Source organism: Medicago sativa, chromosome 5 (assembly GCF_051527215.1).
Source record: "Medicago sativa cultivar Bolivia chromosome 5, Bolivia_mono, whole genome shotgun sequence".
NCBI lineage: Eukaryota > Viridiplantae > Streptophyta > Magnoliopsida > Fabales > Fabaceae > Medicago > Medicago sativa.
The window spans coordinates 54,551,085-54,603,956 of record NC_140753.1 but is presented as its reverse complement, the minus strand read 5'-3'; the positions used below and the strand labels follow the sequence as shown (position 1 = coordinate 54,603,956).

The 52,872-nt window shown below is 34.1% G+C and overlaps 3 protein-coding genes and 1 long non-coding RNA gene across 9 annotated transcripts; 2 read left to right on the top strand and 2 right to left on the bottom strand.

Annotated features, from left to right (window-relative positions):
* The first annotated feature begins 19,229 nt into the window (after positions 1-19,229).
* On the top strand, positions 19,230-22,481 carry LOC146923115 (uncharacterized). Of its 4 annotated transcripts, XM_085715843.1 has the most exons (3): positions 19,331-19,780; positions 20,720-21,012; positions 21,898-22,481. In XM_085715843.1, the coding sequence occupies exons 1-3, from the start codon at positions 19,744-19,746 to the stop codon at positions 22,153-22,155; spliced, it is 588 nt and encodes a 195-aa protein (XP_085571969.1). In that variant the 5' UTR covers positions 19,331-19,743; the 3' UTR covers positions 22,156-22,481. The 4 variants fall into 4 exon arrangements, 1 of the variants encoding a protein (XP_085571969.1); XR_015012724.1 differs by having other exon boundaries at positions 19,230-19,593; positions 20,720-22,481; XR_015012723.1 differs by having other exon boundaries at positions 19,230-19,776; positions 20,720-22,481.
* Positions 22,482-22,978: 497 nt separating this feature from the next.
* On the bottom strand, positions 22,979-23,992 carry LOC146923114 (uncharacterized). Of its 2 annotated transcripts, none has more exons than XR_015012721.1 (2): positions 23,853-23,992; positions 22,979-23,208 (listed from the first exon to the last, which is right to left on the bottom strand). It is a non-coding gene; the product is annotated as an uncharacterized LOC146923114 (long non-coding RNA). The 2 variants fall into 2 exon arrangements; XR_015012720.1 differs by lacking the exon at positions 23,853-23,992 and adding an exon at positions 23,429-23,564.
* Positions 23,993-35,963: 11,971 nt separating this feature from the next.
* LOC146923113 (uncharacterized) lies at positions 35,964-46,872 on the top strand. 2 transcript variants are annotated; one of them, XM_085715842.1, is made up of 9 exons: positions 35,964-36,192; positions 36,291-36,498; positions 37,182-37,264; positions 38,138-38,283; positions 38,397-38,640; positions 38,759-38,863; positions 38,946-39,128; positions 45,776-45,977; positions 46,190-46,872. In XM_085715842.1, exons 2-9 carry the CDS (start codon positions 36,417-36,419, stop codon positions 46,687-46,689), a joined length of 1,545 nt encoding a protein of 514 aa, XP_085571968.1. In that variant the 5' UTR covers positions 35,964-36,192; positions 36,291-36,416; the 3' UTR covers positions 46,690-46,872. The 2 variants fall into 2 exon arrangements, with proteins under 2 accessions (XP_085571968.1, XP_085571967.1); XM_085715841.1 differs by having other exon boundaries at positions 37,174-37,264.
* Positions 46,873-49,325: 2,453 nt separating this feature from the next.
* Positions 49,326-52,200, bottom strand: LOC146923112 (transcription factor DIVARICATA-like). The gene is made up of 2 exons (XM_085715840.1): positions 50,754-52,200; positions 49,326-50,326 (listed from the first exon to the last, which is right to left on the bottom strand). The coding sequence occupies exons 1-2, from the start codon at positions 51,170-51,172 to the stop codon at positions 49,822-49,824; spliced, it is 924 nt and encodes a 307-aa protein (XP_085571966.1). The 5' UTR covers positions 51,173-52,200; the 3' UTR covers positions 49,326-49,821.
* Between the last annotated feature and the right edge of the window lie 672 nt (positions 52,201-52,872).

The following is a 52,872-nucleotide window of genomic DNA, read 5'->3' as shown; positions in this document are numbered from 1 at the left end:
CAAATTGGTAAAGGCTAATATTGACCAGTTGACGCATGTATTCAAAACCAAATCATGAAGATCATACTGATTTTATTCAATTACGTTTTAAATATCTACCCACTCGATGAATAACTTATTTTCTACTACTTATATTCTTTAATTTCAGTTGTAACATATTTTTTGTAATGTGTGCTTGTTAGTTGGAGCAATTAGTGCAATAATTAATGCAAGTTTGCCGTCCAAAACTAGGGTTAGGGTTTTGAAGCTAGGGTTTCAATGTTAACAAAGATTGGATAATATAAAACTAGACTTTTGACCCGTGCTATCGCACGGGTATTACCAAATGAAATATAAACGAATAAGTTATAGCATAATGAATGTATAGTAACCAATAAAAGTAGCATGATAAAGTTTAAGTTAGCCCTATTTTAAAATAATGATAGCAAATCGTTAAGGTCATAGTCTAGTTATTGTTAACGTTTTACATTCATCATCATACGTTACAAAATATTTCATGGTAAACGACATTTGATAGGGAGAACACTCTTCTTTCTTCTATATCCATATCAGATGCACCACTTAGAAGTCTAACATTTTGATCTTAATGCTAATAATCCTGATTGTCTCCTATTAATTGTGACGCTGTCAATTCCATCACGTTTATCAATTACATTAATACTCATTCTGCATCTCATAAATAAACGTAAGAGTCACCTTAGGCAATAAAAATTTGGTCAATACGAATTAATGTCATAATAAACTGTCAATTTAAATCTACTTTGCACTCTTTCATTAGTGTGACAGCATTTGCTACTCGCATAGTAGTACTAAACACGTTAGAAATTATCATGCAAATGGCTTTTTATCCATTGATAAGTGTCGGAAGAACTTTGTTCTAATTATGTATCTTATATCCTTCTCATATTAGTTGGTGATTAATAGATCAATTGAATATCCGTTTGTTTATATATGCTTGTTTCCACACTATGCATCTGTAACTGTATAAAGTTCTAATCCTTAAAAGTATTGTATCAAGTTCCAACCCTTATAATTATACGATACAGATGAAAAGTGAGATTGGTTGGCTTTATATCACACTAAGTCAAAATTCATTAGTGTATTTGATGAAATCTAAAGGAATGCTTTTTCTTTTTAACATCATCCCTTACCAAACTAACTTATAATACGGTATTTGCTATTAAGTTGCAGCTCATAACAATGAAAACTGGAACTGTAGCAACAATTGTAAATCGATTAAACACAAACGAAATCATGAGGATTGATAAAATACTTAGTTTGGATTACAAAACCATCAACATAAAGGCATTAGATGATAACTAAAAGTACTTGCAACCAAAATAAAAACAATCAAGCAACATTGAATAAAGTTGCAATTTGAACAGATGCAAAATGCCAATAGGACCAAAATTGCACAAATGCAAATTACACGCAGCCAATCACAATTTTGTTTGACGGACTCAACCTTCACACAAATAATTTTTATCGTAATTGGATCCAATGGAGCTGTAAAAACATGAAGAAAAAAAATGTTATTTTAAAGTCCGAATGAACACGCAGAATAAGCATCGAACATAAATAGATTACTAACTTTTGAAGGAATGCAACACCAACATGGTTTCAACATCATGTTCAGCCATTAGAGGTTTGATAAAATTCGTTATAGCTGTATGTAAACTACAAACAAAGGAGGGTGTCAACGCACGTGTATATATAGAGTGGAATGGAGAGTTTGAATCATAGTTATATGTGTACATAGAGGATGATGATTGGGTAGTTTGAATCTCATATTCATTGCATAAATGTATATCGAAGGTCATGATAAATGCTTGGGTGTTTAATGGTTAGTTGGGAGTGATAGAAGTCAACATTCTTGTAATTATTGTCGTAGTTATTTGTATTTATTATCATTCATGTTTGTCATTATTTGTATTTATTCTCATTCATGATCGCATTAAATGATAGCAAGGGAGAGAAAACTTGGAGTGTTTAGGGCTAAATGTTAGCTTGACCCGTAGGGGGTTGTTATGGGATCTACGGCTGAAACGTAGGGGGTTGTTGACTGACTTGATTAGCATTAACTACGCCTTCAATTGCATTAAAAGTGTGTTATTCGTTTTTAATTGGCATTAACTAAGTTATATGAGAGAAAATGAGGAGTTTGAAAATAGAGTTGAATCAACGGGTGTGATCAAGTGTGAAAATAGAGTTTGAATCAACGGGTGAGATTAGATTAGCAATAAATATATGTTTAGGAGGGAAAAATGCTAGGGATTAGGGTAAATTAGGGTGAATTAGGGCAAACATGTTCGCTTTTATATGATATCTACGGGTGAGAGTTTGAATCAACGGGTGTGATCAAGTGTGAAAATAGAGTTTGAACGGGTGGGATTAGATTAGCAATTAGTGCAGGGGGTTGTTGACCGATTTGATTAGCATCTATTACGTCTTCAATTGCATTAACTAAGTTATATGAGAGAACATTTTCAGAGTTTGAATCAATGGGTGTGATCAAGTGTGAAAATAGAGTTTGAACGGGTGAGATTAGATTAGCAATTAGTGCAGGGGGTTGTTGTCCGACTTGATTAACATTTAATACGTCTTCAATTGCATTAACTAAGTTATATGAGAGAACATTTTCAGAGTTTGAATCAACGGGTGTGATCAAGTGTGAAAATAGAGTTTGAAAGGGTGAGATTAGATTAGCAATTAATGTAGGGGGTTGTTGACCGACTTGATTAGCATTTAATACGTCTTCAATTGCATTAACTAAGTTATATGAGAGAACATTTTTAGAGTTTGAATCAACGGGTGTGATCAAGTGTGAAAATAGAGTTTGAACGGATGAGATTAGATTAACAATTAGTACATGTTTAGGAGGGAAAAATGCTAGGGATTAGGGTGAATTAGGGCAAACATGGTAGCCAACCAAGTCTAGCTTTTATAATAAGGATAAGATAAGATATAAGATAAGATAAGATACCTCAATAATCAACAAGTCCCCTTAAGTCTGAAGGTGAGAAAAACACAAGAAGGGGGGTTGAATTGTGTTTTGAAAAATTCTTCGTTTCTCCTAAAACTGAACACACTTGATCAGAAGCTAAGTGAGACAGCTTCTGAAGTGATTATCAAAATCTAAATGCATCGGAATAAAACAGAGAGAGAGAGAGAAGAAGAACGACACAAAGCAATTATACTGGTTCCTTCCACAATCCAGAAGTAGTCCAGTCCCCCTTGCACTTCCAAGGAGATTTCACTAAGAGTAATATCTGATTACAATTGCTCAAGCACACAAGCAAGAGACTTCCTTTGCTCAAGCACACAAGCAAGAGACTTCCTTTGCTCAAGAACACAATCAAGAGACTTCCTGCTAAAGCACAACTGCAAGAGACTTCTAACTAAACAAAATTACACAGAAAATTGTTTAAGGTTGAACACTTGATATACAATCAGAGGTTCTCACAATACAAATCAGATACAGACTCAATGACTTAAGAATTTCTAAGATAAGACTTTGAGACACAGAAATTCTAAGTGAATGCAGAACAATTTCAGCAGAGGTTTGGCACTTGTATGAGAGTCTTTTGTTTAGCGTTCTTGCATTTTCAATTCTCTAAGTCTTCACTCCTTTATATAGAGGTGTGAAAGAGACGTTGTGAAATTGCCAGCACATCAAAGAGTCGTTGTTGAAGCTTGATCTTTCACCAATGATCTTTTGCTTGATTTGGTTGTTGTCCTATGAAGAACCAATTTCAAATCCATTCCTTATCCAAAGGAACATCTATGCAGGCGAAGCCGTATTCTGGAGCTGTTTTCTTGTCTTGTAGCGTGGACACAAAACAGAGTAGTGGAGAAGGTGGTTGTACAGTTCGTACAATAGTACAATGTCAACGCTTTCGTCCAAATTGCAAGCACATGCCTTCAAACATCTTTGAAATGACCGTTGCAAAATTCCACTAATCTTTTGTTGTGTTTTCGAATCCAATAGACAGCTTTTGCAGTGATGATTCTTCAATCCTTGAATCTTTTGCAAATCCAGTTGATCTTCAGCTTCTGGTGAAATGACTTCTAATGAGGCAGCTTCTGATGATGCAGCTTCTAAATGATACAGCTTCTGATAACGCAGCTTCTGATGATGTGGCTTCTGGACCTCTTGTCTTCAGGAGCACTATTCTTCAGGAGCGCTTTACTAACTTCAGGAGCGGCTTTTCTTCAGGAGCACTTTTCTCTTCAGGAGCGAGTTGCCTTCAGAAGCACTAAGCTTCAATTATTGTTGATTCCTTTAGCTCTTCATTTGCTCATTCAGAACCAATAAATGATGTAACTTTTTAATTAAGGTCATGTACACTTGAACAAATATTAGCTAGTCCAATTTACAATTTTTAATACCTTGTTATCATCAAAACTCTTTAAGGTTTATTGTTAAACACATTTTTGTTCCAACAATCTCCCCCTTTTTGATGATGACAAACAATAGTATTTAAAATTGATCAATTGTTGTTAATCCAATTAACAAGTTGACTTTGGGGTTCTGAGGTTTGTAAGCTCAGAATCTGAGGTTTGTAAGCTCAAACTCCCCCTGAGTCTGATAGTCTTTAGGTGAGGTTTGTAAGCTCCCCCTAAGTTCTATCCAGGTTAATTAAATTCATTCTTAGCGCAATAATAATCTTAGAGCTTTAAAATGAAATAAGTTATAGATGAGAAGAGTGGTTCAATTAATTTTATTTGAAATTTGATACTCCCCCTTTTTGATACACCCTTCTTTAGGTAAGACAAAAAGTTATAAGTTTTTCAAAATTTTCAAATATCATTAATGGGGCTCAGAGCCTTTAAATACTATCACATATACTCCCCCTTTTGTCATTATCAAAAAAAAGACAAAAAGATTTGAGAAAAAAATTCAAACAATAAGAGAGTATAATTAGAATTAGAACCGATAATCTCAAAAAAAATATAATCAGAGCATGAATAACTGAGTAAATCAGACAAACAAAACAATATATACATGCATTGTTGAATCGGAACCAATAAGAATTCAGAAGCAGTAAGAAACTTAAGACAAGAGGTATTCAGAAGCAGGAAGTAGAAAAAGAATAAAACAAACAACAAACAATAATAAACACTAAGGTGCAACTAAGGTTTGGTTTGAAGTTGTTTCATCATCTTCTTCATTTCTTCTGCTTGCTTCTTCAACTGTTCTTCAAGAAGTTGTTGCCTCTGGAGAAGCTCCAATTCCCTTGCCTTAGCTTCTTGTTGTTGTTGTGCCATCTGCTGCCTCAGAAGCTTGAACATTCTAGCTTCTCTTGTCATATAATCCACTTCTGAGAAGAATGGCTTGTTTGTCAGAAGCAATCTGGGATTTTCAACTCTAAATCTTTGCCTCAGATTCTCCATTAATCTCCTGACAGAAGCTCCCTTGATTCTGATGCATTTAGCCTTTACAGCTTCAATTAACTCAGCAGCCCTGTTCTGAAGTGATGTCCATGCTTCTTCATATGCATTGGTGAGATCAATTGTCCTTCTTTGATCCACCAGACCATGCATTTCAGAATGAATCTTGAGTAGCTCATTGTCAATACGTTCAGATTCCAGGATGTCCAGGGGTGGTTGTTCAAGGGTTTCCAGGTCAGAATCATTAAGAGTATTATCTTGAACAAGGATGGATTCTGGAATTGTGAGTTGTTCAGCTGGGGTTGAGGTTGATGGTTGGTCAGGATCAATGTCCATGGGAGTGTGTTGGTGAGAGGATTCTTCTGGTTGTTGGTTAAGTGGGGAGTTGGTTTCAGTTTCGGTTGGTGGTTGATGTGGTGAAGTTGATGTTTGAGAGTTGAGTTGAGGATCAATGTTAGCAGTTGGTGATTGAGGTTGTGGAGGTGATGTGGGTTTGAGTGGTTCAGGTGGTTGTTGATGGGGGCTTTCTGAAACAATATTTTCAGAAGCAACTGCTTCTGGAGTTGCTTCAGAGGCTTTCTCTGAGTTAGGTTTGACTAGTGGTAATTCACCTGACTAGTGAAGAGGAAGATTTTCTAAGACAGAAGTGTCTTCTTCTTGCTCAGTTGCTTGTGGTGAAAAGGGTGAGATGGGGGTAGAGGTGACTGGAATCTAACATACCTTGACATCTTCTGAAGTGGTAGCTCCAGGTGCTTTTAGAACCGCTTCTGAAGCTTTAACAGCCACTTCCTTGACTTCTTCAGACTTCTTCTTGAAGAATTCATCACAATGTTCAAGGCCTGAGGCTTTAAGCCTTTCATCCCTATCCCTTCTCTTCTTAGCTTCCCTTTCCTGCTGATTAGCTAGCATCTGAGCAGCTTCTTCATCAGCCTTCTTCTTCATGTCAGAGGTAACTTCCATCATTGGAGTGAAGATTGGCCCAGATGCTTTCTTCTCGTGCTCTTTTGCTTTTATCCCATCAAGAGCTTTGTTCAGATGCTCTTCTGTGATGATGGACTCTGATCTGCCCTTACTTCTTTTTATGGGAATAGAAGCAGCCCTAATTCTCTTCTTCTCCATTATATCTGCTAACTTAAAATCAGCAATTTCCTTAGCCATTTTGGCCTTGGCAGGAGTCAGCTCAACCATAGAGATTTTCATATCAACAGGTGCCTTTTTCTTCTTCAGCTTGGGCTCAGCTTCTTCTATTTCCAACTCATCCATAGCTTCATCCAGTTTTTCCTTGTGATAAACTATTTCAGCTTTCCATCTCTTTCTCTTAGCAACCTTCTGTTGCTTGCCCTTATCAGTAGCTGCTTCTGATGTAGAAGTACCCTTGACTTTCTTTCTCTTAACAGGAGCAGCTTCCTCCTGAGAGCTCGCATCTTCCTCCAAGACATACTCAGCTACTGATTTAGCCAAGATATCAGGATTACTTTCCTCAAAGATTGAAGGAAAGTCCCTGATAATCTTAGTTTCTGCAGTAGTCATCTCTAACCACTTCTCATCTTCATGAGTTTCCTTGATGAACCTCATAGAACATAAGCTCCTGTTACTGATAGTCCTTTCATCAGTAGAGACTTCGAAGCAACTATCAGAAGCACTCCTTGTCTTTTTCAAGAAATCCACCACCCTTCCTTGATAAAAGATCTCAGATAGCAATCTTCCATAGGGCACTTGTTTCCTTCCTCTAACAGTGCCTTCATTTATAGCCCAGCAGAGATGATCCATGACATATCTTGGGAAATTTATCTTATCCAAAATAGCCATGAAGTAAATTGCTAGCTTCTGTTGGTTGTTAGGTTGATCAGACCCTCCTGCTCTTTGAAAGAAGCAATCATTACTGAATTTCACTAACATCCTATTGTGAATCTTCATTTCAGAAGGCTTAGCATCTTTGTTCCCACCCAGAAGAGTGTTGAAGTAGCCTTTTAGCAGGACATCTTCCTTCTTGACTATTTCTTGAAATCTTCCTTCTGCATCCACTCTACAAGCTTTGGCTATAACATTCTCAATGATGGTTATAGGAATGCCCATCACTTCAGACCTTATTTCTAAGCTTTCAAAAGAGGTAGGATTCATATCCATGATCATTTTCCCTTTCTTTAACCCAGCTTGTTTACCCATGACCTTTGCAGGCTTTCCATTATACACTTCAGCCCTTAACCAGAAATCCTTGACTAAGTTCACATAAGTTGGCCCATTCAGCATCTTGAAATACTCAGATAGCTTCTGAGTTTCTACCAAACTTTCCATATCTACTTCGTACTTCTTAAGTGAAGCGAAGTCCACCGGTGATTCTATTTGAACTATTCAGGATTTCCATGGAATATCCATAGTCTTCTCTTTGTACACGGACCCAGATTCTGATGTGCCTTGCATGCTTGAAGTAGATTCTGAAACTTTTGAGCTTGATGATGCCATTTGATGATTGAAGAAGATTTGAAGAAGATGATGTTTTTAGGATTCTAGGGTTGAGAGAATGCGCTTACTTCGCAAAAGGTTTGAAAGCAAATGTGTTTGTTGTGAGTGAGTAGTGTGTGAATTGACAAAGTGTTAAAAGTAAAACGATTGCAATTCAAAAGAGACAAACAAACATAACATTAATGACAAAATTGGGGGCGCGTGAAAAGTACTTTCAAAGCTATTAAATCATCATTGCCCTTTTTAGTTATACACCAATACAAACAGGCCACGTCAAAAATTCACAGAGTAACTACCAATTTAGTGGGCCAGAAGTTACCATAAAAAGTAACTCCCAACGTTTCCACTAACTCTACTATTCAGAAGCATAAAATCCAGCTTCTGGACTTCAGATGCTGACGTCATCATCAGAAGCGAGTTTTCCTCAGAACCTCAATAAAGAGCTTCTGATGGACTACTGCTTCTGAACTAACTTCAGAACCTAAAATCCTATTCAGGAGTAAGCAATCATTTAATCAGACACAAATTGCATGTTCAAATTTTTCTTTATAAAAGCAAATCTTTCAACAGTTAAAGGCTTAGTAAATATATCAGCCCATTGATTTTCAGTATCAATGAATTGTATATCTAAAATTCCTTTTTGAACATAATCTCTGATAAAATGGTGTTTGATTTCAATGTGCTTAGCTCTTGAATGCAAAATTGGATTTTTAGACAAACAAATAGCAGCAGTATTATCACAATAAATGGGAATATTGTTAGCAATTATCTGATAGTCTTCTAACTGATGTTTCATCCAAAGTAGTTGTGTACAACAACTTGCAGCTGAAATGTATTCTGCTTCTGCTGTAGACATAGCAATAGTTGTTTGTCTTTTGCTAGCCCAGGATATAAGATTATCACCCAGAAATTGACAATTGCCACTGGTTGACTTTCTTTCAATCCTATCACCAGCATAATCAGCATCACAGAATCCAATTAGCTTATAATCTAAGGATTTCCTATAAAGGAGTCCAAGATTAGTTGTTCCTTTCAAATACCTGAAGATTCTCTTGACAGCAGTCATATGAGATTCTCTAGGATCTGATTGGAATCTTGCACACAAGCATACACTGAATAAAATATCTGGCCTAGATGCAGTAAGGTATAACAAAGAACCAATCATACCTCTATACAGCTTCTGATCAACTTTAGCTCCTTCATCTTCTTTACTTAAGGTGCACGTAGGGTGCATTGGAGTGTTCATCATTTTACAATCTTCAAGCTTGAACTTCTTCAGAAGCTCTTTTGTATACTTTGATTGATGAACATAGACTCCATCTTTGCATTGATTACTTTGAATGCCCAGGAAGAACTTCAGCTCTCCCATCATGCTCATTTCAAATTCATCCTGCATTAACTTAGAAAATTCCTTGCAAAGAGATGCATTAGTAGAACCAAATATTATATCATCAACATATATTTGCACAACAAGAATATCTTTCCCAAGGGTCCTTCTGAAGAGTGTTGTATCAACCTGTCCTCTTTTAAAATCATTTTTGATTAAGAAATTACTTAGTCTATCATACCAAGCTCTGGGAGCTTGTTTCAAGCCATATAGTGATTTCTTCAGTTTAAAAACATGGTCAGGATATTTAATATCCTCAAATCCAGGAGGTTGCTTGACATACACTTCTTCTTCTATGACGCCATTAAGAAATGCACTCTTGACATCCATTTGATACAATATTATGCCATGATTAACTGCATAGGAAAGAAGTAACCTGATTGCTTCCAATCTTACAACTGGAGAAAATGTTTCAGTGTAATCAATGCCTTCTTGTTGACTATACCCTTGTGCAACAAGTCTGGCTTTGTTTCTTGTTACTTCTCCTTGCTCATTCAACTTGTTTCTGAATACCCATTTTGTTCCAATAATGTTCTTGTGCTGAGGTTTGGGTACCAGATCCCACACATCATTTCTTTGAAATTGATTCAACTCTTCTTGCATAGCTAAGATCCATCCATCATCTGAAAGTGCTTCTTCAACTTTTGTAGGTTCAATCATTGAGATCAGTCCAATCATTGACTCTTCTTGTCTGAAGTATGATCTTGTTCTCCTTGGACTATCTTTGTTTCCAATGATTAGTTCCTCAGGATGTGAAGATTTGTGCTTGAAGGTGTTTCTGGGAGGATCTTCTTGATGTGAGTCATCTCGTGCTTCATCAGAAGCAGTTTCATTTTGCGCTTCTGATGTGGGTTCAGCTTCTGGACTTTCTTCAGATTCAGCTATCTGATCAGGTTCTGGAGTAGCTTCAGGAACCTGTATCTCTGCAACACTTTCACCCTGCTTTGAAGTTTTATCTTCAAGCTCTTTGTCATCAAATTTAACGTGCATAGATTCTTCAACACAGGGTGCCTCTGAATTATACACTCTGTATGCCTTTGACCTTTCAGAGTAACCTAAGAAGATTCCTCTTTGGGCCTTGGCATCAAATTTCTTTAGGTAGAGCTTGTTGTTCAAAATGTAACATGTACATCCAAATTGATGAAAGTAAGAGATATTGGGTTTTCTTCCTTTAAAGAGTTCATATGTTGTTTTCTCCAAAATAGGTCTAATATAGATCTTGTTTTGAACATAACATGCTGTATTCACTGCTTCTGCCCAAAAATGTTTAGCCAAATTGTTTTCATGGATCATGGTTCTGGCCATTTCTTGTAAAGTTCTATTCTTTCTCTCTACAACCCCATTTTGTTGTGGAGTTCTAGGAGAAGAGAATTCATGGATAATTCCATGTTTTTCACAAAAAGCTTCAAATGGCTCATTTTCAAATTCTCCACCATGATCACTTCTGATTTTCAAAATCTTTGACTCTTTTTCAGTTTGAATTTGTGTGCAGAAGTTACTGAATACCTCATATGCATGATCCTTACTTTTCAGGAATTTCACCCAAGTCCATCTGTTGTAATCATCAACAATGACTAATCCATATTTACTTCCATACAAGGATGCAGTACTCACTGGTCCAAATAAATCAATGTGAAGTAGTTCTAAGGGTCTTGAGGTTGAAACAATGTCTTTGGTTTTAAAAGATGATTTCACAATTTTCCCTCTCTGACATGCACCACAGAGTGCATCTGAATGATAGTCAATGTATGGTAGCCCTTTGACAAGTTGTAACTTACTAAGCTTAGAGATTAACCTCTAGTTAGCATGTCCCAACCTTCTGTGCCACATCCATTTCTTATCATTCACTGATAGAAGGCAAATCACCTTTTGATCAGCCAGTTCAGAAAAATTGATTTTATAGACATTTTCAACTCTCTTTCCCTTGAACACAATGGATTTGTCTTCCTTGTTGATTACTGTACAGTTGGTTTTCTCAAAAAGCACATCATAACCATTATCACAAAATTGACTAATGCTCAAAAGGTTATGTTCAAGACCATCTACCAACCATACATTATTAATTGAGGTAGAGGAATTACCAATAGTTCCTGTACCTATGATATTGCCTGACTGGTTGCCTCCAAATTTCACATTTCCTCCCTCTTTCATTGTTAGGCTGAGAAAACTGGACTTTTCTCCTGTCATGTGTCTTGAGCAACCGCTGTCTAGGTACCATGATCTTTGCTTTGGTGCTGCTCTTAGACATACCTGCATCATTGACATTTTCAGATTTAGGTACCCATTGTCCTATGGGTCCTGGAAGGTTAGTGCTTAAGGCTTTACTCTTCGCTCCTTGTACCTTGTGCTGTGAGTTGGGTTGCTTCTGATTAACCATTACCTTTGGTTTTGGTACTTCAGAAGCAGTAACTGTCTTCTTCTGAAACTTAGACTTCAGAACCTCAGATTTTGGTTTCACCAGACTCTGAGGTACAGGTTCTGATCTTTTTAGGATCCTGATCTTTGAAGTCTTGGAATCAGATTTGATCATAGCCTTTAACTTAGAGTTCTTTGGCTTTGAAGAAATCTTAGCCTTAGAACTAGAAGCTTCAGGTTCTGATTGAACAACAGTTTCCAACTCAGCACCTTCAGGTACAAAGAAGGTTTTCAGACCTTCCTTGATGCATTCACAACAAGATTTTAGATTGGTTTTCTCAAGTTTCACTTCTGGAAAACCAATTCCTCTGCCATTGTTCTTGTAAATGCTATAAATCATAGAAGCCACTCTGCTTCTGTCAATGCCAGATATAATAAAATCTTCAAGAGCAATTTCATGGTTACTTAAAGGTTTTTCATTACACTTTTCTTGTAGCTTCTGACATAAGAACCTGAGTTGATCTTCATACGTTTTACACATGAAGTCAAAGCCCCTAAGTCCTTGTTCAGAAGCTTTCAGATCCAATAGAGTTGATTTTTGCTGTTTCACCAAATCAACATATTTTTCTTTTAAATCCTTCAACTCATTGGTTCTTACTTCAAAATGTGTAAGAAGTTCTTTAAATGACTCAACAAGTTCATCTCTGGGAATTTTGGAATATACCTCGTTTTCATCTTCTGAGTCTGAATCTGATCCAGCTTCTGAAGTTGTTGTTGCTACCAGCCCAACAGCTACCTTTGCATCTTCATCAGCTTCCTCTTTATCAGATCCAGATTCACTTCCCAAATCATCCCAGGTTGCCATTAAACTCTGCTTGATCTGCTTCTTGAATTTGCTTGGTTTGAATGTAGACCTCTTTGACTTGTCCTTTGACTTTTCTCTTTGAAGATCAGGGCATTCAGCAATGAAATGTCCAGGCTTCTTACACTTGAAGCATCCCTTCTGATCTTCTTTCCTTGAGCTTCTGGAGTTACTCCTCTTGGTTAAAAACTTTCTGTTCTTCTTGGCCAGATATTGAAGTCTGTTTCAGAGCATGGCCATTTCAGCAGCATCTGGTTCAGAATCTGAACTTGATTGATCTTCCTCTTCAGATTCAACCACTTTGAGAGCTTTTGATGACTTGCCTTTGGATGGAAGAGCTATTGATTTACTCTTCTTAGTAGACTCATGTTCATTAAGACTTAACTCATGAACTTTGAGAGAACTAACAAGATCTTCGACACTTAAAGTGTTTAAATCTTTAGCTTCCTCAATGGCAGTCACCTTTGGTCTCCATCTTGTAGGTAAGCTTCTGAGTATCTTGCTCACATGGTCAGAAGCAACATAGCTCTTCTTTAGAATTTGTAGGCCAGAGACTAAGGTTTGAAACCTTGAGTACATCTCTTCAATAGTTTCATCATCCTTCATCTTGAATAACTCGTACTGATGTACAAGCATGAGAGCTTTAGCTTCTTTGACCTTCTTGCTACCTTCGTAGTTTGAACAGAGTGAAGCAAACATAGCTTTAGCAGTGGATTTGTCACTCATCTTCATGTACTCTGCTTTGGGTATAGCAGTGACAAGAGCTCCTCTGATAATATGATGCTTCTTATAGAGTTTCTTCAGCTCAGGAGTATGTTTCTTTCTATCCACAGCAGCTCCTTCTTCATCAAGGACTAAATCACCAACACCATCTTCCAGAATATCCCATAATTCTTCATCTAGGCTCATGATATAACTGTAAAAGTTGGTCTTCCACCAAGAATATTCTTCAGCATCTCCATTGAATTTTGGAATCTTTCCAACACTGGATTTCTTACTATCACTATAATCATGTGAGACATGTTTATAGCTAGTATCATCAGAACCAGTAGGAGGAGGAGTAGACATGTTTTTCTCAGATCTTTGACTGTTGCACGGTTAAGTGTTACACAACAGACCAAGGCTCTGATACCAATTGAAGGTGAGAAAAACACAAGAAGGGGGGTTGAATTGTGTTTTGAAAAATTCTTCGTTTCTCCTAAAACTGAACACACTTGATCAGAAGCTAAGTGAGACAGCTTCTGAAGTGATTATCAGAATCTAAATGCAGCGGAATAAAACAGAGAGAGAGAAGAAGAACGACACAAAGCAATTATACTGGTTCCTTCCATAATCCGGAAGTAGTCCAATCCCCCTTGCACTTCCAAGGAGATTTCACTAAGAGTAATATCTGATTACAATTGCTCAAGCACACAAGCAAGAGACTTCCTTTGCTCAAGCACACAAGCAAAAGACTTCCTTTGCTCAAGAACACAATCAAGAGACTTCCTGCTGAAGCACAACTGCAAGAGACTTCTAACTAAACAAAATTACACAGAAAATTGTTTAAGGTTGAACACTTGATATACAATCAGAGGTGCTCACAATACAAATCAGATACAGACTCAATGACTTAAGAATTTCTAAGATAAGACTTTGAGACACAGAAATTCTAAGTGAATGCAGAACAATTTCAGCAGAGGTTTGGCACTTGTATGAGAGTCTTTTGTTTAGCGTTCTTGCATTTTCAATTCTCTAAGTCTTCACTCCTTTATATAGAGGTGTGAAAGAGACGTTGTGAAATTGCCAGCACATCAAAGAGTCGTTGTTGAAGCTTGATCTTTCACCAATGATCTTTTGCCTGATTTGGTTGTTGTCCTATGAAGAACCAATTTGAAATCCATTCCTTATCCAAAGGAACATCTATGCAGGCGAAGCCGTATTCTGGAGCTGTTTTCTTGTCTTGTAGCGTGGACACAAAACAGAGTAGTGGAGAAGGTGGTTGTACAGTTCATACAATAGTACAATGTCAACGCTTTCGTCCAAATTGCAAGCACATGCCTTCAAACATCTTTGAAATGACCGTTGCAAAATTCCACTAATTTTTTGTTGTGTTTTCGAATCCAATAGACAGCTTTTGCAGTGATGATTCTTCAATCCTTGAATCTTTTGCAAATCCAGTTGATCTTCAGCTTCTGGTGAAATGACTTCTGATGAGGCAGCTTCTGATGATGCAGCTTCTGAATGATACAGCTTCTGATAACGCAGCTTCTGATGATGTGGCTTCTGGACCTCTTGTCTTCAGGAGCACTATTCTTCAGGAGCGCTTTACTAACTTCAGGAGCGGCTTTTCTTCAGGAGCACTTTTCTCTTCAGGAGCGAGTTGCCTTCAGAAGCACTAAGCTTCAATTATTGTTGATTCCTTTAGCTCTTCATTTGCTCATTCAGAACCAATAAATGATGTAACTTTTTAATTAAGGTCCTGTACACTTGAACAAATATTAGCTAGTCCAATTTACAATTTTTAATACCTTGTTATCATCAAAACTCTTTAAGGTTTATTGTTAAACACATTTTTGTTCCAACAAAGTCACCCACCATTTATATCCACACTCCAGAAGTCCAGTTCTGGATGTGAGTGCGTTGCACGGGTTTGATCAAAATATTGCTTGCAATTTGCCCAAGAACAATACCCAAGCAATATTTTTAATTTGATCCACCAATTTTCCCACATTATCCACCCCACCTTGAAATATAATATTGTTTCTAATATTTCAAATACACCATATTGTTGCCAATCAAACCAATTGCTCAAACTTCTTTACGTGACTTTGCTGTAACAAAGCTCTAAAAGAAAAACAACATCAATCTTGTTAAAAAATAATGTGCTCTTTCTAAAAATAAAAAAACAGCATCAATCTTGTTATGAAAATTATGTGCTCTTTCAATATATAATGATACAAAATTGAAGAGTATCATCCAAGAGTTGATTGAAGAAACTGATAATGATGATCCAAAACCAAAATAATAACACCGAAATTTATAAACTAGCCCTTAATTAAAATTATGGCCAACCAATTTTCAACAAAAGTGTAGAAAAGTATTTGTTGTGAAATTGATATCAATAGAAGGCATGGTGGAAATTTGAAAAAAAAAAGTACGCTTTAAATTTTTCCATTTTGTAGGTTATAATTGAAGGAATATTAAGAGATACATCCGATGATGACGGTGTAAGAAATTATGGAATGTTTGAATAGTTTGTTAGGTGGATAAATTGTTACTATTAGATTCTTAAAACATGGCTATAGAAAAACAATGATGTTTCTGTTCATTAACGTAACATCTTTGTTATTTTTTGTCTAGAGTGACTTCATAACCCATTGTACTCTAATGCATTGTATGATTGAGTTAGCATCATTGTGAAAAAAATAAATGTGAGAAGTTACTTATTAGACTCGTTTATTAGATAGAATAATTAGAGAGTAGAAATTAACCTTTTTTTAGAGGTGCCACATAGGCACAATCCTAAGCATTAGAGTGAGTCAAGTTTAGTTTACAAAGAGAAGAAAATATGGATAGATAGATAGATAGATAGATGCTCCAAAGATGTGACACACATCTTATTCCTCAACTCCTCAAACTTGTCATGCTTCACAATTTTTGTTAGATGACAATGTAGCAGTTCTAGCCTCCCTTTGTTTACTTGATCTCTAATATAATGATTCCTTGTCTCAATGTGTTTACGGAAAAATTTCACAATATTTTTTTTAGATAGGTAAAGTTTGAAAGTGTTTAATTTAAGTTTAACAATTAGATTGGAGAAAAATATGACAACTTATAATTTTTTTTTCTTGATTTAAATTGTGTTTCAAATGGTTCAAGTAAAAAAAATAATTTATTTTATGGGGGAAATAGTCACCTTGGTCCTTGAATGAGTGACGAGTAGTCACAATAGTCCCTCAATATATCGAAATAGCAAAATAGTCTCTGATTGTGCACTTTGTTAGTCAAAATAGTCCTTGATATTAAAATATTTCATTAATATTGTCATATTAGTACTTCAATAGACTTACTTATTGTCATATTAGTCCTTATACGTACTTACTTATTATCATTTTAGTCCTTATATCAAAAGAGTTATTGTGAGTATTAAGGGGTTATTTAAGCTTTAGGGACTATTTTGACTAACAAAGTGGACAATCAGGGACTATTTTGAAATTTTGATACATTGAAGGACTATTGTGACTACTTGCTACACATTCAGGGACCAAAGTGACTATTACCCCTATTTTATGTGGTTCCTAATCTTCACATATTCTTTTCCCATAACCATAAATCATTTGTTTACAACTCATCAATTATAAGCTACATAATTACCTCACATCATCCTCTAATCCAACACTGGCCTCCAAAAAATCATTCCCAACACTTCTTTTAATTTATTTCTCATTCTCCTTTTTTTTTTTACTAACTCTTTCTCACACTTTCTACTCTCTACGCCTTTTTTAATAGAGGATAAATAATAACTGCAAATATATTAAGAAATGATGATAAGTTTTGTAACTTAAAATTACTTGCATTATTATAATTATTAGATTAGATAGAATAAGAAAGGGTGAGAATGTTTTTTAGAGGTGACGCATATGCATAATCATAGCTTAAGAATAATGACTTAAGTTTAATTTATGGGAAGGTCTTAAAGGTACCATATGATCACAATGCTATATCAAGAGTAACTCAAATTTACTTTACAATATAATATAGAAGACAAATATATAATTGATAGAAACACTTATACATTCAACTTTAACCTCATAGTTTCAAATATATAAAATCCATATAAACTTTATTAAATCAAATCTAAAAATATTGCTAATAAATTTATTAAACCTTAATTTAAAGAAAACAACAAAATGGCAATAAAGTCTTTTAATCATCCTTAAAATAAAGTAATAATAAAACTTCCCCAAAAGTTGATTGTAGGAAACTCAATTGATGGAAAGTTTGAAGGTCAGTCAAGGGTTAAATTTTCATGTTGTTGCGTTCATTAGAGAATAAAAAAAATTATAGAAATAGAAACATACACACACGAAGCTTGAAGAGAAAATCAAAATTATCAAAATATGAAATGGAAGAAGAAATGAAAAGGATAACATAAGCAACATAAAAATGAGGAGCTTTATAGAAAACTTGTGTGATTAAGAATATGAATAATTTTAAAATGAATGCGCTCAATATAATATTAATAAAATGGATTATAATGTATTCATTGTGTAACTTGCATGATGAAATTAAAGATAGATATAGTAAGGAATGGCTAGTAAAGAATCAAGAACAAAAGATAGCCACATAGCATAAGTATGAGAGATTAGTTACAAAAGGGGGACATTGGTGAAGTAACACATAAACAAAATTTAGTTTAGAATACATATTTTTTGGTCAAACTTACATTGCTTAATTTTATTTTAATTAATAAGTAGTTGTTGGTAACCATGAATATAGTGTAATTAAAAGAATTGATAGTTGTTGTAATTAAAAGACGATGGAAATTTAAGACTATAATCACAATTGATCATTCATTGGCCATTTGATTCCATGAATTGAAAGAGGAAATCAAAGTGTAACCTATCCTATTAGTGATACTGGATGAGACCCTCCCTCCTCTCATTCATCACTGCTTTTCATTCAAGTAAGAAATATGAGGAGTTTTTGTAACTTAAACTTCAGCTCCTGGAACAATTGAACATCACAACTGATAAATCAACTACATTAATTAACAAATGTATGAGTGTTGCCATTCACAGATTGCGATCTGTTCAAATTCCGTGACACAGCATTGCCTATTTAACATTATTTTGTACGAAATATCATATCCCAGAACAATTAACAACACTGCCAAATGCCAATTATATAATGAGAGTGCAATTACTCCCTAAATACCTTCTACATAAGGAATCCTGCAAGACTTCAAGTATTTAGCAACTCCTTTTGTAGAGGCATGAGCTCTATGGGTAGTGCCAAAAGCATCATTCACGTAAACATAAGCAAGGGAAGCCAACTTCTTTGCAAATTCAGGCTCATTTTTCTCTTCTTCCTGGTGGAACCTCACACATTCTCTAGAAGCAAAAAACCAATTTCTAGTAATTATGCAACCAATTTCTCAACTTCCTCGCCAATACAGTCATCAGCAATCTTAACCTATAATCAATAGAAATAACATGATTAATATACAAAGAGATAGAGAAAGATGTGGTAATAGAAATAAGAAATTCCTTTCACATGTAGTGAAAAAAGGAAAATTTTCCTTCATCATGGGGATAAAAAAAAGAATATACAATAACTTTAGTACTAATGGATCAAAAAAACAATTTAGTACAAATAAACAACCAAAATAAAACTTCACTACAAATGAATATTTTTTTTTGTTACATCACTACAAATGAATATGGTAGTACCAATAGCACCATGGTGGAAATACTCTAAGATTTAGTATAATTGTCATGGGTAAAAATGAGTTGAAAATGAATGTGGAGGAATGGTGGTTATAAAGGGTAAGAGTGAATGTGAAAAATCACGTACTAATTTATTTATTTATTTTGCAGGTTATAAATAAAAAAAAAACGTTTATTATTTGGAAGTGGAAGGATTTACACAAATTAATTGGAAGTTACATAATAAAGAATTACATGAATATGAATGAATTTTATATAAATAAATATGTAGTAAATAGATGTAATATAAGGAAAAAAAAATGAAAAAGAGAGCCACTTGGCATAAGTATGAGAGATTTTGGTTAAAAAGGAGAGAGCTTTGGTGAGGTGACAAATCATCAAAATGCATCGTAGAATACATGTATATAGAGAAGATAGAGATAGAGATAATAATCTTACTATTTCCAATGCCCTTTTTCCTAGGACTCAGTTTACTCATTTTTCTCCCAACTACAGCATAAACCATTCCAATGAAATAAGTGATAAGACTACAGCAATAAACCATTCTAATGAAATAAGTGATAAGAGAGAGAAGAGCATAAAACTATCGCCGCTCTCCTAGGGTTTCGTGTTGCTGCCACCGACCGTCATCCCTTGTGAGTGTGTCTGGTTTTCGTTCGGTGAGATTTTTCTTAACCTGAACGTGGGTTTGGCTAGTTTGCCAGGTCTGTTGTTACATTTCATTACACCTCCTCTCATAACTCAATTGGTTTGTGATTAATTGTTGAAAATTGATTGTTCCTAACCTACCATACCTTCAAGTGCTTCTCGCTACATTGTTTAATTTCTATGGAGGATAGATAGGCAACGTTACCATGCTAATTCTACAATTGTCAAAACAATATATGGTGGGTGAGTGATTTGTTACATTAAGGTTTTTATTCTCATTGTAATTTTACGGTTTTGTCTCCTATCTTTGGTTGGGTATCTTATCTCCCTCTAATCTCGTGTTTGTTTGGGTATGATGAATGAGATTAGTGACAATGGTGATAGTAACAATTGTTCGGTAGCATGAGTGTGATATCATGGAACTGCCGAGGTCTAGGGAACCTGGGCGTAGTTCCAAAACTAAAATATTTAGTCCGTTACTATAAGCCGGACGCCCTCTTCTTAAGTGAGACGTTAGTCCATTCAAATAAAACAGATGAATTCCGTTACTTGCTTGGTTTTGACAATTGCTTTTCTGTTAGTAGTAATGGTCGAAGTGGTGGATTAGCACTAATTTGGCGAAACTCTTTTTTTTGTACTATCAATGTTGAAGTTAATGATTTAAATAAAGGAAAGTGGCAATTCACAGGATACTATGGCTTTCCCGAGGGTAGAAGAAGGCGTGCTTCATGGGATTTTTTGAGAAATCTTGTGATTAATACCTCCCTTCCTTGGTGTATTTTAGGTGACTTTAATGATATTCTTGATGCCCATGAAAAGAAGGGAGGTGATGTACGTCCTAGGTGGCTTATTAATGGGTTTAGGCAAGCAGTGTCTGACGCGGGATTAACTGAAGTGTATATGAAGGGTTATCCGTATACATGGTTTAAGAGTTTAGGCAGGCCTAGAGCTGTTGAGGTTAAGCTAGATAGAGCACTTGCTAATGCAAATTGGTTTCATATGTTTCCAAATGTCACGGTTGAGAATTTAGTGGCACCAGCATCCGACAATTATCCACTTCTTTTAAAAAAAAGGAGTCTCAACGTGTTTGGGTTCCTAGGCAGATGTTTAAATTTGAAAATGATTGGTGTGTGGAACTAGGAATTTACGACATTGTTTCTGATTGTTGGCAATCTAGTGCAGGTATGCATGTGGTTGAAAAACTTGGAATTTGCGCAAATGATCTAAGTTTATGGAATAAAGAAAATCGCAATGGACTAAAGCAAGAGTTGGAAAATTGTCGACGTGATTTGAATCGTTGTCGTAACCAAGGGGCAGCGGCTGATCCAAACACATTGACAAATTTGCGAAAGCGTATGACGCATTTGATGATTCAAGAGGACAAGTATTGGCGGCAGCGAGCTAAGACTCATTGGTATCGTGACGATGACCTCAACACTAAGTTTTTCCATGCTTCAGCCACGGCTAGAAAAAAGGTAAACCGTATTACATTTTTGGAAAATGATGTGGGGGTCCGAGTGTCAGATGAACAAGGTATGCGTCAGGTTTCAAAAGGGTAATTTGAAAAATTATTTTTGGAGAGTAATAGCACTCGCGCACCGGTTGTAGACATTATAGAAAAAGTTGTCTCTGATGTTGAATTTGAGGAGTGAGATTGATTGAGTGAAGTAAGTATAAGGAGTAGTACTACTCAAGACTTAACACTTAAATTCATGCCGAACTTGTTGGAGGAGTACTAGTAAGGGTAAAGATGCAATTATTGTTCTACTTCGTCCTAGGAGGAAGGTTAGATGCGTTGGTATTTTCTTTTCTTTTTATTTGACAATATTTTTGGTTAAATTATTCATTACATCCTTACACTTTTCTAATATTTATATACTATTTTTGTTGAGTAGGTATTAGTTAGTTACGTACATTGAATTGAAAGTTAGTTTCAAGCGTAATTGTCCTGTGTGGGGAGTGTAGTGTAGTGTAGTGTGGTGTACGTATCATAGGGTCAAGTCAATTAGGGAAAATTGAGTAAGGTGAATTTTTCTTAATCTTTGATTTCAGACAAATAAGATTCTAGTACTAGGGGAAAAACAAAATTGGATGACCCATCATGTCTTTGGTGTCTAATAATTTGATTAAAGGTCATATCTCTTGCATGTAAGAGACTTAATATAATGAAAGCAATGTAGGACCATTTGATTTAATTTGTAAAAAGCTTTTCTTTTCTAAATCTTTTTTAACTGTATGCATCTTCATTCTTCAATCAAATTTAGTATAACAAATAATGCAACATATCATTTCATGAAATTCAATTTTTGAAAAATAGTTTACACGTTGATTGAATCCTACTTGTATGACTTCAACTTCAGGCACTGCTATTTTGGATGTTGTTGTTATTTACTAACAGTATGCATTATCAATCTTCTTGTGTGAAAGCCCCCTATGCTGAGTGTGGAGGTGACAATTCAAAACTTATAATCCCCTTTAATGGAGCAGGAATCATAAGCTATAAAATCCCGATATTGGTGGTGATCTATGGAAGACCTTTTGGTCTTATAGCAATGTCTGTTGGAAAATATAAAACTCTTGTTGTGGCATATGACATGGAATCACAATCATTATATTAAATAGCTTGATCAACCAGTGGTTGAAGTGGATTCTTGTAATCCCAGTACTGGTGGTTATTGGCTAGCTTATTAGTAAGGAGTGCTTAGATGATTGGGGTACCTAAAGGCTTGCTTAAAAGGAGTTTGTGAACAACTATTTTTCCTGGAATCAATTTTTCATTCTGCCATCCATTAATGCTGATACAATTGGTTGACCTTTTACAATTTGTATGTCCATCACATTTTCTTTCATCAACCTTGATCAATTGAATGAGGTTGTATAGATTCAGGCCATTTTATGAGAATGGCTTTAATTGCATATATGAATTAGATTGGTTTATTCTCTATACCATACCATGTATTATTATTATTGTTATTAATAATAATAATAATAATAATAATAATAATAATAATAATAATAATAATAATAATAATAATAATAATAATAATAATTATTCACTACAAGAAAAACTGCATTTTGCGACCTTTAAAATGGCAGATTGCGACTGTTAGAAGGGTCGCAGATGTACAATTGCGACCCTTCCCCAACAGTCACAGATGTTGGGGTCGCAAGTGTCTTTTGCGACCCTTCATAGAACAGCCGCACCAACTGCCGCAAAAGGCACTGCGACAGTTGCTAAGGGTCGCAAATGAGGAGATTCAAATGGATTTCAAGGGACTTGCGACAGTTGGGGAAGGGTCGCAGATGCATAAAATTTATTTATAAAAAAATATTGCGACAGTTTGCAAGGGTCGCATATGTTGAGTTAATTTAAAAAAAAAAAAACAGTTTTTTCCTGAATTTTTAATAGAACTATTTACTAATAAAAAATATATAAAACTAAAATAATTCATAATAAAAAATATGAACAAATTCATAAACTAAAATATGAATTTTACATTCATATTCATATAAAATACAAACAAGTGATACAATAAGGTTTCTTGAGTTCCTAACATGAAAATTTAATCAATTATGTAGATGATATTTGGCGAGGAAATTGTTTTGATCAACTAGAGATGAATAGACTCCAAAGAATGCTATGCTCTGTTTGGTGATTCTAAGTCTTCCACCTAAAAATAAGTCAAAGATTATATAAGACACATCAATTAACAAAAATAAGCAATAATGTCACGCAAGTCATGATTCTAACTTATCGCGCAATTAAACTTATAATTACTTTCTGATATATTTGTCAAAAATAACCACTATGGAATAACCATTAGCTATTTATTACAGAGAAGCTTACAAGACCAATTAATTGCATTCAATGTGAAACAAATAAATCATTACCCTTTCATTCAAAACACCAGTCTTGAGTTCAAGCAAAACTCCAGGTACTCCAGTATGGATGCTAGACCAGCATCTGAACCCTCCAAATTTAGTGAAGGAACTCAATAATATCATTACCTTTGTATTCTTAGACTACTCAAATTTCATCAAAATAACTTAAAAGTCTTGGTATCTAACCCAGATTCGAATTTGCTTGCCGAAAGTTACATTTACAAGTAGATCAACAAACTTATCATTAAAATAATTTTCAACATTCTCAACCTCGAGTAATTCAACCCATAGCACTATTGTTTATCTAGACCATCATATTCTATCTAAATAGTACCAAAATCATAATCTATACCCACCACTTAATAAAATACTTCAACGAAAAATGGTAGAGGGCAATGCATGGAGGAAATGAATAGAAAGCTAGATTTCTTACCAGATTAATTGCTCTAGAGCTTTCCTGTCAAATTTATCAATCACATCAGCAGGTCTTTTGAGAACATTGTATGCCTAAGAAATTTGAGAAACAAAAATGGTTGTTTTATGGACAAGATAGTTATCATCAATTAATTCATTCACTATACAATAAAGAGACCACATATCAATAGTTGTTGAGTATTGTATTCAACACAGCTGCATGCTCTTAAATACAAGACCGACATAGCTTAAATACCTGAGGAACCTAAAAACCAACCGTCCCTAAAAATTTAACCGGAAACCAATTTTCCGGAGCCCCGAAAGAGGCCAAAAAAACAGAACAGCAGCAAAACAAATGGACTTTGAACAAGCCTCATGTATCAACTTTAGTGTTAGAATTCTTAAAAAAAAGCATGGATCATCATGTATCAAGTAACATCATGTTTTTGCTCCAAGTGATTGATATGTATCATTTAGAGTTTATGTTTGTCGACACATTTTATCTATTTAATAACTACGAGTTGAAATATTATTACATGGTTCATTTTCAATTTACCTCACATCTTCATTTTTAGTTTGAATATGATTAATCAATATATGAACAGTGATACATATTAGAATATTGCATACAAAATCAGATTCCAATCTCCCTAACCAAATTCTCTATCAAAACACAAGGCACTTGTCATACAGACCTACACACTGAACATTAGTAGAAAACAGATCCAAGCCTGACCAATTACTTAATATATGTAAATAAATATATCAGTCAAAATGAAATCACTAGATATTGCAAATAGAATATTTAGATTTTTGAGAATATCTACTTTGAATGTATTTTTTGGGAATGAGACCAAGCTTCCTTGACATTGAATTGTTGCACATAAAAAGTTTAAGCATCTTAAAAGTCCAGATCATTTTTCCATGTAAAAGCATCTATATCAGCATTAAGTGTAAATTAAAAGGGTGTTATACCTTCTACAGCGACCATACATTTCCTTTCCAAACAAACTGCACATGGATATAAGCATATAGGTGCTAATTCACTTGTCCTCCAGCCACATTCTCTGTTTGGAATACATAAAATTTGAAGCAGAGTAAAGTAGCTTTGATCAAGTCAAGTCTAGATAAAATTATGTACCAAGTTCACTCATTATTGTCAACATTAGCGCATTAAAATATTAGAAGTGCGTCAACTTTCATTCACTTAAAAACTTGATAATCTAATAGGTTGATTTGAACAAATATAACCTAATTTGGTTTAAACTATAAATAAAATGAAAATATCAAAGCACTTTCAATGAAGCTTGACACTCTGAAATTAAATATGTAATTAATGAACCTTAAAAAGACTAAACTCCTCTAGTTAGCAACAAATAGTTTGTTTGCTTTTGAGCTAGGGATCTATCCACACCATAGTATTGGCAAAAACCATTTTCAAAATCTCTAACTCAAACAAATATGCACATAATCACATGACAAACAACCTACAAACATAAATTTGAGTAAATTTTTCCTGGTATCATAGAATTTTATTTGGAACTCTTTGATAATCATGCTTGTCACCGCATTCAAAGTATAATCAGTTAAATCCACCTGCTGCCTGCTAGTTGACTAGAAATCAGAGCAGAGTAAATAAATTCATGGAAATAAATGTCATTATTAAAATCAATATATGATAATTTCTATGAAAATTTCTCACATGGTTTTTCCCATAAAGACCAAAGCTGCTGTCAACCAATATCAATCTTCAAAGGTTATTGATTGTTAGGAAGAAATTGGATGAATTTTGAGAGGAAGGCTCTGAAAGACACATACCTGACAATGCTCATAAGTGGAAGAGATGTATATGGCGAAGGAAGAACTTGTAAATTTTCGGCTGGAGGTGTTCTTAAGGTGTACTCAAGCCAACTTCTATGCCATGAACGAGCAATCATCAAGGGAGTCCATCCTCAAAACAAAATCAATAGAGTACACAAAACAATTTGAAATCCATCTAAGATACATAGTGCTTGAGACAATAAAAAACTTTGTTTGCTTCATGCAAGTACAACAAAGTGTCATACATAAACTTATAAAATTGTACATCATTCCAATACGATAGATAGTGAGTCTCGTAGCAAGTTAAAAACAAGGGGTAAAGGTTGTTAAATTTCCTATGATCTAAATAGATCAAAATGTTTATATCTTTAACATGTCAAACTATAAATAAGGTAAATTTATCAGTATCACACATCAAACATGACAAATACTATGTATTTATACATACCCATTTGCATTCTCAGCAGTCAGACTAGCACCCTTGGCAATCAATAGCTGAAAGAAACAGATAATACACAACAGTGATGAATTAATAGAGTTCAAAGATCAATTAACAAAATTAAAAGGCAAATGATTCAGGTTGCAGCTTGCAGATTGACACGCATGCCATGATCAATCAACAGAACTAAGAAGTGAGAAACCCAACGACAGAACCCATTTGCCATGATTCAATTAACGTGACAAAATAAGCATATTAACATAACCCATTTGTACAGAACCCTTCTTTCTCATAACTTAACCCATTTGCAATGATTCAGTTAACAGAGCAAAATTAGTACAAAAATAAAGTTAAAACTTAAACATTATTAAGCAAAGACCCAACAAGAAAAACATAAACTTGAGCATTGTTAAACATAAACCCAGCATTAAAAATAAAAACTATTGCAGTAATAAGCATCGATTCAGTAAGAAAAACATCTACTTGAGCACTATTAAACAGAAACCTAGTATGAAAATCGTAAAGTATGGCAATAATAAGCAGAAACCCAGTAAGAAAAATGAAAAGTTGAAGCTTATTGAGGTTCAAATGCTAACCGCAGCTCTGATAAAGGTGGGTCGTGATGAACAGAAGGAAACGAAAGTGAGAACCCTAGAATGAAAGGTTTGCAGAGACGAGTGAAGGATTTGAGAAAGGTGATCGGTTGAACAAGATTGAGACTCGGCGGTGTGGTTGGCGGAGAAGCACGGCGGCGTGGCTGGTGGAGATCGGAGGGTGTGAGAAAGGATATTGCATTTTAGGATTTCATAGATTGAGGGTGAGAGATGAAAGAGATTTAGGGTGAGATGAAGATTTTGAGATTGAGAGAAATTGAAATTGGAGGTTTTAGGGTTTGAAATTGGGAACCGGGAGAGTGAAATTGGGAAGCGGGAGATTGAAAATGACAAAGGGGGAATGAGTGAATTGGGGAAAACGTGTGATATATCACAAAAGCTGCGGCTGTTTGCTAAAGGGTCGCAATTTTTTCTAAAAAATCTGCGGCGGTTGGGTTCAAGTGTTGCAGAAACTGTCGCAAATGTACATTAGAGGCAGTTTTGAGCTAAGGGTCGCAAAGTATGTGTCGCAAAATGCTAAATTTCTTGTAGTGATTATTATTATTATTATTATTTTATTTTTTTTTGACAAATAATTATTATTATTATTATTATTATTATTATTATTATTATTATATCCCATGTCATAGTATCATATATTTTCAAACTTTTGAATTTCATTTTCTATTCTTGACAAGCTATGTAGGACTGACACTTAAGATTTGTCTTGTTGTGAATTCGTTGTGAAAACCACACTTCTAAACCTTGTTTTCCACACAGTGTTTTGTTTCTACACAATATTCATCTGATACAAGGTTTATATTTATAGTGGAAAGCATCCCTCAAAAAATGGAACAAAATCAGGCCCAAAAATACGATCTGTTTTTTGTGTATCAGCGCAAAATCGTGCTCTGATTTTTCCAGCTCCTGCCCCAATTTTTCAAATCGGGCTCCGATTTTGACAGCTTCCCAACCTTCAATTTTGAGTCACTTTCAACATTTCTCCACCTTGACTCTAAATTAGTGATGATGTCAGTTTAACCATCATCACCTTGCTGCTCTCTCCAACCTTCATCTATGCTTCAATGAAGTTAATCAAGTCCAAGCAATGCTTGAACCTTGATCTCGGTATTGATTTGGTGAACATGTCTGCTGGATTTTCTTCCGATGCCACTTTCTCAACCATGATCTCCTTTGTCTCAATCATGTCTCTAACAAAGTGCAAACGAATGTCAATGTGCTTTGTTCTTTCATGATATACCTGATGATTTGCCAAATGAATGGCACTTTGGCTATCACAATGTATCTTCACACACCCTTGACTAATCCCCATTTCTCTAATCATACCTTTCAACCATATGGCTTCCTTGACCCCTTCAACAAGGGCTATGTACTCTGCTTGATTGTTGAAAGAGCTACAACCGATTGTTGATTTGCCTTCCAAGTTACTGCTGTACCGAACAATGTAAGCACAAATCCTGATAGAGATTTTCTAGTGTCTACATTACCTGCATAGTCTGCATCCACATATCCCTCCAAAACATCCCTTCCTGGTTGTGACCTTGTATACTTCAGACCACCTTTCAAAGTCCCATTCAAATATCTCAGAACCCACTTCAAAGCTTGCCAGTGCACTTGACCCGGATTTGCCATAAACCGACTTGTCACACTTATTGCATAGGATAAGTCTGGTCTACTACAAACCAGACCATACATGATGCTTCCAACCCCACTTGCATAGGGACTACCCTCCATCTTGTTGTTCTCTTCATCGGATTGAGGACACTGCTTTATTGACAACTTTTTGTGATGACCAAGAGGTGTGCCAACGACCTTTGAATCTTTCATTCTGAAACGCTCCACCACTTACCTCAAGTATCCTTGCTAAGATAAAAACAGCTCACCTTTGTTACGGTCCCTCATGATATCCATACCAAGTATCCTCTTTGCATTATCAAGATCCTTCATCTCAAATTCATCATTCAATCTTTCCTTGAGCTTCTGAATCTCTTGAATGTCAGAACTTGCCATAAGAATATCATCTATGTAAAGGAGAAGGTAGAGAATGACTTTCTCATTCCTTCTCATCATGTACACACAACTATCATAGTTGCTTCTCATCAAATCGACGATACCACTGCCTTGGACTTTGCTTCAACCCATACAAAGATTTCTTCAACAGACATACTTTTGAATTATCTTCTACGAAACCTTCTGGTTGTTGCATTTAGATAGTTTCTTCCAACTCTCCACGTAGAAATGTGGTCTTCACATCCATATGTTCTAACTCAAGATCATACATGTTAACAATCGCCATAAGTACCCTTATAGAACAATGTTTTACCACCGGTGAAAATATTTCATTGTAATCAATCCCTTCTGTAACGCCCTAATTATATTAAAGCAATAAAACATGTGAATATAGCAAATATTCAAGAATTAGACGCTACATCTCAAACTAAACAACAGCTTGCATGCATAGATATAAATCCCAACAATCGCAGCGGACATAAAATCATACATCTCCATATCAAATCCATACATATACCATGGTCAATACATCATCATAAGAAAATTCTCCATCCTCAGCAAAACAGTACACCTCAAATAAATAAAATAAGTCCAACATAACCAAAAGACACTGACTCGACCTAATCAGAACCATAGACTATAACTCCAAAATGATAGCGGAGACTAACTCCAGCTATCCAAGCACTCACCGCAAGCAGACTACTCCTGCACAGTGTCTACCCATCCATACAGACAGGTAGGCGGTCAAAACCACTGGAGGTTAGCATTACATTAATCATAATCAACATAAACAACTAGGCATGATATAAATCAATTCAATTCCCAATAATTAACATAAGCAGTTAACCTCCATATATTCAATCACAATCACAATTACAAATATCGCACATATATGTATTCAACATACAATCATCACCAACATACTTCATACAACGGCAATAAGCAAGACTCATGTTAACATGACATGCACCTAGACTCGACACATACATGCATGTGGTACCAAACTCCTCCAAGGTCGTCACCTTATGATGCCAACAGAACATCATTATCAACGGCTATAATCAACGGCAATATGGATATAACATCCGACACGACATATGATGCATGAACATATGACTCAATCCACTATGCATATGTTCACAACAATTCAACGGCTATAAACAACGGCTATAAACAACGACTATAAACAACGACTATATCCACATTTAACTTTATCATAAAATTCAACAACTCAATTCAATACAACATATGATAACAACATCATATTCATCACTTAGCAATCATCCATACATCTTCTTACAATTATATCAAACTATCCATAAAGAATTTATAAGGCAATCGGCTCTTAAAACCATTTTCATCAAAGTTCGTCTCTAATTTTCACCATTTTAAAATAATTGAAGCTTTTGAATCAAAACCAAGTAAACAAGATTCAATGCCTCAACTAAGTATGCCTCTAGGCCACATGTGGGTGCAGTAGAGGATACCTTGGCGTTTCACCGGCCAAACACGACGAATTCATGAAAATCACAAAGTTCGTCTCACCGAACACTTTTCAAGAAATTTTCCATTTTCTAAGCAAAACAAGTTAGACCCAACACATCACAGTTTGAAAACCATAATTGAACTTATAGAACCCAAGTTTGAAAGTAGGAAACAATCCATAAGGTTTGGGTCGACTTAAAAGTGGTTATGCGGAGTTTTCGTAAAATTTCTCTAAGACATCCTTAGAGTGTTTTCCTCATAACTTAAAATCCAAGAATCATTTTCAAGTCAAACCCAAGCCATTGGAAAGATAACAAGATTATCTAAAACTTTCATGTTTACACCAAAGGCCAATTCAAAGCAGAAATGGGTGAAAAATAGCGAAATATGAAGGATCTGGTTCATAAAAATCGTCTCACGATTTTAGAAATCGCGGCTCGTTTTTATGTCCAGGATTACTGAACATTCTGCCATCAAAAATCGCGGCATGGCTACAAAAATCGCGGCACGTTTTTGACAGTATCAGGTCCAGACTCAGCTTTTCAAAAAGTGCGTTTTTCACCAATTCGCGCGTAAAATTCAAACCGTTAACCCGTTTTCAATGCCGTTTTCGCCTACGCGCTCTTGACCCTTAGCTCTATCTTAATCTATAGAAAAATTCAAGTTTCAACCACCCCAAATCATTTTCCAAAACCTCACATAAACACTTATTTGCAAAAACGCTTAAACGTCGATATTTCACACGAAAAACTCGTTTTCTCCCAAACGACTCGACTAACACAACCACAACATGAAAACAGAAATTCTACCAAGTCCAATTCATCCAACAATATCAAAAACACAGTCAACAACCTCATATTTCAAAAGTTCATTTTGGTCCTTCACATGAACAACTTAGCACAAACTTCTCCAATTCAAACAACAACTTCCCAAAATGGAATATTCATAGTATAAATCAACAACATCAACATATCTCATCACAATTCACCAATTCAAGATACCCAATGCATCAATCCATCAACAACACATGTTAAAACAACAACAACATTTGAACATGAATTCATCATCAATCTAACAACCACAACATTATTCATCATCAATTTCATACCAAAAACCCATCATGTTCGTATATACCCATTTCATACAAATTCAACAACGACAACACAATTATCATTCAACTCATGTACATAATCATGTCATCAAAATTAAGCATGAATTTCTACCTCTAAAATCAAATTAACCACTTAACCACAATTATGCAAAGGATTAGGGTAGAAAATTAAACTACTAGATTATGATTAAAGCCTAACCCCCTTACCTTAATTCTTCAAAATCAAGACTAAGGCTTCACTTTAGCTCCCAAAGCTTGAATCTCTAGCTCCCTCTAGCCTCCTCTAGATCTCCTCTTCAAACCCTTATCTTCTCTCTATCTTTATCTCTTCTCAAATGTGCAAATGTTGGTAAAACCCTATTCCACTACCAACACTAGTGTTTAAATAGACTTTACTTAATTGGGCTCAACTCACAATGCCTTAATGGGTCTAACCCATTTCTATTCTAACCCACAATGTTACTTCTCACTTAACGGTAAACATGTAATACTAACGGTCAATTACCGGTAATAACATAATTACTACACTCTCTCTAGTAACTTAGTAAAAGAACACTAATCTCACTAAGCACTAAAAATAATCTTCAACAAATTACAAAATTACCCCTACTCATAAAATGACCAAAATACCCCTAAGTCCAAAATGTCAAAATGACTAAAATACCCTTCTAACACCGAATTCTACAATTCCCAACCAAAAATATACACAGAGGCAAATAATCACATATGAGCACATATAACACACATAAATAAATTAAATAAATAATAACATAATCTAATCGAAAAATCGGGCTGTTACACCTTCCACCTGAGTAAAACCCTTTGCTACAAGTCTTGTTATATACCTTGGTGCTTCGACCCCTGGTATACCTTCTTTCTTCTTAAACACCCACTTGCTTCCCACTACCCTTTGATTCTTAGGTAATGAAACAAGTTTCCAAGTCTGGTTCTTTTCCAATGAAAGTATTTCCTCATTCATTGCATTCAGCCAGTCCTTGCTTTCGTTGCTTTCTAATGCTTCCCTGAAGTTCTTTGGTTCTGAGTCTTGCAATTCTTCAGCTGCATTCAAAGCATAACAAATAAGGTCAGCATAACCTTATCTTTCAGGTGGATTAATTTGTCTCCTTGCCCTAGCTCTTGCTAGCTGATAGTCAGGATTAATTATTTCTTGGCCTTCACTCTCATCAGGTACTGGAATCTGATCCTCCCCTTCCCTTTCATCAGTGGTAGGCTCCACCTCAAACTGAATTTTTTGTACCCCCGTTTCTGAGTTTGTTTCCAGGTCTTTGCACTTCATCCCCATGCGGGTCTCATCAAAAGTAACATCCCTTCTTATAATAAATTTTGATCCTCCAGGTTCCATCTTCCACAGTTTGTAACCTTTCACACCTTCAGGATAACCAATGAAAATACACTTCACAGCTCTAGCATCAAATTTGTCCTGTCTGACATGAGCAAATGCTAAAGCTCCGAAAACTTTCAAATTAGAGTAGTCTGTCGGTCTCCCACTCCAAACCTTCATAGGTGTCTTGAGATCTATCCATGTTGATGGACATCTGTTAATCAAATATGTTGCAGTACTAACAGCTTCTCCCCATAAACTCTTGGACAATCCAGCTCCCAACATCATACACCTCACACGCTCCAACAAGGTCCTATTCATTCTTTCAGCCATACCATTTTGTTGAGGTGTGTATGCCACGGTTCTATGCCTCTTTATACCTTTTTTCCTGCAAAACTCATTAAACTGCTCTGAAACAAACTCCAAACCATTGTCAGTTCTTAACACTTTCAGTTTAGTTCCAATCTGATTTTCTACAAGTGTATGACATTCTTTAAATTTTTCAAAAGCGTCACTTTTATTCTTCAGAATGTAAACCCATACCCTTCTAGAATAATCATCAATAATAGACATGAAATATGAACCTCCCCCATGAGTTTTAACTGATGCTGGACCCCAAAGATCCGAATGAACATACTCAAAAGGTCTACTAGATTTATGCACACCCACCCCCAAACTTCACCTTGTGTTGTTTGCCTAATGTGCAGTTATCATAGAAATCTAGTTTGTTCAATTTTTCATTCCCTAGCAAACCTTGTTTAACTAGCTCAACCAAACCCCTCTCACTGACATAACCTAACCTCAAATGCCACAATTTAGTTATGTCCAAAGTGTCTACACTAGCAACCGATGCATGAGCTATAATAGTGGAACCTTCTAAAATATATAAACCATGTATTTTAGACCCTTTAGCTATAACTAATGCAACATGAGAAATTCTCGTCATACCACGTTCAATTCTAGTACAATATCCTAGACCATCGAACATGCTTATAGATATTAAATTTCTCTTAAGTTCAGGAATATACCTCACATCCTTCAAAAGGAAATCATGGTCATCAAACATTTTGAGACGGATAGTACCCATACCTTAAATTTTGCAAGCCTTATTATTACCAAAGGTGAACAACTCCACCTTCTTTCAGCTCAAAAGTTTCAGAGTACTCCTTTCTCGGACAGATGTGATAACAGCACCCAGAGTCCAAGACCCGGCCCTTTTCAGGTTCCCAACTTGTCACAGTTAGTGCTCCAGCACTCTCTTAACCTTCCTCTTCACTTGCAATCTGAACCGATGGATTACCACTTCCATTGCCCTTTCTCTCCGGACAATCCTTCTTGAAGTGACTTGCATTGTGACAAATAAAACATTTGTTCTGTGTTTTATTACCACCACCCTTCGACTTAGACTTTGACCTGGAATTCTTGCCTTTCCCATTTCCTCTGTTTTGACTTCTCCCCCTTGAGACATTCAAGCCTTCTCCACTATCATCAACTTTCAACTCTTTGAACTTGGTTGACTCTTTGGTTCTCAAAGTTGCTTGAACTTCCTCCAAAGTGATAGTGCCTTCTTTGCCATAAAGCATTGTATCCTTGAAATTCTCAAAGGACCTAGGTAAAGCACACAGTAGGTGTAAGGCTTTATCCTCATCTTCCAGATTTACATCTATGTTCGCCAAATCATCAATAATCTTATTGAATTCCGTCAGTTGCTCCATTATAGGTTTTGACTCCACCATTCGATAAAAGTAGAGTTGTTGTTTCAGACATTGTCTATGTGCCAAGGAATTGGTCATGTACAATGAATCAAGTTTATTCCACATAGACACAGCAGTAGTCTCCCTTGCTACCTCTCTCAACACCTTATCCCCAAGACACAGAACGATAGTACTGGCCGCTTTATCATTCATCTCAGTCTTCTCAGCAGGTGTCAGATGCACAGACATTTGTGCTTATTCCTTCAATGCTTCAACACACTTTTGTTGAATTAAAATTGCCCTCATCTTTACCTTCCACAACCCGAAGTCGTTACTACCAGTAAACTTCTCAATGTCCCACTTCGAACCCATGATACCTGGTTATTGATTTGACCTTTGCCCCAAGGTGGGCGACAATTGTTGTGAATTCGTTGTGAAAACCACACCAATAATAAACTTGATGCGTGGAGCAAATTAATATCAAGTAATCAAATCAAGCGGGTGACAAAAATAATTCAAACAAAAATAAACAGCAAGAGATAAAGGAAGAAGGAGAACACAAGAATATGTTTACCCAGTTCGGTCTAATGATGACCTACTCTGGGGGGAGAGCAGCTCTCTGTTCCACTATAATGATATGAGTTTCTTTACAAAGAGATATTGAGTTACAAGAATCAGTCTTCAAACCTAATTCTACCTAAGTCCCAATCTCTTCCCGTGACCAAGAGACTCGATCCTAATAGTGTTTTGTTCAAGGTGAATCAAAACAATCACAACCCTAGTGTTTGTTGCCATGAGAAATTCTCTATAAACTCTAGTTTGTATGTTGGCTTCTAAACCCTGTTTTCTACACAGTGTTTTTGTTTCTACACAATATTCATCTGATACAAGGTTTATATTTATAGTGGAAAGCATCCCTAAAAAAATGGAACAAAATCAGGCCCAAAAATACGATCTGTTTTTTCTGTATCGGCGCAAAATCGTGCTCCGATTTTGCCAGATTGTGCTCCGATTTTTTACGAATGGAAAGTGTCAATTCTGGTCCAAAAATCGTGCTCCGATTTTTCAAATCGGGCTCCGATTTTGACAGCTTCCCAACCTTCAATTTTGAGTCACTTTCAACACGTTTGGTGTCCAACACGCGACGGTGTCGTGTTCGTGAATGTGTTTATTCACAAAAGTTATGTCCAACATGTGACAGGGTCATGTCTGTGTCAATTATAGAACCTGTTTGTAACACAGATTCCCTACTATTTCTTTTGGCAGTCATAAAATAGGTAACAGTATTTTCAGCTCTTAGCTCTACACCCCAAGTGCTTCACTTCAAACATTCATGTTCATTTAAATTAAATACTATTATATCCTAAGCACCCATCTGCTCCACGCCTGCATTCTCCTTTGTTTAAATACTAATATATATCCTATTGTTCATATTAATTTTTCACCATGAACCACCTTTTGAGATGGTGGACCATAAAAGTCACCACTAACTCCAGTAATCAAATACTTACATTCAGCCGAAAGTTTCTCTTTATTAAAATGTTTAATGTTTAATCAAAGTACGTGCCCCCTGAAGCTAAGTTCATAAATTAGAGTTGTTCCATTTCACCATTTGGACATCAAATCTGCACCAACAGTAACTGCAAACAAGCATTACAGTGAATATAGCAAGAACTAACTCAGTTACATCACATGGATTCTGTGTATATGAATCCCGCTGAACCGGTTGAAGCTCGCATCAAAAGCCTTCTTTCTCTTATGACTTTGAAAGAGAAGATTGGTCAGATGACCCAAATTGAACGTTCTGTTACTACTCCTTCTGCCTTAAAAGACTTCACCATTGGTACTCTATCATATCTACATTTTTTCTTCTAATTCCTTTTACTATCATATCTTCGTAACTTGTCTCTAATTATTTTCTCCTTGTCTTTTTTAACTTAGGGAGTGTGTACTGTGCTCCACCAAAAAATGCAACTTCTGAGAAGGAAGTGTCATCTGATTGGGCTGATATGGTAGACGAGTTTCAGAAGTTGGCCCTTGAATCGCGGTTAGGCATACCAATCATCTATGGGACCGATGCTGTTCATGGTAATAATAATGTCTATGGTACGACCATATTTCCTCACAATGTTGCCCTCGGAGCTACAAGGTTGGTGGTGTTCCTTTTGTTTTGTTTTACTTTCTTAATACTCTTAAGTTGAATCTCTATGTCCAAGGTTTTAACTAAGTAATAGTCAAAGTCACGTCATGTGTGTTAATATTGCAAAAATCGTGGTCAGATACGACTGATACAGTCACAATGGTGGTTGTGTTGCCGTTGCGAAGAAAGACATAAGAAATTATGATGCCGTGGTCACGTTTTCGGTTGCAACCTGTCTTTTAAAACACTGCTCTAAATATTATGTCAAATCCTTCCACGAACTTTGAAGGACAAAGTAAGTAATTTGGTAAAAGCAAAAAAAAAAAAAAAAATTGGTGGTTAGACATACTGATGTTTGAAGTTAATCCTTGAAGAATAAATTTATGAATTTGCTGTAGAAAACAATTTATTATGAGAACCGAAATTTTCAAAACGTAATCTTTTAACTTGAACAGGAAATATCTATTTAGACATTTTCAAATCGTCGGAATGAGAACTTGAGGAGTCTTCTGCATTTTCTCCCGTATACTGAACTGTCTAGAGCTTTTTGTCATAATAATATGTTCAATACTAGAGAACTTCAAGTTATATGCTTGACAAGTAAATTTGGTTTGTACTTTATGTTGAGAAATAATTTTGTTATCTTTTAAAAGCTTTGATTCTACATTTGTGGTGTGCATGTAGAGATGCAGATTTAGTTCAAAGAATTGGAGCTGCAACATCACTTGAACTTAGAGCAAGTGGAACTCACTTTACTTGTGCTCCTTGTGTTGCTGTAAGGCATCATAATCAACTTCTGAATTTGCTATGCTGATTAACTACATCTTTCTGTTAATAATTTTTTCTTATTATATTGTGCATAAGTGCTAAAGCTTGCTTGATAGAAAATTGTTGAGAGAACCACATTGAATATGTTATGGCCTAAAAAATGTTTAGAAGTGAGAAACATCCCATGCCTTACAAACCGATATTGTAAGGTTGAGTTAGGACCAAACCAAAATTTAAGATAATATTAAGAGTTCATTCGTATCGACACTTGGATTATGCTCCAGATTTTCAATCCTAGGCATCTCTAGGTATATAAATAACACTAGGTTTATAGTAATGCTCACTCACCTCATTCGCAAAAAGGGATGTACAATCTTTCTATGGGACTTCAACTTTAAAGCTTAAAATTTCCTGGATGATTATGTTATGTGTTTTGTTAGGATTCTTTGAGGCAACAAGAGAAAAAAGAGAATTATTTGTCCCCGGAGTTTGTACACAAGGGAGATTACTCTTTTCAAAATAGGTAAATCAGTCACAAGTCTAAACTGAATCATAAAAGATGCATAGAACTGATCCCATTCTTCTATTTATAGAGAATTGAGATTAGCGAAAACAAAATAACTACCTAAACAGGAAACAACTAAAACAGAAAACAACAGTGATAACGGTCTGTATAAGGCTTACCCTAAAGTAAATTACAACATTAATCTCTATTTGTGTTTGACACCTTTCTAATATAAACCTTTAAATTCTTCTATGAGAGATCCTGCCTAACATATTGTGTTTCTTTTTTATTTAATTTACGCATCCTAAATTCTCTGCTTAGCAAATAGATAAACAGAAGATATAGAACTTACAACTTGCATATGTAAATGGACAGGTCTGCAAAGATCCCAGATGGGGAAGATGCTATGAGAGTTACAGCGAAGACACTGAAATTGTCCGAAACATGACTTCTTATGTTTCAGGTTTGCAAGGCCAACCTCCAGAATATCATCCAAGGGGCTACCCATTTGTGGCTGGGAGGTAGGCAGACAGGAGGACATTATTTTCTTCCACCGTTTTAAAAAAATCAATACTTAGTATCCATGCATACATCTTTGTCGAAATCACTTTCATACTTCTAATTAGTACTTCAGGAACAAGGCTATTGCTTGTGCCAAACATTTTGTTGGAGATGGAGGCACAGAAAAAGGTGTAAATGAGGGGAATACTGTATTATCATATCAAGACTTGGAGAGGATCCACATGACTCCTTATGTGGATTGCATAGATCAGGGAGTTTCAAGCATTATGATCTCATATTCCAGCTGGAATGGAGTCAAACTCCATGGTCACCATTTTCTGATTAATGATATTTTGAAAGAAAAGCTAGGCTTCAAGGTATATTTTCTTTGGAAATTAATCTTTGTTGATGGCTAAAATTGTCAAATTTGTTTGTCAATGATATTCATTTGTTGTTTAAGAATAAAGGTTAAAATCTAATAATGCTCCACTGTAGGGTTTTGTGATTTCTGACTGGGAGGGAATTGATGAATTATGTCAACCTTATGGTTCAGATTATCGTTATTGCATTTCCACTGCCATTAATGCTGGAATCGACATGGTAGAAAATTTCAAATCCCATAATATTTTCTCATAGATTGCTTGATTTCATTTTAAATTTATATATTCGTGAACATATGCAGGTGATGGTTCCTTTAAGATATGAAAAATTCATGGAAGAGTTGATGTCTTTAGTTCAATCAGGGGAAGTACCAATATCCAGGATTGATGATGCTGTTGAGAGGATTTTAAGAGTGAAGTTTATCGCTGAACTTTTTGAATTTCCTTTAACTGACAGATCGTTGCTGGATATTGTTGGTTGCAAGGTAAGTGAAGTTTAGCTGGTTGAGACTAATATGCTTAAATATCTTTCGAAGATTATAAATTTAGATTTAGATTGAAATTTAAATATATTTAAGATTTAAGATAAGATATTATTATGATTTATGATAAATTTGTTGACAATTTATAGTTTTTATCATCTAGTACTCACTGTAAATGGTAGTTCTGTTTCTTTATCAAATTGTGTTGTTTTTGGAATTTGAAAATACCTTGAAAAAATTACCATCGAAGAGATTATCAGGTTGAGTCACTACAAATTCGTTACCGTTAAGACGTTTCGCGACATTGTCGAAAGTTGTGTACGACAGACTATCACCACGCAGTCTTCAAGATAAAACGGATTAGTTCACTGTTACGATTTACTATGCACTATATAAAATTGTTCGATAATTACACCCTCAAATAAAGCTATTATCTCGAAACCAAAAGGGACAGAAGAATAAATAAGAAAAGAAAAACTCATTAACACAAGCCAAATGGAGAAGGGAAGAAAAAGGAACTATAGAGAGAATAGTTTACAATTGATATGTGAGAAACTTGAGGAACAAGGATAACTCGGATCATATCAAGTAACGAAAACGACTTAGTAAAACTTGGGGAGCAAGTTGGAGTGCTTTAATAATTAATTTAACAATGTTGAGTAATAAAAAAACATATTATTTAGTTCAAGCTCGACGCCTAAGAAATATGTTCCGTTCACAAAAACACAATAGAAAAACTTACTTTGTGCTAATATATTTTTCATGAATATTTTTCATAACAAACACACAATAGAAATAGAAAAAACTTACTTTTGTGCTAATATTACTTTTGTGCTAATATATTTTAGGCTTAAACGCACTTTTCACCCCCTAACATTGCATAAGTTGCAATTTTGGCCCCCTATTAAAAAAAATAGCAAAAGTTACCCCCCATGTCTACCCCCTTTTGCAAAAAGCCAATTTTGACTTGGTCAAGCCTACATGGCACGCCACATGTGTTTTTTTAAATTAAAAATTAAATAAAAAAGCCAAATATATATAAATAAAATTAAATATATCAAAAAGCAAAAAAAAAAAAAAAAAGAAAGAGCACGTGAATCAAGATTCTGGAAAAAAGGGTAAACCATCTTCATCTTCAACCTCTTGATTTTCATAAAATCATTCAATTAAAAACCAAACTCAAAACTAATCTCCATATTCAACAGTTTCCCCTTTTCTTTACTTTATCTCTCAAACAATAACAACAACAACAACCCTTTTTTTCTTTCTCACTAACAACAACAACACTCCTGGATACTGATAACAGTTTCCCCTTTTGAATCAGCATATATATATATATATATATATATATATATATATATATATATATATATATATATATATATATATGGGGTTTGCTAGGATACACCCACTAGATTTTATTAAGGTGTGTTTTAGCAAAAATATAACTAAAAAGTTGTTAAATACACCTTAAGGTGAATGTTGCTAAAACACACCTTCTAAAAAATAAGTGGGTGTATGTTAGCAACTCCTATAGGCATTTGCTAGGATACACCCACTTATTTTTTAGAAGGTGTGTTTTAGCAAGTTATAACTAAAAAGTAGTTAAATACACCTTAAGGTGTAACTTGCTAAAACACTCCCACATAAAAACTAGTGGGTGTGTTCTAGCAAATCCCATATATATATATATATATATATATATATATATATATATATATATATATATATATATATATATAAGAAAAGCCACGCACAAGAAGTACTAAAATGGCTAGCTGTTACAATCAAAAAACACCCCTGGATACTGATAATAGCGCAGCAGGCAAAGGTGATAGCAGGAAAAGAAAAAGCCAGCATGACAGGAGGAAAACAAAACCAGTAAACCGAAAAAACCAGCAATGTGCAAACCCCCATAACACTGGACAGCAATAATAAAAACCTGCTACAAACAGCTTAAGGAACCTAAACAAAAAACCTTAAGAAAACTAACAACCATCTCACTCTCTGTTCTTCTCATCTTATTTTCCATGTCCATGTGATTTCTAATTGAACCTTCTTTCTTCATTATTGTTGTTAGTTTTCGTAACAACCAAGTCACTAGAGTTGTCTTTGATTGGATTGTCATTACACATACTTCTCAGTTTCTCCTTTTTATGGATTTGAGAATTTTGTTTGGGTTTTAAATTTGGGGATTTAGGTTTTAGATCTAGTTTTTTAGATCTAGGGGCTTGGATATCAATGTATTTAGTGTTATATATGTTTTAATCATGGAACTGGATGATGGTATTTTGATGTTAGTGTTGTTGATGGTGATACACAACTATGCTGTTGATGATGGTGCGATGGTTGTGTTGTTGTTGATGATGAACATGAACTTTTTTTTTCCAGAGGGATGAACATGAACTTGTTATTAAAATTTTGTTATTTATTATTTTTTATTATTTTAATTCTACAAATACACTTGTGGCATTTACATTTATTTTAAATTAAAAAAATAGACAACTGGCGATTTTTTAACTGATGTGGCGTGCCATGTAAGCTTGACCAAGTCAAAATTGACGTTATGCAAAAGGGGGTAGACATGGGTGTCACTTTTGCCATTTTTTTTAATAGGGGGCCAAAATTGCAACTTATGCAAAGTTAGGGGGTGAAAAGTGTTGACCAAGTCAAAATTGACGTTTTGCAAAAGGGGGTAGACATGGGGGGTCACTTTTGCCATTTTTTTTAATAGGGGGCCAAAATTGCAACTTATGCAAAGTTAGGGGGTGAAAAGTGCGTTTAGCCTATCCTATATTTTAAGTGCGTTTAGCCTATTTGTGCTAATGATGATGATTTATTATGCAAAGTTAGGGGGTGAAAAGTGCGTTTAGCCTATCCTATATTTTAAGTGCGTTTAGCCTATTTGTGCTAATGATAATGATTTAACTTACTTACTAGCCTATATTAGCCTATTTGTGCTAATGATAACGATTTAACTTACTTACTAGCCTATATTATGATTTAACTTACTTTTGTGCTAATAGCCTAATTAATATATTTTATTTAACTTACTATATTTTATTTAACTTACTTTTGTGCTAATCTTTTGAATTTGTGCTAATGATAACGATTTAACTTACTTACTAGCCTATATTATGATTTAACTTACTTTTGTGCGTAATAGCCTAATTAATATATTTTATGCTAATCTTTATGCTAATCTTTTGAATTTGTGCGAATTTGTGCTAATGATAACGATTTAACTTACTTACTAGCCTATATTTAATGATAACGATTTAACTTACTTACTAGCCTATATTATGATTTAACTTACTTTTGTGCTAATAGCCTAATTAATATATTTTATTTAACTAACTTACTTTTGTGCTAATCTTTACTTTTGTGCTAATCTTTTGTGCTAATATATATTTCATTTCATTCATTTTTTTTCATTTTTCATGATTTCTTTTTTCTTTCATGAATTTTCATTTCATTCATTCATATTATATTCCCAATGTTTTATTTAACTTACTTTTGTGCTAAGCTATTATTTAACTTACTTTTGTGCTAATCTTTTGAATTTGTGCTAATGATAACGATTTAACTTACTTACTAGCCTATATTTAATGATAACGATTTAACTTACTTACTAGCCTATATTATGATTTAACTTACTTTTGTGCGTAATAGCCTAATGATAACGATTTAACTTACTTACTAGCCTATATTATGATTTAACTTACTTTTGTGCGTAATAGCCTAATTAATATATTTTATGCTAATCTTTTGAATTTGTGCGAATTTGTGCTAATGATAACGATTTAACTTACTTACTAGCCTATATTTAATGATAACGATTTAACTTACTTACTAGCCTATATTATGATTTAACTTACTTTTGTGCTAATAGCCTAATAAATATATTTTATTTAACTTACTTACTTTTGTGCTAATCTTTACTTTTGTGCTAATCTTTTGTGCTAATATATATTTCATTTCATTCATTTTTTTTCATTTTTCATGATTTCTTTTTTCTTTCATGAATTTTCATTTCATTCATTCATATTATATTCCCAATGTTTTATTTAACTTACTTTTGTGCTAAGCTATTATTTAACTTACTTTTGTGCTAATCTTTTGAATTTGTGCTAATGATAACGATTTAACTTACTTACTAGCCTATATTTAATGATAACGATTTAACTTACTTACTAGCCTATATTATGATTTAACTTACTTTTGTGCGTAATAGCCTAATGATAACGATTTAACTTACTTACTAGCCTATATTATGATTTAACTTACTTTTGTGCGTAATAGCCTAATTAATATATTTTATGCTAATCTTTATGCTAATCTTTTGAATTTGTGCGAATTTGTGCTAATGATAACGATTTAACTTACTTACTAGCCTATATTTAATGATAACGATTTAACTTACTTACTAGCCTATATTTATGATTTAACTTACTTTTGTGCTAATAGCCTAATTAATATATTTTATTTAACTTACTTACTTTTGTGCTAATCTTTTGTGCTAATATATATTTCATTTCATTCATTTTTTTTCATTTTTCATGATTTCTTTTTTCTTTCATGAATTTTCATTTCATTCATTCATATTATATTCCTAATGTTTTATTTAACTTACTTTTGTACTAAGCTATTATTTAACTTACTTTTGTGCTAATCTTTTGAATTTGTGCTAATGATAACGATTTAACTTACTTACTAGCCTATATTTAATGATAACGATTTAACTTACTTACTAGCCTATATTATGATTTAACTTACTTTTGTGCGTAATAGCCTAATGATAACGATTTAACTTACTTACTAGCCTATATTATGATTTAACTTACTTTTGTGCGTAATAGCCTAATTAATATATTTTATGCTAATCTTTATGCTAATCTTTTGAATTTGTGCGAATTTGTGCTAATGATAACGATTTAACTTACTTACTAGCCTATATTTAATGATAACGATTTAACTTACTTACTAGCCTATATTATGATTTAACTTACTTTTGTGCTAATAGCCTAATTAATATATTTTATTTAACTTACTTACTTTTGTGCTAATCTTTACTTTTGTGCTAATCTTTTGTGCTAATATATATTTCATTTCATTCATTTTTTTTCATTTTTCATGATTTCTTTTTTCTTTCATGAATTTTCATTTCATTCATTCATATTATATTCCCAATGTTTTATTTAACTTACTTTTGTGCTAAGCTATTATTTAACTTACTTTTGTGCTAATCTTTTGAATTTGTGCTAATGATAACGATTTAACTTACTTACTAGCCTATATTTAATGATAACGATTTAACTTACTTACTAGCCTATATTATGATTTAACTTACTTTTGTGCGTAATAGCCTAATGATAACGATTTAACTTACTTACTAACCTATATTATGATTTAACTTACTTTTGTGCGTAATAGCCTAATTAATATATTTTCTGCTAATCTTTATGCTAATCTTTTGAATTTGTGCTAATGATAACGATTTAACTTACTTACTAGCCTATATTTAATGATAACGATTTAACTTACTTACTAGCCTATATTATGATTTAACTTACTTTTGTGCTAATAGCCTAATATTAATTAATATATTTTATTTAACTTACTTACTTTTGTGCTAATCTTTACTTTTGTGCTAATCTTTTGTGCTAATATATATTTCATTTCATTCATTTTTTTTCATTTTTCATGATTTCTTTTTTCTTTCATGAATTTTCATTTCATTCATTCATATTAGGGTTAATTATGTTTCTAGTCCTTATAAAATAGCGACCTTGTAAGTTTAGTCCCTACTTAATTTTAATAGCATATTTAGTCCCTATAAAAAAAATTTACTTATAATTTTAGTCCCTGCTAAAACAAAGTTTGATTAATTATCCTTAAACTCTTAAATTTTTGAACGATTTTTTTGAGACAAGATTAAAACACTATGAAAGGTTCGTTTACTAAAATTTAGAATTTTCTGACATGAAATGATTTAAATATGAATTTTTTAAAACGACAAAAGTTAAAGATAAAAAGTAATGAAATCTGGATGTAGAAATCAAATTTTGCAATAATTTTTTGCGGACGAACTTTTAGTAATGTTCTAAACATGTCTGCAAAAAATTGTTCAAAAATTTAAAAGTTTAAGCATAAATTAAACAAATTTGAATTGAGTAGGGACTAATACTCAGTGCAGAAAAACAAAATGAGGGACTAAAAATGCTATTAAAATTAAGTAGGGACTAAACTTACAAGGTCGCTATTTTATAGGGACTAGAAACATAATTAACCCTTCATATTATATTCCCAATGTTTTATTTAACTTACCAATGTTTTATTTAACTTACTTTTGTGCTAATCTTCTTTTGTGCTAAGCTAATATATTTTATTTTATTTTAATTTTATTTTATCACATGAAAGAAAAAAGAAATCATGAAAAATGAAAAAATAAATTAAAATAAATTTTTTATAGATACAATGTATGTGATCTATCCGATGTGGGGTATTTTTACAATTCACATAACACTAACATTTTTTTATGGGCACACAACACTAACACTAGTTATGCTTCTATCCAATATGTGGGACTTGGTGTTTAGTTTTCCAACTTTCAATTGCCACACTTGTGTTCTAACAAATTGTTTTGACAGATACATAGAGATCTAGCACGTGAAGCAGTTCGAAAGTCATTGGTTCTGTTGAAAAACGGAAAGGATCCTAGTAAACCTTTTATTCCATTGGACAGGCATGCCAAGAGAATCCTTGTTGCTGGAACTCATGCTAATGATATCGGGTATCAATGTGGAGGATGGACATTTACCAAGTATGGATCTAGTGGCCAGATCACAATTGGTTAGCCTCTTTTTTGTTTCTTTTTGTTTGTTGAGATGCTTTGTTTCATTTCTTATGTTATGCAGTTGTCAATTATTCATTAATCTATGGAGATCGAGTTCACATCAACGATTGCGTGAGCACAAAAAACCTATCCGTATAACCAAAATAAAAAACTGAAATTTATTTTAGTGTTTCTTCATTTTCTTATTATTGTGTTCTTACAACTTCAGGCACAACTATCTTGGATGCTGTTAAGGAAGCTGTTGGACATGAAACTGAAGTTATATATGAGCAGTGTCCATCAACAGAATTCATTGAATGTAATGAATTTTGTTTTGCCATTGTTGCTATTGGTGAAGCCCCCTATGCTGAGTGTGGAGGTGACAATACAGAACTTGTAATCCCATTTAATGGAGCTGGAATTGTAGACATAGTTGCTGATAAAATCCCTACACTTGTGATTCTGATATCTGGAAGACCTTTGGTCTTGGAACAAAGTTTGTTGGGAAAGGTAGAAGCTCTTGTTGCGGCATGGTTGCCAGGTAGTGAAGGAAATGGAATCACAGATGTTATCTTTGGGGATCATGACTTTAAGGGTAAACTACCAATGACTTGGTTTAAAAGAGTTGAACAGCTTGATCAACCTAGTGAGGGAGTGAATTCATGTGATGACCCCTTATTCCCTCTTGGTTATGGGCTAGCTTATAATAAGGACAATTCACATGATTAAGTACTTCACTTACCAATGAGTCAATGACTTGCTTAAGAATTTAATAGAAGGAGATTGTGAACAATTCATGCATGTAAGGTACAACTGGGTGCCCTTTTACAATTTGTATGTCCATGACATTTGCTTTCACGAAATTTGTTCAAATTGAATAAAGTTGTATGCATTATGCATTAGATTGGCTTATTATATATCCCATCCCATGTCATATATGATATTTCAAACTTGTGAATTTCACCATTTCATCCATGACAAACCTTTTAATCTATGAAGTCCAAATATTTTAAAATAGAAAAAGTGTCGGTCTCGTATTCATGTTTGACACTGATACTCTTCTTTGGATACTAATTTTCCTAAATCATTCATGACAAACCTTTCAATCTACAAATTCGTTATCATTAAGAAGTTTCACAACATTGTCCAAAGTTGTGGAAGACAGGCTATCAACTACGACATTTCCAAGATAAAACGGTTTAGTTCACTGTTACGATTTACTATGCACTATATAAAATCGTTTGATAATTACACCCCACCCTCAAATAAAGCTATTACGGTAACAAAACAAAAAATAAATTACGGCCACTCAAATATGATATGTATATTACTCGAAACCAAAAGGGATAGAAGAATACAGAAGAAAAGAAAATCACAGTAATACATGCCAAAAGGAAAAAGGGAAGAAAAAGGATCCATAGAGAGAATAATTTACAACTGGTATGTGAGAAGCTTGAGGAACAAGGATAACTCATATCATATCAAGTAACGAAAACGACTTAGTAAAACTTGTGGAGCAAGTTGGAGTGCATTAATTAATTTAACAATTTTAATTAATTCAACCACGACGTCTCCAAGATAAAACGATTTAGTTCACCGTTACGATTTACTATGCACTATATAAAATTGTTCGATAATTACACCCACCCTCAAATAAAGCTATTACGGTAACAAAACAAAAAATAAATTACGGCCACTCAAATACGATATGTATACTACTCGAAACCAAAAGGGATAGAAGAATACAAAAGAAAAGAAAATCTCAGTAACACAAGCCAAAGGGAAAAGGGAAGAAAAAGGATCATAGAGAGAATAGTTTCCAACAAATATGTGAGAAACTTGAGAAACAAGGATAACTCAGGTCATAACAAGTAACGAAAACGACTTAGTAAAACTTGTGGAGCAAGTTGGAGTGCATTAATTAATTTAACAATTTTGGGTAAAAAATATATATAAATATATATATATTATATATATATATATAATATATATTATATTATTATATTACGGTAGCCAGGGGAATTTAGTATATATATAATATATATTATATTATTATATTACGGTAGCCAGGGGAATTTAGCTAAGCCAGAAAAGTCCATCAGAGTTACCGTTATTGTTTATAGATTTACATAAGGACTCCTCCATTCATCACAAATTGATACTCCAACAGGCTCAATCATAGGAGTCCCTCTCCATCTATATAAACACGATCAATATATGTGATTTATCCAATGTGGGTTATTTTTACAATTCACACGACACTAACACTAGTTCTGCCAATCTGTGGGAATTCGTTTTAGTTTTCCAACTTTCAATTGCCACACTTGTGTTCTAACAAATTGTTTTGACATATACATAGAGATCTAGCACGTGAAGGCAGTTCGAAAGTCATTGGTTCTATTGAAAAACGGAAAGGATTTCTTGTAAACCTTTCATTCCATTCAATAAGAACGCCAAGAGAATCCTTGTTGCTGGAACTCATGCTGATAATATCGGGTATCAATGTGGACTGGAGGATGGACGTTTACTAAGTATGGATCTAGTGGCCAGATCACAATTGGTTAGCCTTTTTTTTTGTATCTTTTTGTTTTTTGAGAAGCTTTGTTTCATTTCTAATGTTATGCATTTATCAATTATCAATTATCAATTATTCATTAATCTTGATGCTGCATGCGCGGAAAACAAAACCTATCCATACGAACAATAAAAAACAGAAGATAACATCAAAACAATTTTCATCAACGGCATTGCTGACCTTTTCAATTGTTATCTTAACATTTCTTCATTTTCTGAATATCGTGCTCTTAAAATTAGTTACATATTGATAATCCAAAAAAAATATCGGTACACATTGTTTTAGTTGTCCATAGGGATTCCTAACCAATAACCACCATTTTTAAAAATCAATACTTTTGATTTTGATTAATAATGGGTAAGCTCCGTACATATAGAATCACAAGGACTATGATACTTTTGGACTAATGTGTACACAGTAGTATTATAAGAATATATTACCTATTTAATCACTCTTTGAATCCTTTTTTATTACAATATAATCACTTTTGAACCTCATTCTAATAAAATAATTAACAATCGGTCTAGAAGGAATATTCTCTTTCAGATTCGCTTAGAAAAGAAGATCTCATGTATTCTCAATGATTAATTAACAAACAAAAATTTGAATATGACTTTTTTTGCTTGCAATATACAAGAATAGGATTTGAAGTACATGTCCATATCAAATTATGCTTTCTCAAATAATATTTGCTTTGAATAATACCAGTAACAGTATCTTTTACTCAAACTATGCCTTGCTAGTTTTAAATTTCAAAGTGCATGCATTAAGTTGAAATTCCATGATAAACTTCACTAGAAATCAATTATTATTGAACATCATAATCACCCAAAAATCAACACTAGGGACTTATTGGCATTGCGGCTTTTTCCTCTCATAAAGTTTTATTTGTTACATAAAAACAAATTTGTACCTTCCTATAACTTGATATGCCAAGAATTAACCAAAATTTTAACATATGTTTCTGAGTGGACTTTTGGTCTGGCCCAAGCCAAATATTACCTCTTCCGACTATATAAGTCTTATATCATCGTCATATGACTCATTCTCAGCTTCTCACCTGCCTGAACCATTATAGTAACTTGAGCGTTGAAGTGTGTGCAGGTACACTCTCTTCATTATACGCCATCAACGCGCTCTCCCCTCAATCCACCATAACAGTGAGATTCTATGTCTTTCTTGCGTAATCATTGAGTTCATTCATAACATAAGATATTCACATAGACCTTGGGAAAAATCAGACACTCTAAGCAATATTGAGTTTAAGAATTCACTACAATGATCCTTTATGCATGTGAATAATGTTGTGATGAATGTTGCATTTGGAAAACCATGTTATGTGGATAAGAAGACTCATGAACAAGACCTTTTTGAAGATTTTGGTCTTGCATTTTAACCTCATAGGAGTTAAAACCATGAGGATCCATGAAAACTTGCTCATGAGCTGGATTGAAAGCCATAGCATTTTGTTGATCATTCCTCCAACGAAAATTTGTTGCAGTCGAAGTTTGTTGGTGCTGCTGCTGGTGTGAAAATAACATAGAATTCTGTGGTGAAGTGGATCTATTGCTGGTGTCTTCTGAAGAACAAGTTCCAATTTTTTCTGAGAGATTAACCGTTGTTATGTCATGTATGCTTGCTCTCCTCTTGTCTTTTCCTCCTGAAAGTTGTCTTATGAAATACTTTTGAGCATGGCTTGCTACTTGAGTTGGTGTTCTTGTGATGACGAAATTGCGCGAAATATTTCTCCAATCACCTTTGCCATACTTCTTTAGGCCTAGTAGAAATAATCTGCAGGAAATATACTCTAACTTAATATGATATTCGAGGATTTTGACCTAACTCGACCTTACAACTTGTAAGGTAAGGATTGTCTAAATTTTATAAGCTTTACTTAGACTTATCACTAGCCTAGGTGAAAGCTAAAAAACCTTATTACAACCTGAAAAATGAAAATATCCAACCCTAAATTACCTTTGTAAATTCGATCCTTTATTCCTATACTTTCTTAAGCTCACAATGTTTCAAACATACATACATTCTTCTATATCTATCCAACACTAGAAGCTCAACTGGTTTGCGCTACTCGTTAAAGGTTTAGAATTTAAACCCTAGTAAAGGAAAAAATACTAACATAACAACTAATATACTATTATTTTTCTTTCTAAAACAATAACAACAATAATAACAAAACAAATACAAAAAGTAAAAAATTTACTTGTGTTCCTCTTCAGTCCATGGCACTCCTTTCTTCCTTTCCTGCTCAGGAGCTCTAACTAAAGAAGATCTCTTTCCACTTCCTCTGAATTCATCGTAACTCGAACTATTCACCCAATCTAAGGTAAAAGGTGAAGTAGGAGTGTTATAACCAGGAACTGGAATCAACCCAGCTTCTATATTACAAACATCATCTTCTAATTCCTTATATTGTCTCATCACATCACCGACCGTCTTTCCTGGTATCATTTCAGCTACTTTATGCCATCGATCCGGCGTATCTTTATCATGAACTGCAAGAGCATTTTCAAATATTTTGTTCTCTTCTGGAGTCCATTGTGTGGTCATGCTATCTTCCATACACCAATTGGAGTTTTGTGTGTATGATGCAGGAGGGAGAACTTCCATTTCCCACTTCATCTTATCAAGTTTTCACAAGATCAAACTATGGTTCTAAGCCCAAAAATTCAATGAAAACTCTAAAATTTGAATAGGGAAACGGAGGAAAACAGAACAAAACAGAGGAAAACAGAGGAAGATAAAGCAGAGAAGGAAAAAAAATGAGAGCAAAGGTAGAGGTTTTACCACAAGAATTTTTTGAAAGGAATCAGAATACACTTTTTTTATGAGTGAGAAAATTCATCACTCATAACTCATAAAGAATCTAGAAAAGACCCACTTGATCAAAAAAATGAGAGAAAATTCTCCAAATTTAAAGAAGATTATTATCTCTTATCTAATTGGTCTTAGAAGAAAATACTTAAAACCCTTTTAAGATCTAAAATCAATTAACTTCAATTGAGAAAAATAGCAATAACCCAAAAAATAAATTGCTTATAATTTTAAGTATAGCAACAAAAAAAATGATTTTTTTTAGTGAGAAAATAGGTTTTTTTTTCTTTCTGCAGCTTAACTTGAAAACTTAGCCCAATTTGGAAAGCAGTTGAGAAGGAAGAAAGGGATAAGGCAAACACAATGAATGTGAAAACCAATTAGAAAACAGCAGAGAGAGTCAATAATTTATGTAGCAGAAAAGCAAGGTTCCAAAAAAAACTGTTATTTTTCCTTTTTTATACCTTAGCAACAAAAAAAGAAACAAACAATAAAAATAAAAATACCAACTCAGCACACAAAAAAAAAAAAAAAAGGTAAGATCTTCAAATAGAAATGAGCCAATAAAATGAAAGTAAGTACTCCCTCCGTCCCGGAATAACTGACCTATTTTCTAAAAAAAAGTGTCCCAAAATAACTGATTCATTTCAATTTTCAATACAACTTTCATCATTCCCAATACAATATAACACTAAATAATACTACTTTTATCATTCCCAATACAATATATTCCACTTTCCCCTTTATTTATACACTTTTCTTAATCTGTGTGAAAAACCAAAGTAAGTCAATTAAACTGGGACGGAGGGAGTAGTAGTTTTGAAGAAATGAAATTTGGTAGTAACAAAGAGGAGCTATCAATAAATAAATGAAAGTGATGAAGGTGGTGATGTATGATTGGATATGATGTGTATGTGGGCACACCTTACAATTATAACAAAAGTTCTATTAATTAAATAATAGACAGTCTCGGTTCTGTGCATTTTTTGCAAAAATATATCATAGAATAATTTAACTATATAGTTTTGCTTATGTGACTTGCAATGGTTTATTTATTCAATTCATTTGATTATTTTGATTGAATTTGTTTTATTATACTTTTTTTTCCCTCATTTTTTTGGTTGTTGGAGATGTCAACAAGAAACAAACGAGGATTGGCAGCTCATCATGAATGATGGAAGCTCACCTGCTACGCACTAATAGATGGAAAATGATATCTAGAAAAATAGTATCAAGAATTTTTCAAGACACAGTTGACAAATTTTAATTGGATGATTTATTTGTCCACTTCCTATTTTTTAGCCACACCTCCTTGAATTGTGGCAAATAGTGCATTGTGATTGACTACTCTTTATTCTTGAAGAATTCTTGATGTTATTTTTCTAGAGATATAGCATTGCTCCTAATAGATTCACCTTAGTGTATGTGTTGATTTCTCTTTTAGCGTCCAAGCATGTTGAGCCAAAGTTTTGATTTCATTTTAAAGAGCTGCTGCAAAAAAATTAAAG

Bases quoted from the DNA above. Each gene is read 5' to 3' on its own strand.
- LOC146923115 (XM_085715843.1), top strand. From the start codon at position 19,744: ATGCTAATTCTACAATTGTCAAAACAATATATGGTGG. The intron at 19,781-20,719 runs GTGAGTGATTTG...AATCTAGTGCAG, and splicing joins GTCAAAACAATATATGGTGG to GTATGCATGTGGTTGAAAAA. The intron at 21,013-21,897 runs GTAAACCGTATT...CTTCAACTTCAG, and splicing joins CAGCCACGGCTAGAAAAAAG to GCACTGCTATTTTGGATGTT.
- LOC146923113 (XM_085715841.1), top strand. From the start codon at position 36,042: ATGGATTCTGTGTATATGAATCCCGCTGAACCGGTTGAAGCTCGCATC. The intron at 37,265-38,137 runs GTAAGGCATCAT...GTAAATGGACAG, and splicing joins CTTGTGCTCCTTGTGTTGCT to GTCTGCAAAGATCCCAGATG. The intron at 38,641-38,758 runs GTATATTTTCTT...GCTCCACTGTAG, and splicing joins AAGAAAAGCTAGGCTTCAAG to GGTTTTGTGATTTCTGACTG.
- LOC146923112 (XM_085715840.1), bottom strand. From the start codon at position 51,172: ATGAAGTGGGAAATGGAAGTTCTCCCTCCTGCATCATACACACAAAAC. The intron at 50,327-50,753 runs GTAAATTTTTTA...TATTTCCTGCAG, and splicing joins TGGACTGAAGAGGAACACAA to ATTATTTCTACTAGGCCTAA.